Source organism: Salvelinus namaycush, unplaced genomic scaffold, assembly GCF_016432855.1.
Source record: "Salvelinus namaycush isolate Seneca unplaced genomic scaffold, SaNama_1.0 Scaffold644, whole genome shotgun sequence".
NCBI classification, from domain to species: Eukaryota; Metazoa; Chordata; class Actinopteri; order Salmoniformes; family Salmonidae; genus Salvelinus; species Salvelinus namaycush.
In genome coordinates, this window is record NW_024061358.1 from 50108 (window position 1) to 122196 (window position 72089).

Below are 72089 nucleotides of genomic sequence, written 5' to 3' on the forward strand. Positions count from 1 at the left end.
CGCCCGGCCCGCCACAAGGAGTCGCTAGAGCGCGATGGGACAAGGACATTCCCAAACCCTCCCCCAACCCGGACAACGCTGGGCCAAATTGTGTGCCGCCTCATGGGTCTCCTGATCACAGCCGGCCCGCCACAAGGAGTCGCAAGAGCGCGATGAGACAAGGACATTCCCAGCAGGCCAAACCCTCCCCCAACCCGGACAACGCTGGGCCAATTGTGTGCCGCCTCATGGGTCTTCCGATCGCAGCCGGCTGCGACACAGCCCAGGATCGAACCCGAATCTGTAGTGACGCCTCTAGCACTGCGATGCAGTGCCTTAGACCGCTGCGCCACTCAGGAGGCCCTGTGGACATTGTTCAAAGTAGTCCTTGTGCACAGAGTTGTATCGTGTGTTTAACTTACAGTTGAAGTCGGAAGTTTACATACACTTAGGTTGGAGTCATTAAAACTCGTTTTTCAACCACTCCACACATTTCTTGTTAACAAACTATAGTTTTGGCAAGTCGGTTAGGACATCTACTTTGTGCATGACACAAGTCATTTTTCCAACAATTGTTTACAGACAGATTATTTCACTGTATCACAATTCCAGTGGGTCCGAAGTTTACATCCTCTAAGTTGACTGTGCCTTTAAACAGCTTGGAAAATTCCAGAAAATGATGTCATGGCTTTAGAAGCTTCTGATAGGCTAATTGACATAATTTGAGTCAATTGGAGGTGTACCTGTGGATGTATTTCAAGGCCTACCTTCAAACTCAGTGCCTCTTCGCTTGACATCCAAAGAAATCATCCAAGACCTCAGAAAAAAATTGTAGACCTCCACAAGTCTGGTTCATCCATGGGAGCAATTTCCAAATGCCTGAAGGTACCACGTTCATCTGTACAAACAATAGTACGCAAGTATAAACACCATGGGACCATGCAGCCGTCATACTGCTCAGGAAGGAGACGCATTCTGTTTTCTAGAGATGAACGTACTTTGGTGTGAAAAGTGCAAATCAATCCCAGAACAACAGCAAAGGACCTTGTGAAGATGCTGGAGGGAACAAGTACAAAAGTATCTATATCCACAGTAAAACGAGTCCTATATCGACATAACCCGAAAGGCCGCTCAGCAAGGAAGAAGCCACTGCTCCAAAACCGCCATAAAAAAAGACAGACTACGGTTTGCAACTGCACATGGGGACAAAGATCGTACTTTTTGGAGAAATGTCCTCTGGTCTGATGAAACTGTTTTGCCATAATGACCATCATTATGTTTGGAGGAAAAAGGGGGAGGCTTGCAGGCCGAAGAACACCATCCCAACCGTGAAGCACAGGGGTGGCAGCATCATGTTGTGGGGGTGCTTTGCTGCAGGAGGGGCTGGTGCACTTCACAAAATAGATGACATGATGAGGCAGGAAAATTATGTGGATATATGGAAGACATCAGTCTAGAAGTTAAAGCTTGGTCGCAAATGGGTTTTCCAAATGGACAATGACCTCAAGCATACTTCCAGAGTTGTGGCAAAATGGCTTAAGGACAACAAAGGCAAGGTATTGGAGTGGCCATCACAAAGCCCTGACCTCAATCCTATAGAACATTTGTGGGCAGAACTGAAAAAGCATGTGCGAGCAAGGAGGCCTACAAACCTGACTCAGTTACACCAGCTCTGTCAGGAGGAATGGGCCAAAATTCACCCAACTTATTGCGGGAAGCTTGTGGAAGGCTACCCAAAACGTTTGAAACAAGTTAAACAATTTAAAGGCAATGCTACCAAATACTAATTGAGTGTATGTAAACTTCTGACCCACCGGGAATGTGATGAAAGAAATAAAAGCTGAAATAAATAATTATCTCTACTATTATCTCTACATTTCACATTCTTAAAATAAAGTGGTGATCCTAACTGACCTAAAACAGGGAATTTTTACTAGGATTAAATGTCAGGAATTGTGAAAAACTGAGTTTAAATGTATTTGGCTAAGGTGTATGTAAACTTCCGACTTCAACTGTATAGGATATTTCAATCAGATCAGTCTGTCTTACAATATAACTGAAAAACTTAGGACCTAATAAAACCATAGATTTTATAAACAAAATATGTAGATCTTTAAATCATATTTTAGAAAAATATATTTAGAGATGTTTAAAATTTTGGAAAAATATAAATGGCAAGCATTTTATCCATTAACATTTCGTTGGTTGAGTCCCCACTCTGTAGCTTTAACAATTCCTACATCACAACATATTCAAGTGTAGAATACCCTTTAATAAGCACACATTAGTTTAACAACTGCAGAGTTTGTGCCCTTGTTTTTTAATGCTTACTGGTGTTAATCAGATCTCCGGTCTTCTCTTCTTGTTCTTCTTCCTCCTCCCCCAATGTAACGGTAATCTCATCCTCCTCCTCTTTCACTCCAAAAACTGCATCTACCTCTTTCTCTTCCTCCTCTTCTTTCACAGTAACATCCTCCTCTTCCTTAACCGTAACTTCTTCTTTCACTGTAACGTCTTTCTCTTCTTCTTTAACTGTAACAGTCTCACCCTCCACTTCTTTTTTTACCGAGACATTCTCCTCCTCTTCCTTCTCTTCTTTCACGACAACGTTCAGCCACAGACCCTCTTTCTCCGTCCAGCAGACCGCCTCTTCTTTAGCAGGAGAGTAGCTTAGTGAACTCATGGTCGGGGATGTTATCTAGCTAACTAGTTAGCATTAACGATTAGCCTAGTGCTACTGCTAATTTAACCAGCCAGGTAGATGACTACGGTAACTAACAACGTAGGCATGAATATTAAATTAAATGATATAACAAGTAGATACGACAGAAGTGTGTTTAAAATATAGCTAGTAATACACCGGAGCAGTCTAAATAGCTTTAATGTTTCGGCTATGTTGGCTAGCAAACTATCGAGGTGGCTGACTAGCTGCTGTTGTTGTTGAAGAAACGTCCCGTCCACTAGATTATACGTCACACAGCAGCATCGCCTGAAAGATGCTCATCGCCATCTGCTGACTGGAGTTGGTAACGCAGTTGAGAGAAAAGTTATTTAATTATAAAATACAATTATATAGAGACGTACAAATAGAAGCATGTGTTGATTGATTAGTACAGATTTTTAATGAGTTAAAATTTAAATCAAAACTCAACATCTACTACACATTTTGGCTTGGCCCCTAAGACCACAAACGTTTACAGATGCAAAATTGAGAGCTTCCTTTCGGGCTGTATCACACCTGGTACGGCAATGAGCACCGCCCACAACCACAGGGCTCTCCAGAGGGTGGTGGGGTCTGCCCAACGCATCACCGGGGGCAAACTACCTGCCCTCCAGGACATCTACAGCACCCAATGTCACAGGAAGGCCAAAAAGATCATCAAGGACATCAACCACTCAAGCCACGGCCTGTTCACCCCGCTATCATCCAGAAGGCGAGGTCAGTACAGGTGCATCAAAGCAGGGACCGAAAGACTGAAAAACAGCTCCTATCTCAAGGTCATCAGACTGTTAAATAGCCATCACAAGCCGGCTACCTCCTGGTAACTCAACCCTTCACCATAGCGGCTGCTGCCCTATATACATAGACATGGAAACACTGGTCACTTTAATAATGTTTGCATTCTGCTTTACTCATTTCAAATCAAATCATATCAAATTGTATTTGTCACATGCATGAAATACAACAGGTGTAGTAGACCTTACAGTGAAATGCTTACTTACAAGCCCTTAACCAACGATGCAGTTTTAAGAAAATACCTAAAAAATCAAAAGTAAGAAAAAAGTAAGAGATAAAGAGATAAGAAGAACAAATATATAAAGAACAGCAGTAAATAACAATAGTGGAGCTATATACAGAGGGTACCGGTACAGAGTTAATGTGTCAATGTGCGGTTGCACCGGTGTCACGGTAATTGAGATAATTATGTACATGCAGGTAGGGTTGTTAAAGTTGCTATGCGTAGATAATAACAGAGAGTAGTAGCAGCGTGGGGGGGGGGTGCAAATAGTCTGGGTATCCATTTCATTAGCTGTTCAGAAGTCTTATGGCTTGGGGGTAGAAGCTGTTTAGAAGCCTCTTGGACCTAGACTTGGCGCTCCGTTACCGCTTGCCGTGCGGTAGCAGAGAGAACAGTCTATGACTAGGGTCGCTGGAGTCTTTGACGATTTTTAGGGCCTTCCTCTGACACCGCCTGGTATAGAGGTCCTGGATGGCAGGAAGCTTGGCCCCAGAGATGTACTGGGTTGTACGCACTACCCTCTGTAGTGCCTTGCAGTCGGAGGCTGAGCAATTGCCATACCAGGCGGTGATGCAACCAGTCAGGATGCTCTCGATGGTGCAGCTGTAAAACCTTTTTAGGATCTGAGGACCCATTCCAAATCTTTTCAGTCTCTTGAGGGGGAATAGGTTTTGTCGTGCCCTCTTCACAACTGTCTTGGTGTGCTTGGACCATGTTAGTTTGTTGTTGATGTGGACGCCAAGGAACTTGAAGCTCTCAACCTGCTCCACTACAGCCCCGTTGATGAGAATGGGGGCGTGCTCGGTCCTCTTTTTCCTGTAATCCACAATCATCTCCTTTGTCTTGATCACGTTGAGGGAGAGGTTGTTGTCCTTGCACCACATGGTCAGATCTCTGACCTCCTCCATATAGGCTGTCTCATCATTGTCAGTGATCAGGCCTACCACTGTTGTGTCATCAGCAAACTTAATGATGGTGTTGGAGTCGTGCCTGGCCGTGCAGTCATGAGTGAACAGGTAGTACAGGAGGGGACTGAGCACGCACCCCTGATGAGCCCCCGTGTTGTGGTGGATTTGTGTTGTTACCTACCCTTACCACATGGGGGCGGCCCGTCAGGAAGTCCAGGATCCAGTTGCAGAGGGAGCTGTTCAGTCCCAGGGTCCTTAGCTTAGTGATGAGCTTTGACGGCAATATGGTGTTGAACGTTGAGCTGTAGTTAATGAATAGCATTCTCACATAGTTGTTCCTTTTGTCCAGGTGGGAAAGGGCAGTGTGGAGTGCAATGGAGATCGCATCATCTGTGGATCTGTTGGGGCGGTATGAAAATTGAAGTGGGTCTAGGGTTTCTGGGATAATGGTGTTGATGTGAGCCATGACCAGCCTTTCAAAGCACTTCATGACTACAGACCGTGAGTGCTACGGGTCAGTAGTCATTTAGGCAGGTTACCTTAGTGTTCTTGGGCACAGGGATTATGGTGGTCTGCTTGAAACATGTTGGTATTACAGACTCATACAGGGACAGGTTTAAAATGTCAGTGACACTTGCCAGTTGGCCAGTTGGTCAGTGGATGCTCGGAGAACACGTCCTGGTAATCTGACGGCCTTGTGAATGTTGACCTGTTTCAAGGTTTTGTTCACATTGGCTACCGAGAGCGTTATCACAGTCATCCAGAATAGCTGGTGCTCTCATGTGTCTCAGTGTTGTATTCTATTCTACTGTATTTTAGTTAATGCCACTCCAACATTTATATATTTCTTCATTCCATTCTTTTACTTTTAGATTTGTCTGTATCGTTGTGTATTGTTAGATATTACTGTACTGTTTGTTGTTGGGAACACAAGCATTTCTCCACACCCGCAATAACACCTGCTAAATATGTGACCAATACAATTTGATTTGTATTTTAGCATTTTCTGATTTATTCAGTCAAATAGACAGATAACTTTAAAATAAGCATTTAGCTCTATACTGCTCCTACGTGGTGTAACAATACATCATGTAGATGTATATAATGAACAGACTAGGTCTATACTGCTCCTACATGGTGTAACAATACATCATGTAGATGTATATAATGAACAGACTAGGTCTATCCTGCTCCTACATGGTGTAACAATACATCATGTAGATGTACACTACCGTTCAAAAGTTTGGGGTCACTTAGAAATGTCCTTGTTTTTGAAAGAAAAGCAAATTTTTTGGTCCATTAAAATAACATCAAATTGATCAGAAATACAGCGTAGACATTGTTAATGTTGTAAACGACTATTGTAGCTGGAAACGGCTGATTTTTAATGCAATATCTACATTGGCGTACAGAGGCTCATTATCAGCAACCATCACTCCTGTGTTCCAATGGCACGTTGTGTTAGCTGATCCAAGTTTATCATTTTAAAAGGCTAATTGATCATTTGAAAACTCTTCTGCAATTATGTTAGCACAGCTGAAAACTGTGCTGATTAAAGAAGCAATAAAACTGGCCTTCTTTAGACTAGCTGAGTATCTGGAGCATCAGCATTTGTGGGTTCGATAACAGGCTCAAAATGGCCCGAAACAAAGACCTTTCTTCTGAAACTCGTCAGTCTATTCTTGTTCTGAGAAATGAAAGCTATTCCATGTGAGAAATTGCCAAGAAACGGAAGATCTCGTACAACGCTGTGTACTACTCCCTTCACAGAACAGCGCAAACTGGCTCTAACCAGAATAGAAAGAGGAGTGGGAGGCCCCGGTGCACAACTGAGCAAGAGGACAAGTACATTAGTGTCCAGTTTGAGAAACAGACGCCTCACAAGTCCTCAACTGGCAGCTTCATTAAATAGTACCCGCAAAACACCAGTCTCAACGTCAACAGTGAAGAGGCGACTCCGGGATGCTGGCCTTCTAGGCAGAGTTCCTCTTTCCAGTGTCTGTGTTCTTTTGCCCATCTTAATCTTTTCTTTTTATTGGCCAGTCTGAGATATGGCTTTTTCTTTGCAACTCAAATGTAGCACATTTCAGACATGAATCCATGCAATGCGCTTTTCAGGGGAAAAAAAGTAATAATCATTATGAAAATAAAAACTTTAATATTTACAACACAACAAACATAAGAGGATTAAAACTATAGAATAATAAACTGAAAGACTAGTGAGCATTCTAAGGAAATGACATTGATTAAAATAGTAAGAATAGAATGTAATATCCAACCAGAAATATAAGCTTATTAGTAAACAATATAATTGTACCAAAAAATTGTCCGTTGGTTGAAAATGTTACATGAAATGTAAAATATTAAGTATCAAAACCAAATGTACACCCCTTTGTTAATATATATTGGCAATAATTAACTTAATTGTGAGGCATGGAATAATAAAACGTATCTTTTGTCAGGCTGGATGTTTGAATATATGAAGTGATTTGAGACATGCTTCTTCAGTAGTGGAATAAATACAATTGGCACTAGAATGTTGTAAAGAAATACTGTGTGTAAATACTGGAGTGATGTGACTGTCAATAAAATTGTTCATAGACCAATTTTTGATAGTCCATGTGTATAGGCTGCAAGTACGTTGAAATTAAGTTGTTTTAAAATCACAATGACCAGAAGAAGAGGTCTTTTCAACTTTCACTTTCAACCAAGACCATATTGGATGTCAGGTATGGTCTTCTTTTCAACGTCTTTTTAATGACATTGTGCTATTGTAAATAAGACTTTGTTCTTAACTGACTTGCCTAGTTAAATAAAGGTTACATTACTACAATTTTAAAAACATTGTACATTGTGATATTAATTAAAATACTCCTTCTGTGATGTTAAAACATTCTACATTGTGACATTATTTCATTGATATCATGAAACAACTCCTTCATGTATTTTCTGATGTTTTTAATCAGAGATCTTTTATCAGAGTAACTCTTCCCACATTGATTACAGCTATAAGGTTTCTCTCCTGTGTGTTCTCAGGTGTGTAGTCAGATGGCTAGATGAAACAAAATTCTTCCCACATTGATCACAGCTATAAGGTTTCTCTCCTGTGTGTTCTCAGGTGTGTAGTCAGATGGCTAGATGAAACAAAATTCTTCCCACATTGATCACAGCTATAAGGTTTCTCTCCAGTGTGTATTCTCAGGTGTGCTACCAGGTTGCCTGCATGAGCAAAACACTTTCCACATTGATCACAGCTATATGGTTTCTCTCCTGTGTGTGTTCTCTGGTGAATAGTCAGATTGCTGGATGTAACAAAACTCTTCCCACATTGATTACAGCTATAAGGTTTCTCTCCTGTGTGTGTTCTCTGGTGAATAATCAGAATGCTAGATGTAGTAAAACTCTTCCCACATTGAGCACAGCCATGAGGTTTCTCTCCTGTGTGTGTTCTCTGGTGAATAGTCAGATTGCTAGATGTAGTAAAACTCTTCCCACATTGATCACAGCTATGAGGTTTCTCTCCAGTGTGAATTCTCTGGTGTGATTGTAATGTATATAATTTTGAAAAGGTCTTCCCACAGTCAGTGCAGCTATAAGGTTTCTCTCCTGTGTGTGTTCTCTGGTGAATAGTCAGATGGCTAGATGTAGTAAAACTCTTCCCACATTGATCACAGCTATGGGGTTTCTCTCCAGTGTGAATTCTCTGGTGTGATTGTAATGTATATAATTTTGAAAAGGTCTTCCCACAGTCAGTGCAGCTATAAGGTTTCTTTCCTGTGTGTGTTCTCTGGTGTGTTTTCAAGCTGCTTGGAGCATTAAAACTCTTCCCACATTGATCACAGCTATTACGTTTTTCTCCTGTATGGATTCTCTGATGTCTTTTGAGGTCTGCTGAAGAGGTTAATCTCTTCCCACAGTCAGAGCAGTGGTGAGATGTATCTCCAGTGTGAATTCTCTGGTGTACTTTTAGTGAATCTGATCTTGAGTAACTCTTCCCACAGTCAGAGCAGCGGTGAGATTTATTTAGTGTGGGTTTCCGTTGGTGTTTCTTGAGCTGTTCTGATGTGGAGAGATTCTTGTCTGCCTCGTCAGCTTCATGATGTTGTTGAGGCTCCCCAGAGGATCCACAATAATCACCGCTCTCTCCTGTGTGAACAACAAAGTAAGACAGATGGTTAAAGGCCCACAACAGCAGAAATCCACTGTTTATTTTTAGCTAAAAGGTGATTCCCATGATGTTGTACAACAATTTCCGTTCTTAATGAATGTTTAAATGCTTTTTCAAACTTATTTGACAATCAGTGAACAACAGTCATATTTTGTCTTGTTTTTTTCCCCACTTTAGTTGTAAAGTTGATGTCTCGACTACGCTAATCCACCACCGCCGTAACATTAGTCAGCTAGCTAGCTAGCTCAATTTGATTTTTTACTTCTGACACCAATGTAATTACCTCAATAGATCATGAATAAATGAATGTCCAGAACATAGGATCAAGCTCTTGAATCAAATGTCAGTAGTCTACACCAAACCAATCTGCAAAATACACACTCAACAAAAATCAAATATACTTGTCCAGGATGTGAGACAGAACAATGCAAGCATGGCAGTATAGAATATCTAGATGCATATACGTATATAGTCACCAATACAGGCCCCTTTCTGTATTTGCTAAAATTTGCCACGAGGATGATGCGCATGCAATTTGGTTGCAGAAACTTCTCCCCGCTGAAGAAGATACCACTAGTCATGGATGTGGTATATCTACGTTGAGCAAAAAATGGTGAGTGACGATTGTAGTTTTCCACAATGTACACAAGGTATTCTGAATATTACCACACATTATCAGAGCAAGATCAGGAGTGCTACTCAAGGAAACTCACATTAAGCTCTGTGTCTATTCACTAATTCACCACCATGGGGGAAAACTCAGGGGAGTTCTCATAGGCTGACAGCAAAAATAGCCTCCATTTACAGGTTGCTTATGAGTGCATTTCACACTACTTTTGGATTCAAATTGTAAGGCTCATTTGTCCTGCTTAATATAATGTTTGTGTCATCGTCGCAAATCAACCAATTTATACTTTTTAAAAAACAACAACATTTTAATCAATTTTAGAATAAGCCTGTAACGTAACAAAATGTGGAAAAAAGTCAAGGGCTCTGAATACTTTCCGAATGCACTGTATGTTACCGTGACACTTGTACACTGAATATGCAAAACATTGCTCTTTCCATGACATACACCGACCAGGTGAATCCAGGTGACTCAGCGAAGGGTAGGAGAAAGGTTAAGAGTTGATGTCTGCACCCCCCACTGACATCTAATTGGCATAATAAAACAATCAACCAATAAAAAGCTGTTTCAGCTGAGATTTGTTTTCCATCTCAATCCACCAATCATCGGTCTTCTCACATAAACATCTGTAGCGCCCGAACAGCCTAAACACTGATACCTCTGTGGAAAGGTAAGTCTCTCACAAAAACACATACAGTAACAAAAGTACAGTAGTCAAAAGTTTTGGACACACCAACTCATTGAAGGGTTAAAAAAAAAAAAAAAAAAAAAATCTACATTGTAGACATTGCTTGTTTTCATTGCTTTACTGGGAATGTTACATATGTTAACGTGGGCTATTTTTATCACTTTTCTGGGATGCTTGCTTGTTTTCATTGCTTTACTGGGAAGCTTAACAGAAGTAGACATGCTCATGTTATTAATGTTAGTGCAGGGTGATATGCACACAGTGGAGACTTCCTACTCCTTGTTTCTTAGGCTACATATGTTAACGTGGGCTATTTTTATCACTTTTCTGGGATGCTTGCTTGTTTTCCTTGCTTTACTGGGAAGCGTATCAGAAGTAGACATGCTCATGTTATTCATGTTAGTGCAGGTTGAGCTGCACACAGTGGACTTCCTACTCAGGCACACTACCTCAGTGCCAACAGTATAGATGGACTTCCTACTAGGGCACACTACCTCAGTGCCAACAGTATAGATGGACTTCCTACTAGGGCACACTACCTCAGTGCCAACAGTATAGATGGACTTCCTACTAGGTCACACTACCTCAGTGCCAACAGTATAGATGGACTTCCTACTAGGTCACACTACCTCAGTGCTAACAGTATAATGCTGGTTCATAGGCACATGATTACTACTAGGGCACACTACCTCAGTGCTAACAGTACATGGGCTATTTTTATCACTTTTCTGGGATGCTTGCTTGTTTTCATTGCTTTACTGGGAACACAGTGGACTTCCTACTGCCTCAGTGCTTTCAAGGGTTTTTCTTAATTTTTTAAACTATTTTCTACATTGTAGAATAATAGTGAAGACATCAAAACAATGAAATAACACGTATGGAATCATGTAATAAACAAACAAAAAAATGTTGAAACAAATCAAAATATGTTATATTTGAGATTCTTCAAAGTATTTCAATTATGCATTTTCAATGCATTTCAATTAACAGGTGAATTTCTTTCCTTCTTATTGCTTTTGAGACAATCAGTTGTGTTGTGACAAGGTAGGGTTGGTATACAGGACACAGCCCTATAAGACCAAGTCCATATCATAGCAAGAACACCTTAAATAACCTTAAATAAGCAAAGAGAAATGACTGTTCATCATTACTTTAAGACATGAAGATCAGTCAATCCGGAACATGTCAAGTTTCTTCAAGTACAGTCGCAAAACCATCAAGCGCTATGACATTGTCTCTCATGAGGACCGCCACAGGAAAGGAAGACCCAGAGTTACCTCTGCTGCAGAGGATGAGTTCATTAGAGTTACCAGCCTCAGAAATTGCAGCTCAAATAAATGCATCACAGAGTTCAAATAACAGACACATCTCAACATCAACTGTTCAGAGGAGACTGCATGAATCAGGCCTTCATGTTCAAATTGCTGCAAAGAAACCACTACTAAGGGACACCAATAAAGAAACTTGCTTGGGCCAAGAAACACGAGCAATGGACATTAGACCGGTGGAAATCTGTATTTTGGTCTGGTGAGTCCAAATTTGACATTTTTGGTTCCAACCGCCGTGTCTTTGTGAGACGCAGAATAGGTGAACGGATGACCTCCACATGTCTGGTTCCCACCGTGAAGCATGGAGGAGGAGGTGTGATGGTGCTTTGCGGGTGACAGTCTGAGATTTATTTATTTATTTAGAATTCAAGGCACACTTAACCAGCATGGCTACCACAGCATTCTGCAGCGATACACCATGCCATCTGGTTTGCACTTAGTGGGACTATCATTTGTTATTCAAAAGGACAATGACCTAACACACCTCCAGGCTAGGTAAGGGCTATTTGACCAAGAAGGAGAGTGATGGAGTGCTGCATCAGATGACCTGGCCTCCACAATCACCCAACCTCAACCCAATTGAGATGGTTTGGGATGAGTTGGATGGCAGAGTGAAGGAAAAGCAGCCAACAAGTGCTCTGCATATGTGGGAACTCCTTAAAGACGGTTGGAAAAGCATTCCAGGTGAAGCTGGTTGAGAGAATGCCAAGAGAGTGCAAAGCTGTCATCAAGGCAGAGTGGCTACTTTGAAGAATAACACTAACACTTTGGTTACTACATGATTCCATATGTGTTATTTCATAGTTTTGATGTCTTCACTGTTATTCTACAACGTAGAAAATAGTAAAAATAGTAAAAAGAAAAGAAAAACTTGAGGCGATATGCCCTAGTAGGACGTCCACTGGGTGCAGTTCACCCTTCACTAACATACATAACATGAGCATGTCTACTTCGCATCCCAGTAAAGCAATTAAAACAATCAAGCATCCCATAAGTGCTAAAATAGCCCACGTAAACACATGTAGCTTAAAAAAAAAAACAATCATTTGCTAGTAACAGTTGACATTCATATTCTGACTATCTCTGAAACTCACATAATACATTTGATGATACAGTGGCAGCAATACATGGTTATAACATCTACAGAAAAGACAGAATTGCCAAAGGTGGAGGTGTGGCTGTTTTATATTCATGTTAAATACTGTTGAAGTAACAGGTTCACCTGCCTCACCTAAAGCCCATTCTGATGGGAAGCTGCTATAGACCAAGTGCTAACAGTCAGTATCTGGATAATATGTGTGAAATGCTTGATAATGTATGTGATATCAACAGAGAAGTATATTTTCTGGATTATTTAAATATTGACTGTCTTTCATCAAGCTGCCCACTCAAGAAAAAGCTTCAAACTGTAACTAGTAACTGCAAGCTGGTTCAGGTTATCAATCAACCTACCAGCGTTGTTACAAACAGCACAATAATTAAATCATCAACATATATTGATCACATCGTTACTAATGCTGCAGAAATTTGTTTTAAAGCAGTGTCCAAATCCATCAGATGTAGTGATCACAATATAGTAGCCATGTCTAGGAAAACCACAGTTCCAAAGGCTGGGCCTAATATAGTGTATAAGAGGACAGGCTGGGCCTAATATAGTGTATAAGAGGACAGGCTGGGCCTAATATAGTGTATAAGAGGACAGGCTGTGCCTAATATAGTGTATAAGAGGACAGGCTGGGCCTAATATAGTGTATAAGAGGTCATACAAGAGATTTTGTAGTGACTCATATGTTGCTGATGTAAATAATATTTGCTGGTCTGTGGTGTGTAATGAGGAGCAACCAGATGCTGCACTTGATACATTTATGAAACGACTTATTCCAGTTACTAATGAGCACGCACCCATTAAGAAAATGACTGGACAAACTGTTAAATCCCGGTGGATTGATGAGGAATTGAAAGATTGTATGGTTGAGTGGGATGAGGCAAAAGGAATGACAAAAAAGTCTGGCTGCACAACCGATTGGCAAACGTACTGCAAATTGAGAAATCATGTGACTAAACTGAATAAAAAGAAGAAACTACACTATGAAACAAACATAAATGATATAAAGAATGATTGTAAAAAAGCTTTGGAGCACATTAAAAGAAATGTTGGGCAAAAAGGCAAACTCAGCTCCATCATTCATTGAATCAGATTGAATCTCATTAAATCACAAAACCCACTGATATTGCCAATTACTTGAATCACTTTTTCATTGGCAAGATGAGCAAACTAAGGCTTGACATGCCAGCGATAAAAGCTGCCACTACACATCCAAGTATAACTGATCAAATTATGAAAGACAAGCATTGTCATTTTTTTTATTTCGGAAACTGAGTGTGGAAGAAGTGACAAAAATGATTGTTGTCTGTCCACAATGACAAGCCACCGGGGTCTGACAACTTGGATGGAAACTCACTGAGGATAATAGCAGATGATATTGCCACTCCTATTGGTCATATCTTCAATTTAAGCCTACTAGAAAGTGTGTGCCCTCAGGCTTGGAGGCAAGTGAAAGTAATTCCACTACCCCAGAATAGTAAAGTGCCTCAAATAACCGACCAATCAGCCTAAAAACTTCCGGGGGAAAAAATTGTGTTTTACCACATACAATGCTATTTAACAGTGAACAAATTGACAACAGACTTTCAGCATGCTTATAGGGAAGGACATTCAACAAGCACAGCACTTACATAAATAACTGGTGATTGGCTAAGAGAAATGTATTTTTTTGTTAGAATTCAGTGCGGCTTTGACATTATCAATCATAGTCTGCTGATGGAAAAACGTGTGTATTTTATGGCTTTACACCCCCTGCTATATTGTGGATAAAGAGTTACTTGTCTAACAGGACACAGAGGGTGTTCTTTAATGGAAGCCTCTCCAACATAATCCAAGTAGAGCCAGGAATTCCCCAGGGCAGCTGTCTAGTCCCCTTACTTTTTTCAATCTTTACTAACGACATGCCACTGGCTTTGAGTAAAGCCAGTGTGTCTATGTATGAGGATGACTCAACACTATACACATCAGCTACTACAGCGACTGAAATGACTGCAACACGTAACAAAGAGCTGCAGTTAGTTTCAGAATGGGTGGCAAGGAATAAGTTAGTCACAAATATTTAAAATACTAAAAGCATTGTATTCACTAAACCCTAAACCTCAACTAAATCTTGTAATGAATAATGTGGAAATTGAGCAGGTTGATGTGACTAAACTGCTTGGAGTAACACTAGATTAACCCTGGACTGTAAACGGTCATGGTCAAAACATGTTGATAAAACAGTAGCTAAGATGGGGAGAAGTCTGTCCATAATAAAGTGTTTCTCTGCCTTCTTAACAGCAATATCAACAAAGCAGGTCCTTACGGGCACCTAGTTACCAATACATGTTGCTCAGTGTAGTCCAACGTCGAGGTCTAATTTACCTGTTAAACGCTGAATACATCATATGAAAAGTGTAACGTTATGACTATAACTACTGTTCCCTGAAGGAGGGAAACGAGGAACATACTATTAAATCTGCACCTCGCTGTAAGTCTCGCCTTCCACAGGTGACCATTCAATCCTTCAATTGAAACACTGCTCTTCACCAGGAAAGGGAGGTGATGCGCCAAGATGTTCTTCCTCGTTTACTTCGGGGCACAGTAGTTATAGTCCTAACATGTGACGTTCCGTTAGACGACGTGAGGAAGAACTTTAACCCCTGTAAGTCTAAGCCGTTGGAGGGGGAGGGGCTAAACTGACATGGAATTGTTTTAAGAAGGTCATACTATGGATTTCTTAGGTGACTTATATTTAAGCAAATTTGCATCAATCGACTCTAATGGGTTAATGATATGATCATGCTCTCTTTAGCCGATGTGAGGAAGACCTTAAAACAGGTCAACATTCACAAGGCCGCAGGGCCCAGGCCGCAGGCCGCAGGGCCAGACACAAGGCCCAGGCCGCAGGGCCAGACACAAGGCCCAGGCCGCAGGGCCAGACGGATTACCAGAGCATGCGCTGACCAGCTGGCAAGTGTCTTCACTGACATTTTCAACGTCTCCCTGACCCAGTCTGTAATACCAACATGTTTCAAGCAGACCACTATAATCCCTGTGCCCAAGAACGCCAAGGGAACCGGTCTAAATGACTACTGCCCCGTAGCGTCACATCTGTAGCCATTCACATCTTTGAAAGGCTGGTCATGGCTCACATCAACACCGTCATCCCAGAAACCCTAGACCCACTCCAATTCGCATTCCGACCCCAACAGATCCACAGATGATGCAATCTCCATTGCACTCCACACTGCCCTTTCCCACCTGGACAAAAGGAACACCTACGTGAGAATGCTGTTCATTGACTACAGCTCATCGCTCCACACCATAGTGCCCTCCAAGCTCATCACTATGCTAAGAACCCTGGGACTGAACACCTCCCTCTGCAACTGGATCCTGGACATCCTGACAGACTGCCCCCAGTGAGGGTTGGCAACAACACATCCACCACACTGACCCCTCAACACAGACCCCTCAGGGGCGTGCTTATCATGGACTACAGGAAACGGAGGGACAAACATGCCCACGTTCACATCGACTTGGCTGTAGTCGAGCCGGTCGAGAGCTTCAAGTTCCTCTGTGTTCACATCGACTTGGCTGTAGTCGAGCCGGTCGAGAGCTTCAAGTTCCTCTGTGTTCACATCGACTTGGCTGTAGTCGAGCCGGTCGAGAGCTTCAAGTTCCTCTGTGTTCACATCGACTTGGCTGTAGTCGAGCCGGTCGAGAGCTTCAAGTTCCTCTGCGTTTACATCACTGACCAATGATGGTCCAAACACACCAACACAGGTCGTGAAGAGGGCATGACAACGCCTCTTCAAATTCAGGAGCATGAAAAGATTTGGCATGGGCCCTCAGATCTCAAAAAGTTATACAGCTGCACCATTGAGAGCATCTTGACTGGCTGCATCACCGCCTGGTTTGGCAACTGCTTGGCATCTGACAGCAAGGTGCTATAGAGGGTGGTGCGTACTGCTAAGCACACCACTGGAGCCGAACTCCCTGCCACTCAGGGCCTCTATACCAGGCGGTGTCAGAGGAAGGCACTAAAAATTGTCAGACGCCAGCCACCCAAGTCATAGACTGTTCTCTCTAGGTCCAAAAGGCTCCTTAACGTTCCACTTCACAATAACAGCACTTACAGTTGACAGGGGCAGCTCTAGCAGTGCAGAAATTTTACGAACTGACTTGTTGGAAAGGTAGCATCCTATGACGGTGCCACGTTGAAAGTCACTGAGCTCTTCAGTAAGGCCATTCTACTGCCAATGTTGGGCTATGGAGATTGCATGGCTGTGTGCTCGATTTTATACACCAGTCAGCAACGGGTGTGGCTGAAATAGCCGAAACCACTCATTTGAAGGGGTGAACACATACATTTGTTTATTTAGTTTATTTACTCGACAATTTTATCTTTTTTTTTTTTTTTTAAATCTCAGTCGACAAACAGCCTACTGACAAAACAATCGACCAGTCGACTAGAGTCAGTCCTAAAAAAATGGGGGGAAATTGGCTGAATATTATACAATGACTTATCAACAGCTCTAATAATTTGACCCCCAAATGAAATCTTCACTGGCAATTCTAGAATATACTATATAGACATCTGGTTAAACTATCATTATGACATCATGGATGAATTCTAGAATATACTATATATCCTAGAAACCTGGTTAAACTATCATTATGACATCATGGATGAATTCTAGAATATACTATATATCCTAGAAACCTGGTTAAACTATCATTATGACATCATAAGGAAATCTACACTGGCAGTTATAGAAAGACCCATATACTGTATAGCCATTGATTCTTGAAGAATATAACTTATAAATGCCTCATATGTTTCAACAGTATCACCCCATCCGAAACCAAAATAATATATATAATGCCACTGTTTGTAAACAAACACTGTATAGCTTCAAAAGTAGGTTACAACTGGATGGCCAGTCCTTGTATTCATAGTGTAGTGAATTCGAGGGGTAGCCCTGAGCTGAACTCAAACCTGGGTCCAGCGACTGTCAAGCCAACACCTTATATCTGTTACACCAAGATGTCTGAACTTCTTGACGAGGTTGCTAGGTTTTGGGTTACGGTTGCAACAATAGCTTTCTCTATGAATTTGAGAGTGGTTACATTTCTCCAGCCCTCCCCATCCCTCAGCTGTTTACCAAACCAAGTCTCTGGGCAGCCATTTTGTTTCTGTTTAAATCCTAGGTTGTCCCTTTAAAAAAGCCACGTCCATCAATTAACCAATCTGCAGTTGAAACAATAACAAAGCAGTCATTCCACCACTGTTTTGGTAATAAGAAGATGGGGCTGGAGAAATGTAACTACTCTCAAATTCAGAGACAGACCTATGGATACAAGGACTGACCATGCATGATATCAACATTATAGTTTTAACCATGTTGAGGCTATACAGTGTTGGTTTACATTGTTTCTAAACATTGGAGTAAAAAAGCTTATTCTGGGTTCTGAGGTATGTGTTATATTGTTCAAGAATCAATGTCTATAAATAAATTATTTAAAAGTCAAAATATGAATGTAGCAACAGCAGATTTCCCCTTTAACCCCCTGCAACAACTGCAATTTGTGCCTCTGTTTTTAAGACAGTACTTACTAGTGTTAATCAGGGACCGGTTTCTCAAAACCATCTTACTGCTATGTTCATCATTTGAACCATTGGACGCCTTAAGTTGCCTTTGGGAAACCGGGCCCAGATATCCAGTTTCCTCCTCCTCCTTTTTCGATGTGACAGTCATCTCCCCCTTCTCTTTAACTCCAAAAACTGCATCCTCCTCTGTCCCTTCCTCCTCTTCTTTTATTGTAACATCCTCCTTCTCTTTTACTCTGAACGCGTCTTCCTCTTCTTTAACTGAAACGTCTTTCTCTTCTTCTTTCACGGTAACAGCCTCACCCTCTACTTGTTTTTGTATTGTAACAGCCTCCTCTTCCTCCTCCTCTTTCACGAGAGCTTCTTTCTCCGTCCAGCAGACCTCCTCTTCTGTAGCAGGAGAGTAGCTTAGTGAGCTCATGGTCGGGGATGTTAGCTAGCTAGGCTAATGCTAACTTAACAAGTCCGCTAGCTGACCAATAACCACAACACCGTAATGTGAAATTAAATGGAATAACTTACTAACGTTAGACGACAGAAACTGGTTTAAAACACAGTGGCTAATATACACGAAAGCGTCTAAAGAGCTTTATTGGTTCGGCTATTTTGTCTAGCAAGCTACGGAGGTGGCAGACGAACTGTTGCTGCTGTTGAAAGAAGCGTTCCGTCCACTAGATTATACGTCACACCAACAGCTTTGCCTTAAAGCTCCAGATCGCAATCTGCTGACTGGAGTGGGTAACGCAGTTGAGAGAAAATAATATTTTATTTTCAGAAAAAAAGTTGAACGGTAGGAAGTTTTTACTCACCAATGTAGCAAAACAGTGTAGTTTTAAAGACGTAATAATGTAGTTGTAGTCACGACCTGATGACCTATATGTACAAACATAGTTATGTTTTGGGGTTATTATATATTTATGAATTTATTTCCGGGTATATTCTAAACTACCCACAATGCACTATTTCTCAACATCAAATTGATCTACTCTGTTCTACCGAGTTCGTATGCTAGCTCAAGCTAGCTAACGTTAGCCACACCACATGCTTTTCACGGACTGAGTTGCCAAATATTTTTTATAACTAACCCAAGATAGACCAAAGCCTATCGTTTCCAATGGAAGCAAATGAATCAGAGTGGACAGAGGTGGGGTGGGCAGAGCCAAGCAGGAGCTAGCGAGATCCTATTGGCGCGTTCTGGCATTTATTTGCATATTTACATTAGGGAACGCCTACTATGTGACGTGCGTGTTTTTTATTTACATTTTGGCAAAGGGTAAAGTCTACAAAACGTAGCACACTGTTTGTTACAGATTTTAGTTATGGAAACCACAAACTGTATTGAGATCAAAGGTTTCATCAATGAGAAAATGAGCTACTTCTTCTCCCACTGAGCTTCCTCTCATCACCATATTTGGTAGTGAAACGCCAACTGGATGCTTCAGATTCATACATCAGGTGAAAATATCTGGCTCATCTATTAGGGTAATTATTAACTATTTAGATAGGTTTAGGTTTACATAATTAACTATTTAGAGGTTTAGGTTTACATAATTAACTATTTAGAGGTTTAGGTTTACATAATTAACTATTTAGAGGTTTAGGTTTACATAATTAACTATTTAGAGGTTTAGGTTTACATAATTAACTATTTAGAGGTTTAGGTTTACATAATTAACTATTTAGAAAGGTTTAGGTTCACATAATTAGCTTTCTTTTTTCACACAGCTCAGTCCTAAATCCAGCCAGTTGAAAACTCCAAAAAGTCTCCAGTGAAAGTTGCACCCCTGCAAATAGCACCTGCCTTTTTCTGAGAGCAGCATTTCTTTATCAACTGGAAGCAATGAGCCCAATCAGTCCTCCATGACGACACAATCATAAACAACAGAGTATGCTAATAAGTCCTTAGTTTTAGCTTTATGCTCAGGTAAAACAAATTTATACTTCATAATTCCAAGTCATATTCCTGAAGACTGGAAATATGACAAGACAATTTTATCTTTTAGGCCTAAAGATATAACCTAATCGTTTTATTATTTGTAGTAGAAAGTAATGGGTTAGAAGAAGCCTACATAAAACTCCTAGTTAAACACAACATCCATTTATGGCCAGCTATGTAACCTCTAACATTGATTTATCCTGCGATAGATGTTACAGCTGGTAATATTACGTGTGTCTTCTTCTAATGCCTCTGAAGCCGGTTGATGTTTATTGTGATGAGTCTTGTCCTGGAGGTTGATGTTTATTGTGATGAGTCTTGTCCTGGAGGCAGAACTGACAGATTTCCGCAAGACGGACCAGCTGCAGTCAAAATGTGCTCTATTGTAAAAATGTATGAAAAAACTAATGTAAGGTTAGGATTAGGCATTAGGGGTAGCAGTGTGGTTAAGGTTAGGATTAGCAGTGTGGTTAAGGTTAGGATTAGGAGTGTAGTTAAGTTTAGGATTAGGCATTAGGGTTAGCAGTGTAGTTAAGGTTAGGATTAGGCATTAGGGTTAGCAGTGTGGTTAAGGTTAGGGGTAGCAGTATGGTTAAGGTTTGGGTTAGCAGTATGGTTAAGGTAATTTAATGTTAGGATTAGCAGTGTGGTTAAGGTTAGGGTTAACCGTATGGTTAAAGTAAGGGTTAGCAGTATGGTTAAGGTAATTTAATGTTAGGGTTAGCAGTGTGGTTAAGGTTAGGATTCAAAATCCGTTTTTTGGTACTAACCTGGGCTCTTCAGGGGGGGATAATCTAAAAGTAATCAGATGACTTGCTGATCACAATTCTGGATAACTAGTAACTGATTACATTTAGAAAGTAACCTACCCAACCCTGGATACAGTATATAGGTCTCTCCATTGGTGGGAGATGGACATTTAAGATGATCAACTCTCTCTTTATATTACTGACTTGTTGACTGACTGATCCATTCATCCTTCCATCCCTCCTCAGCCTTCCTCTCCTCTGAGGACCAGTGAGGGTTAGCAGTGTGGTAAAGGTTAGGATTAGGCATTAGGGTTAGCAGTGTGGTAAAGGTTAGGGTTAGGCATTAGGGTTAGCAGTATGGTTAAGGTTAGGGTTAGGCATTAGGGTTAGCAGTATGGTTAAGGTAAGGCATTAGGGTTAGCAGTGTGGTAAAGGTTAGGGTTATTTAAGGTAAGGGTTAGTTAGGCATTAGGGTTAGCAGTGTGGTTAAGGTTAGGGTTAGGCATTAGGGTTAGCAGTATGGTTAAGGTAAGGCATTAGGGTTAGCAGTGTGGTAAAGGTTAGGGTTATTTAAGGTAAGGGTTAGTTAGGCATTAGGGTTAGCAGTGTGGTTAAGGTTATAGATTTAATGACTGTGGTACTAACTTGAACCTCTTGAGGAGAAAGTAATCAGATTACATTAGTGAGTTTGGGGAATCCAACAGTGACGTTACTGATGACACTTTTAGACAGGTAACTAGTAACTAACAGATTACATTTAGAAAGTAACCTACCCAACCCTGGATACAGTATATAGGTCTCTCCATGGGTGGGAGATGGACATTTAAGATGATCAACTCTCTCTTTATATTACTGACTTGTTGACTGATTGATCCATTCATCCTTCCATCCCTCCTCAGCCTTCCTCTCCTCTGAGGACCCAGTGAGGGTGGAGCTCAGTCAGAGAGCTGTTGAGGGACTGGTTAGGAAGAACACTTCTACAGCCAGAGGTGAGAGGTCACACATGGTTTAGATGGTAAATATTTATGTCCCCTTAGTGGTTCATCACGTCAGAAAAAAGGAATATGTTCCATCATCCATGTTTATTTACATTAGTGCAAATTGTCCACAGATATTGGTGTAATTTCTCACCCCTTTTGGCTGTATGAAAGTTAATTTCCCCCCAGGCACACAGTTGTTCTTTGCTCTTATGAAGGTAATTTGTGTCAAATGTACTTTTCCCCACTCATTCGCCCCATCTCTTTACATTGCTTATGCATATTCAGTGGCCTGACTGATTGGACAAAACCGAGCGTAGATTGGACGTCGGGCAGAGGCATTGAATAATAAAAACTGTATCTTTTGTCAGGCCGAACGTTTGAAATATGAGGTGATCTGAGTCATGCTTCTTCAGTAGTGGAATAAAGACAATTAGCACTTGAATGATGTAAATAAAAACTGTGTGTAAAAGCTGGAGTGATGTATGATTGTTAATAAAACTGTTCATAGACCATTTTTTTTATACTACCTCCATGCTGCAAGTACGTTGAAACTAAGTTGTTTTCAAGTCGTCGAAACAACGACCTGAAAAATACGTACTTTCAAATAAATGTCAACTTCAACCAAAACCGAATTTAGATTGGATGTCAGAATAGTCTTTGCTAGGTGGGACACACAGTTAAAACACAGTTTTAACCGAATCTGAATCAATAACCAATTTCCAGACACAACAAGAGGCAATACATCACTGATATCTATTAGGGGAGAACTCAGAATGTACATGCTGTTGAAGCTAACACAACTAAAAAAACACATGGAAATGGGAGATATCTTTTACCTCACTGGTTGGAGGACAACCTGCAGAAGACAGTCAGCTACATTTTGGAGTGATGCATTTACATTTAGGGGTCGCTAAACAAAGGAACGCAACACTTATTTGTCATCACTCATCGATATCATGTTGAAATCAATTGTGCGAGAGGAGGGAGATGAGGTTGCACGTCCTGTTAACACAGCTAAACAAACCACACAGAATCTGGGAATAATGTGTGCATCAATGGTTAGAGGACAATTTGTAGAAAACAGCTCGCTACATTTTGAAGTGTTGCATTTTGATTCAAGTGGGTCACCGACGAGGTAAGTCTAACACAACACTTGATGTTAATCACATAAATAGTACTCTTCCAATTCAGAGCCTGGATTTCCCCCCTGAGGCTAATATCCATATCATGTTGAAATCAATAGAACAGGGGACAAACATTTAGGGTTCTACATTGTGACATCATTAAAATACTCCTCCTACAATGTTAAAACATTCTACATTGTGACATCATTAAAATACTCCTACTACAATGGTAAAACATTCTACATTGTGACATCATTAAAATACTCCTACTACAATGGTAAAACATTCTACATTGTGACATCATTAAAATACTCCTACTACAATGGTAAAACATTCTACATTGTGACATCATTAAAATACTCCTACTACAATGTTAAAACATTCTACATTGTGATACCATTAAAATACTCCTACTACAATGTTAAAACATTCTACATTGTGACATTATTTCATTGATATCATGAAACAACTCCTTCATGTATGTACTTTCTGATGTTTTATCATTGCTCTTTTACCAGAGTAACTCTTGCCACATTGATCACAGCTATAAGGTTTCTCTCCTGTGTGAGTTCTCCGGTGTGCTATCAGGATATTTGCCTGAGTGAAACTTTTCCCACATTGAGTGCAGCTAAAAGGTTTCTCTCCAGTGTGTATTCTCTGGTGCATAGTCAGACAGCTAGATGTAACAAAACTCTTGCCACATTGATCACAGCTATAAGGTTTCTCTCCTGTGTGTGTTCTCAAATGTACCATCAGGTTGCTTGAGTGAGTAAACCTCTTCTCACATTGACTACAGCTATAAGGTTTCTCTCCTGTGTGTGTTCTCTCGTGAATAGTCAGCTGGCTAGATGAAGCAAAACTTTTCCCACATTGACTACAGCTATAAGGTCTATCTCCTGTGTGTGTTCTCTGATGTGTTTTTAGGCTGCTTGGAACATTAAAACTCTTCCCACATTGAACACAGCTATAAGGTTTCTCTCCAGTGTGTATTCTCTGGTGTATAGTCAGACTGCTAGATGTAACAAAACTCTTCCCACATTGATCACAGCGATATGGTTTCTCTCCTGTGTGTGTTTTCTGGTGTGCTTTCAGGCTGCTTGTAACACTAAAACTCTTCCCACATTGATCACAGCTATTAAGTTTCTCTCCTGTATGGATTCTCTGATGTCTTTTGAGGTCTGCTGAAGAGGGGAATCTCTTCCCACAGTCAGAGCAGTGGTGAGATTTCTTCCCGGTGGGTCTCCGTTGGTGTTTGAGGTGTTCTGATGTGGAGATACTCTTCTCTGCCTCCTCAGCTTCATGTTGTTGAGGCTCCCCAGAGGATCCACAATAGTCACGTCTCTCTCCTGTAGACTCCCCAGAGGATCCACAATAGTCCCGTCTCTCTCCTGTGTGAACAACAAAGTCAGACAGATGGTTAAAGGCCCACAACAGCAGAAATCCACTGTTTATTTTAACTAAAAGGTGATGCCCATGATGTTGTGTCCAAACTTATTTAACAATTGTCTTAAAACAGAAGTGAAATTGAGCATCCTTGAGCGGCCAGCTCTTGGAAGAGTCTTTGTGGTTCTTAACTTGTTTCATATAAAGAATGATGGAGGCCACTGTGTTCTTGGGGACCTTCAATGTTGCAGAAATGTTTTGGTACTTTTGCCCAGATCTGTGCCTCGACACAATCCTGTCTCAGAGCTTTACGGACAATTCCTTCCACCTCGTGGCTTGGTTTTTGCTCTGACATGCACTGTCAACTGTGGGACCTTATATAGACAGGTGTGTGCCTTTCCAAATCATGTCCAATCAATTGAATATACCACAGGTGGACTCCAATCAAGTTGTAGAAAAATCTTAAGGATGATCAATAGAAACAGGATGCACCTGAGCTCAATTTCGAGTCTCATAGCAGCTGTCTTCTGCCAGGTGCTTGGGTGTTCCCTCCATGGTTGTGGATGTCACTCCAGCTACATCTCCCTGTCCTAGTCAATCAACTGACTGGTCCTCCGCTGCCCCCTCTTGGCTGTGCCCTCTGAATCAGAGCTCTGTTCCTTTGGCTGTTGTGTCCTGCACACAGCCGGCGTCTCAGCAGCCCTTTTCTCAGGTGAGTTCTGTGGCTCTGGCCTCGCAATCAGCTTCGAGACATGGCAGTGGCCGGATCATTCTGGCGATTATGATAAGGAGTTCATATATCTGTACCTGGGGCAAAGACTTTGTGTTTTCCTGGGGTCAAAGTTCAGGACATCTCCAGGGTGCTTCCCGAGGTCAGTCACCGGGGGGAGGGGGCTGATACTGTCATGGTTCATGGTCCCTGTGCCCAAGAACACCAAGGTAACCGGTCTAAATGACTACCGACCTGTAGCACTCACATCTGCAGCTATGAAATGCTTTGAAAGGCTGGTCATGGCTCACATCAGCACCATCATCCCAGAAACCTTAGACCCACTCCAATTTGCATATCACACTAACAGATCCACAGATGATGCAATGCTATTGCACTCCACACTGCCCTTTCCCACCTGGACAAAAGGAACACCTATGTGAGAATGCTATTCACTGACTACAGCTCAGCGTTCAACACCATAGTGCCCTCAAAGCTTATCACTAAGCTAAGGACCCTGGGGGAGATGGGGTTATCGGATGGCTCTCTGGGATTGGATGGTTTGTGACCTGGTGGTTGGGAGCTTGGGCCGGCGGCCAACAGGAGCTTGGTGAGAGATCTGTCGACGTTCCCTTGGGACGCTTGACCCTGGTCGCTCTGGACAGGAGTCTGCAAGATGACTAAATGTAATGTAAATGTTGAGCGGCTTGTTTTAATAATATATATATATTTTTAAACACATCCGCTATACTGATCCTCAACACGGGAGCTCAGTCCCGTCCTCTACTTCCTGTTCACCCACAACTGCATGGCCGCGCAACACTCCAACACCATCATTAAGTTGGCCGACAACACGACGGTGGTAGGCCTGATCACCGATGACGATGAGACAGACTATAGGGAGGAGGTCAGAGACCTGGCAGTGTGGTGCCAGGATAACAACCTCTTCCTCAACGTGGGCAAAGGAGCTGATCGTGGACTACAGGAAACGGAGGGCCGAACATGCCCCCATTCACATTGACAAAACACACCAAGACAGTCGTGAAGAGGGCACAATAAAGCCTATCCGGGAGACTGAAAAGATTTGGCATGGGTCCTCAGATCCTCAAAAGGTTTTACAGCTGCACCATCGAGAGCATCCTGAATGGTTGCATCACTGCCTGGTATGGCAACTGCTCGGATTCCAACCGCAAGGCACTACAGAGGGTAGTGCGTACGTCCCAGTACATCACCGGGGCCAAGCTTCCTGCCATTCAGGACCTCTACACCAGGCGGTGTCAAAGGAAGGTCCTAAAAATTGTCAAAGACCAAGTGCCAAGTCTAGGTCCAAGAGGCTTCTAAATAGCTTCTACCCACAAGCCATAAGATTCCTGAACATCCAATCAAATGGCTACCCAGACTATATGCATTGCCCCCCCTCTTCTACGCTGCAGCTACTCTCTGTTATTGTCTATGCATAGCCACTTTAATAACTCTACCTACATGTACATATTACCTCAACTAACCGGTACCCACGCACATTGACTCTGTACCGGTACCCCCCCTGTATATAGTCTCGCTATTGCTATTTACTGCTGCTCTTTAATTATTTGTTATTCTTATCTCTTACTTTTTTAGGTATTTTCTTAAAACTGCTTTGTTGGTTAAGGGCTTGTAAGTAAGCATTTCACTGTAAGGTCTACTACACCTGTTGTATTCAGCATTTCACTGTAAGGTCTACACCTGTTGTATTCGGCATTTCACTGTAAGGTCTACACCTGTTGTATTCAGCATTTCACTGTAAGGTCTACTACACCTGTTGTATTCAGCATTTCACTGTAAGGTCTACACCTGTTGTATTCAGCATTTCACTGTAAGGTCTACACCTGTTGTATTCAGCAATTCACTGTAAGGTCTACACCTGTTGTATTCAGCATTTCACTGTAAGGTCTACTACACCTGTTGTATTCAGCATTTCACTGTAAGGTCTACACCTGTTGTATTCAGCATTTCACTGTAAGGTCTACTACACCTGTTGTATTCGGCAACGTGACAAATACAATTAGCTGTTGATTTGATTAGTGGAGCGGGTCGAGTGCTGCATGTTCCTCATTGTCCATGAAGACACCTCCCCCTTTAGGGTGTGGTGAAGACACGCCTCCTCCCCCTTTAGGGTGTGGTCCAAACACACCAACACAGTGAAGACACGCCTCCTCCCCCTTTAGGGTGTGGTGAAGACACGCCTCCTCCCCATTTAGGGTGTGGTGAAGACACGCCTCCTCCTCCTTTAGGGTGTGGTGAAGACACAGCCTCCTCCTCCTTTAGGGTGTGGTGAAGACACAGCCTCCTCCCCCTTTAGGGTGTGGTGAAGACACGCCTCCTCCCCATTTAGGGTGTGGTGAAGACACGCCTCCTCCCCATTTAGGGTGTGGTGAAGACACGCCTCCTCCCCATTTAGGGTGTGGTGAAGACACGCCTCCTCCCCCTTTAGGGTGTGGTGAAGACACAGCCTCCTCCCCCTTTAGGGTGTGGTGAAGACACAGCCTCCTCCCCCTTTAGGATTTATCATTGGCCCTCAGATCCTCAAAAAGGTTCTACAGGTGCCCCATTGAAATGGTGGAAAGTTTTAAGTTCCTCAGCGTACACATCACGGACAAACTGAAATGATACACCGACACAGACAGTATGACACCACCTCAGGAGGCTGAAGAAATTTGGCTTCACACCAAAAACCTTGAAATTTGGCTTCACACCAAAAACCTCACTAACTTATACAGATGCACAATTGAGAGCATCCTGTCGGGCTGTATCACCGCCTGGTACGGCAACTGCACCGCCCGCAACCGTAAGGCTCTCCAGAGGGTAGTGCGGTCTGCTCAACGCATCACCGGGATTCAAACTACCTGCCCTCCAGGACACCTACACCACCCGATGTCACAGGAAGGCCAAAAAGATAATCAAGGACAATAACCACCCGAGCCACTGCCTGTTCACCCCGCTATCACCCAGAAGGCGAGGTCAGTACAGGTACATCAAAGCTGGGACCGAGAAACTGAAAAACAGCTTCTATCTCAAGGCCACCAGACTGTTAACCTTTACCGAACCTCAACCCCGTATCCGGGATCACCCCCCACCCCCCCCACACTGATTAGCATCGCTAGCATAGCGTCACAATTAAATAGTAGCATCTAAATATCATTAAATCACAAGTCCAAGACACCAAATGAAAGATACAGATCTTGTGAATAAAGCCACCATTTCAGATTTTTAAAATGTTTTACAGGGAAGACAAAATATGTAAATCTATTAGCTAACCACGTTAGCAAAAGACACCACTTTCCTAACTCCATCAGTTTCTTACTCCATCAGGTGCTATCACCAATTCGGCCAAATAAAGATATTGATAGCCACTAACCAAGAAAAAACCTCATCAGATGACAGTCTGATAACATATTTATTGTATAGGATAGGTTTTGTTAGAAAAATGTGCATATTTCAGGTATAAATCATAGTTTACAATTGCACCCACCATCACAACTCGACTAGAATAAATACACAGAGCAACGTGTATTACCTAATTACTAATCATAAAACATTTCTTAAAAATACACAGCTCACAGCAATGGAAAGACACAGATCTTGTGAATTCAGACAATATTTCAGATGTTCTAAGTGTTTTACAGCGAAAACACAATAAATCGTTATATTAGCATACCACATATGCAAACGTTACCCGACCATTGATTCAAGCCAAAGAGAGCGATATCGTTATCATCGCCAAAATATATTAATTTTTTCACTAACCTTCTCAGAATTCTTCCGATGACACTCCTGTAACATCATATTACAACATACATATAGAGTTTGTTCGAAAATGTGCATATTTAGCCACAAAAAACCGTGGTTATACAATGACAATACTAGCAAAACTAGCCTGAAAATGTCGGTCGCCATCTTTCACAGTGATCTTGTCTCATGGATAACTATTCATAAACTTGACTAAAAAAATATAAGTTGGACAGCTATCGAAAGACAAATTAGTTCTTAATGCAATCGCTGAATTACATTTCTAAAATTATCCTTACTGTGCAATACAGGGTTCGCCAAGCGAAGCTATACCAAACAAAATGGCGGAATATGCGTTTAAAATTTTTCGACAGAACAACGATTTATCATCTTAAATATTTCTTACTATGAGGTGATCTTCCATCAGAATCTTGGGCAATGTATCCTTTCTTGGGTCTAATCTTCTTTTGGTCGAAAGATGTCCTCTGTCCGTCGAAATGCCCACTAACGTTCGACCGGGACCCCGAAACGTGCCCAAAGCTTCAAAGAGCATCACATAGAAATGCCTCAAAATCGCACTAAACGGATATAAATTGCTATAAAACGGTTTAAATTAACTACCTTATGATGTTTTTAACACCTATAACGAGTAAAAACATGACCGGCGCTATATTACTGGCTAAACCAAGGCTTGGAAAAAGGCCAGTCCGACGTCCTTCTTGCGTTGAGCGCAGGGTCCAAAAGAACGCTACTTCCGGTATTTGGTGATTTATAGAGTCCCTGATTGCGCAATCGACTCCATTCAAATTGTCACCACTTACTGACATCTAGAGGAAGGCGTGGGCAGTGTCTGTATCCTCATAGGATTTACAGGGACTTTAAAACTGATCTGGAACCAGAGGCCAAGATTTCTGAAATCTCACACACTGGGAGGAAAAGTGCTGTAGAATGAGTTCTGTTTCACTCAGAGACATAATTCAAACGGCTATAGAAACTAGAGAGTGTTTTCTATCCAATAATAACAATAATATGCATATTGTACGAGCAAGAATTGAGTACTAGGCAGTTTAATCTGTAGAGCAAATTATGCTAATGCGAAACAGCACCCCCTATAGTGGCAAGAAGTTTTAAACAGCCATCACTAGCTGGATTCCACCCGGTTACTCAACCCTGCACCTTAGAGGCTGCTGCCCTAAAGACATAGACATGGAATCACTGGTCACTTTAATAATGTTAACACACTGCTTTACTCATTTCATATGCATTTACCGTATTCTATTCTACTGTATTTGTCCTAATATTTTATATATTTCTTAATTCCATTATTTTACTTTTAGATGTGTGTATTGTTAGATATTACTGCACTGTTTGGAGCTGGAACTGAGGAACTGAGGAACTGAGGAACACAAGCATTTTCTCTACACCCGTAATAACACCTGCTAAATATGTGACCAATACAATTTGATTTGAAGAGCATATCGACCGGCTGCAACACCAACTGCTCGGCATCCGACAGCAAGGCGCTACAGAGGGTAGGTCGTACGGCTCAGCACATCACTGGGGCCAAGCTTCCTGCCATCCAGGACCTCTACACCAGGCGGTGTCAGAGGAAGACCCTAAAAATGGTCAAAGACCCCAGCCACCCATGTCATAGACTGTTCTCTCTGCTACCGCACGGCAAGCAGTACCAGAATGTTTAAGCCTGGGACCAAAAGGCTCCTGAACAGCTTCTACCCCCAAACCATAAGACTGCTGAACAGCTAATCAAAATGGCCACCCAGACTATTTACATTGACCCCCTTTATTATTTATTTATCCCCCAACAATGCTTCACAGACTCTACCAGACTCTACCCGCACACTCACTATACTCTACCCGCACACTCACCAGACTCTACCCACACACTGACTAGACTCTACCCGCACATCCTAAACTGACACTACTAGTGTTGCACAGTACCACGGGAATATAACGGTAGCAAAACGTTATGGTACACAAACATGGCCAAAAGTATGTGGACACCTGCTCGTCGAACATCTCATTTCAAAATCATGGGCATTAATATGCAGTTCTGTGCAGGCAAGTCAAGTTCTTCCACACCGAACCTCAACAAACCATTTCTGTTTGGACTTGCCTTTATGCACGAGGGAATTGTCACGCTGAAACAGGAAAGGGCCAAACTGTTGCTACAGAGTTGGAAGCACAGAATGTTCTAGAATGTCATTGTATAATGTTGCATTAAAATTTCCCTTCACTGGAACTAAAGGTGCCCGAACCATGAAAAAAAACAGCCCGAGATCATTATTCCTCTCCCACCAAACTTTACAGTTGGAACTATGCATTTAGACAGGTAGCACCCGCTAAACCCAGATTTATCCGTCGGAATGAATCACGATGCTCCAGAGTCCAATGGCGGCAACGTTTACACCACTCCAGCCGACGCACGGCATTGCGCATGGTGATCTCAGGGCGTGTGTGCGGTTACTCGGCCGTCCGTTTGGAGTGTGAGGCAGTTTGGAACACGCTTCAGCACTCGGCCGTCCGTTTGGAGTGTGAGGCAGTTTGGAACATGCTTCAGCACTCGGCCGTCCGTTTGGAGTGTGAGGCAGTTTGGAACACGCTTCAGCACTCGGCCGTCCGTTTGGAGGGTGAGGCAGTTTGGAACACGCTTCAGCACTCGGCCATCCGTTTGGAGGATGAGGCAGTTTGGAACACGCTTCAGCACTCGGCCGTCCGTTTGGAGTGTGAGGCAGTTTGGAACACGCTTCAGCACTCGGCCGTCCCGTTCTGTGAGCTTATGTGGTCTACCACTTTGCGGCTGAGCCGTTGTTGCTCTTAGACGTTTCCACTTCACAATAACAGCACTTATAGTTGACTGGGGCAGCTCTAGCAGGGCAGAAATTTGACGACCTGACTTGTTGGAAAGGTGGCATCCTATGACGGTGCTTCGTTTAAAGTCACTGAGCTCTTCAGTAAGGTCATTCTACTGCCAAAGTTTGTCTATGGAGATTGCCCAGCTGTGTGCTCGATTTTATTCACCTGTCAGCAATGGGTGTGGCTGAAATAGCTGAATCCACTCATTTGAAGGGGTGTCCACATTTGTATATGTAGTGTGTATTTGCAATTGCTTGACCAGAAAATATTTGTCAACAAAACAGCCTATCGACCAAACAATCGGCCAGTCGACTACGGGTCAGCCCTAAAAAAAGTGGAAAAAATTGGGCAGAATATTATACAATTTGACTTAACAGCTGTAACAGTTTGACCCCCACAGGAAATCTACACTGGCAGTTATAGAAATACCCATTTACTATACAATTCTTGAAGAATATAACTTATAAATGCCTCAAATATTTCAACATCAGAAACCAAAACATAAGCTCCTATAACACCACTGTTTGTAAACAAACACTGCATAGCCTTGAAATCTGGTTAAAACAATAATTTTGACCTTCTGGATGTCCAGTCCTTGTATATAGATATATAGAAGTGACTGTCAAGCCAACACCTTATAACTGTTATGCCAAGATGTCTGAACTTCTTGACGAGGTCGCTAGGTTTTGGGTTACGGTTGCTACAATAGCTTTCTCTATGAATTTGAGAGTGGTTACATTTCTCCAGCCCCCATCCCTCAGCTGTTTACCAAACCAAGTCTCTGGGCAGCCATTTTGTTGCTGTTTAAATCCTAGGTTGCCCATTTAAAAAAGTCACACAACAAACAACCAATCTGCAGTTCAAACAATAACAAAGCGTCACTCTGCCACTGTTTTGGTAATAAGATGAGGATGTGGCTGGAGAAATGTAACTACTCTCAAATTCATAGACAGATCTATGGATGAAAGGACTGACCATCCATGATATCAACATTATAGTTTTAACTATGTTGAGGCTATACAGTGTTGATTTACATTGTTTCTAAACATTGGAGTAAAAAAAGCTTATTTGGGGTTCTGATGGGGTAAACAGTTGAACTAAGCTCATGAGGCATGTGTTATATTCTTCAAGAATCAATGGCTATAAATAAATAATTTAAAAGTCCCAATATGGATGTAGCAATTGCAGATTTCCCCTTTAACACCAACCATCAGTTCAACAACTGCAGAGTTTGTGCCTCTGTGTTTAAGACAGTACTTACTAGTGTTAATCAGGGACCGGTTTCTCAAAACCATCTTACGGCTAAGTTCACCTTTAGAACCATTGGATGCCTTAAGATGCGTTTGGGAAACTGGACCCAGATATCCAGCATCCTCCTCTTCTTCCTCCTCCTTTTTCGATGTGACAGTCATCTCCTCCTCCTCTTTCACTCCAAAAACTGCATTCTCCTCTGTCTCTTCCTCCTCTTCTTTTATTGTAACATCTTCCTCCTCTTTCACTCTGAACGCGTCTTCCTCTTCTTTAACTGTAACGTATTTCTCTTCTTTCACGGTAACAGCCTCTCCCTCATCTTGTTTTTGTATAGTGACATCCTCATCTTCCTCCTCCTCTTTCACGACAATGTTCAACCACAGACCCTCTTTCTCCGTCCAGCAGATCTCTTCTTTAGCAGGAGAATAGCTTAGTGAGCTCATGGTCGGGGATGTTAGTTAGCTAGCTAGGCTAGTGATAACTTAACCAGCCAGCTAACGTTAGCTGACCAAAAACAACAACACCGTAATGTGAAATGAAATCGGATAACTAACTAGACGACAGAAACTGTTTTAAAACACAGTTGCTAATATACACGAAAGCGTCTGAAGAGCTTTATTGGTTCGTCTATTTTGTCTAGCAAGCTACGGAGGTGGCTGACTGACTGTTGCTGCTGTTGAAAGAAGCGTTCCGTCCACTAGATTATACGTCACACTAGCAGCATAACCCAAAAGCATCATAACCTTAAATTCCCAAAACGCCATCTGCTGACTGGAGTGGGTAACGCAGTTGAATAAAATGTAGAGTTTATTTTCAGACAAAAAGTTAAACCGTAGGAAGCATGAGTTTTTACTCACCAATGTAACAACACAATGTGGTTAAAGACTTAGTACTTTAGTTGTAGTCACGATCTGGTTACCTATTAAGTACAAACAGTTATGTTGTTGGGTTATTACATATTTATTCACTTATTTCCGGATATCTTCCAAAATACCCACAATGCACGATTTCTCAACATCAACTGAATCTAGTCTGTGCTACCGAGTTTGTATGCTAGCCCCTCTAACGCAAGGTTTAATTACTCAAATTCCTAAACCTAAAAAATACTTGTTACTCGTTGATAATTGAAAAAAAAAATTGGAACCACCAAGACACTTCCTAGAGCTGGCCACTCGGCCAAACTGAGCAATCGGGGGAGAAGGGCCTTGGTCAGGGAGGTGACCAAGAACCCGATGGTCACTCTGACAGAGCTCCAGATTTCCTCTGTGGAGATGGGAGAGCCTTCCAGAAGGACAACCATCTCTGCAGCACTCCACCAATCAGGCCTTTATGGTAGAGTGGCCAGACAGAAGCCACTCCTCAGTAAAAGGCACATGACAGCCCGCTTGGAGTTTGTCAAAAGACACCTGAAGACTCTCAGACCATGAGAAACAAGATTCTCTGGTCTGATGAAACCAAGATGAAACTCTTTGGCCTGAATGCCAAGTGTTATGTCTGGAGGAAACCTGGCACCCTCCCAACGGTGAAGTATAGGGGAGGCAGCTTCATGCTGTGGGGATGCTTTTCAGTGACTGGGAGACTAGTCAGGATCGATGGAAAGATGAACGGAGCAAAGTACAGAGAGATCCTTGATGAAAACCTGTTCCAGAGCGCTCAGGTCCTCAGACTGGGGCGAAGGTTCACCTTCCAACAGGAAAATGACTCACATTGCCAAGTCAACGCAGGAGTGGCTTTGGTACAACTCTCTGAATGTCCTTGAGTGGTCGAGCCAGAGCCCGGACTTGAACCTGATCGAACGTCTCTGGATAGAACTGAACATGGCTGTGCAGCAACACTCCCCATCCAACCTGACAGAGCTTGAGAGGATCTGCAGAGAAGAATGGGAGAAACTCCCCAAATACAGGTATGCCAAGCTTGTAGCGTCATACCCAAGAAGAATCTATGCTGTAATCGCTGCCAAAAGGTGCTTCAACAAAGTACTGAGTAGTCTTAATACTTATGTAAATGTAATATTTCAAAATAGCCCGAAACAGTGACATTGGACACATAGGCCATGTTTGGATAGATAGGATTGGTCTCTGTTGGATATTTGAACTCGGTTTGGAAACATGAGTCATGCTTAGATAGCTCAGCTGTAGCAACCAGTGTTGAGTTACTGTGGTTGAAGGTTATTTTATCCAGCCAGTGGTAGGTGATGTCACTACACAGTTCAATTATTTTTTATAAATTTGCAAAAATGTATAGAAAACTGTTTTTGCTTTTCATCATGGGGTATTGTGTATAGATTCAAGAGAGGAAAAACAAATTAACGCCGGTGGGCCATACAGGGAGTCTCCCATCTCCCACTACTCATACTCCTCTCCATGGTATCCTGCTGTGGGGTGACCGGTCTAGAGCCGGGGGTGGTGTTTACCACTCCACCAGCAGAGCTGTGGGAGACCACCTCAAGCCCCTGGTAGAGCCGGGGGTGGTGTTTACCACTCCACCACGCCTTCAGCAGGCTGGAAAAGTGGGATTGATCTGGTCGATCCATTTGATTATTTCAGTTTTCAATAGTTGAATCGTTTGACGAATTGTTGATTTAATTTTTTTTCTTTAATTTTCAACAAATGTAATGGATTGGTTGAAAAGTGATACTACAGTTATATACTATTTCGACACGGTGGAAGATGTACTGAATTTAATCTGTTTTTCATACTAAGATGGACCAAGATGTGTTGATTTTTCACATATTTGTTGATTGGTTTTGCAAGAGTCTGTTGATTTGGTCGGTCATTGGGTTAATATGTTTTGCAATGTGTTCAAATCAAATCAAGCTTTATTTATACAGCACATTTCAGACATGGAACACAATGGGCTTCACAGGAAAAAATGAATACAAACGGATGAAAATAAAAACAGAAATATTTACAACACAACAAACACAAGAGGATAAAAACTAAAGAATAACAAAGAATAACAAACTGAAAGACTAATGAGCATTCTAAGGAAATGACATTGATTAAAATAGTACGCTTGTTTTACTACATTGTTAGTCAACAATAAAATTGTGCCAATAAAATTCAGATAGTCGCATAAATTATTTTGATTACTAAATGTTACATTACATTGAAATATTATGAAAATATCAAAACCGAATGTACACCACTTTGTTAATATGTATTGGCAATAATTCACTGAATGGTGAGGCATGGAATAATAAAACATGTATCTTTTGTCAGGCTGAATGTTTGAAATATGAGGTGATTTGAGTCATGCTTCTCCAATAGTGGAATAACGACAATTAGCACTTGAATGTTGTAAAGAAATACTATGTGTAAAAACTGGAGTGATGTATGATTGTTTAAAAAATAGTTCATAAGTTAGTCCAAGTTTTAAAAAATGATACTGCATCCATATGTATAGGCTGCGAGTACTTTGAAATGTAGTTGTTTTGAAGTCATTGAAACAATCACCTGAAAAAAGTATTTTTGACTTTCAACCAAAACCGAACGTAGATTGAACGTCGGGCATAGTCTTATTTACGACGTCTTTTCAACAACATTTTGCAAGGTGGGATAGCCCAATGTCAAAACTATTTTAACGTGTCAAAATCAATAATCAATATGCAGAAACAGTTTGTGATACATTGAAAACCTAAACATAAAATGTGCTATATACACAAACATGTTCCACAATAGTAATCACATTACTTGTATTTTTATAAACGAGCATCTTTATACAAGAACCAAAACACAAGATCCAAAAACACTGTTGTTTCGACATCTGGCAATAAATCTATTAGGGGGGAAATCAGGTTGTACGTGCTGTTGAAACTAACACAACTAAAAACACATGGAAATGGGAGATATATTTTACCTCACTGGTTAGAGGACAACCTGCAGAAGACAGTCAACTACATTTTGGAGTGATGCATTTAAATTTAGGGGTCCTCAGAACGAAGAGAAACGCAACACTTATTTGTCATCACTCATATCGAGGTCACTTGGGAATCAATTGCGCGAGAGGGGGGAGAGATGAGGTTGCATGTCCTGTTAAAACAGCTCAAACACCCCACGGAACGTGGGAATAACGTGTACATTAGTGTTTAGAGGTCAATTTGTAGAAAACAGCTAGCTACATTTTAAAGTGTTGCAGTTTGATTCAAGTAGGTCGCCAACGAGGGAAGTGAAACGCAACACTTTATTTGTGTTTATGTTAATCACATAAATACTATTTCAATTCAGAGCCTGGATTTTCCCCCTGAGGCTAATATCCATATCATGCTGAAATCAATAGAACACGGGGCAAATGTTTAGGGTTCTACATTGTGACATCATTAAAATACTCCTTCTACAACATTCTACATTGTGACATCATTAAAATACTCCTACTACAATGTTTAAACATTCTACATTGTGACATCATTAAAATTCTCCTTCTACAATGTTAAAATATTCTATATTGTGACATTATTTCATTGATATCATGAAACAACTCCTTCATGTATGTACTTTCTGATGTTTTGTCAGAGCAACTCTTGCCACATTGATCACAGCTCTAATGTTTCCCTCCTGTGTGTGTTCTCTGGTGTGATATCATGTTCCTTGAGTGAGTAAAACTCCTCCCACATTGATCACAGCTATAAGGCTTCTCTCCTTTGTGTGTTTTCTCGTGTGATTTTAAATTTTGGGACGAAACAAAACTCTTTCCACAGTCAGAGCAATGGTAAGGTTTATCCCCTGTGTGTGTTCTCTTGTGTATAGTCAGCTGGTTAAATGAAGTAAAACTCTTTCCACATTGATCACAGCTATAAGGTTTCTCTCCAGTGTGCGTTCTCAAATGTACCATCAGGTTGCTTGAGTGACTAAATCTCTTCCCACATTGATCACAGCTATAAGGCTTCTCTCCTGTGTGTGTTTTCTGGTGTGATTTTAAATATTGTGACGAAATAAAACACTTTCCACAGTCAGAGCAGTGGTAAGGTTTCGCTATTGTGTGTGTTCTCTTGTGTGATTTTAAATATTGGGAAGAAACAAAACGCCTTCCACAGTCAGAGCAGTGGTAAGGTTTCTCTCCTGTGTGTATTCTCTGGTGTATAGTCAGCTGGTTAGATGTAGTAAAACACTTCATACACTGATCACAGCTATAAGGTTTCTCTCCTGTGTGTGTTCTCTGGTGTATAGTCAGAATGCTAGATGTAACAAAACTCTTCCCACATTGATCACATCTATAAGATTTCTCTCTTGTGTGTGTTTTCTGGTGTGCTTTCAGGCTGCGTGTAACACTAAAACTCTTCCCACATTGATCACAGCTATTAGATTTCTCTCCTGTATGGATTCTCTGATGGCTTTTAAGGTCTGTTGAAGAGGTGAATCTCTTCCCACAGTCAGAGCAGTGGTGAGATTTCTTTCCTGTGTGTTTCCGCTGGTGTTTCTTGAGGTGTTCTGATCTGGGGGGACTCTTCTCTGCCTCATCAGCTTCATTATGTTTTTGAGGCTCCCCAGAGGATCCACGATTGTCATGTCTCTCTCCTGTGTGAACAACAAAGTCAGACAGATGGTTAAAGGTCCACAACAGCAAAAATCCACTGTTTATATGAGCTAAAGGTGATGCCCATGATTGTGTACAACAATTTACATCTGTAATGAATGTTGAAAAGCTTTCAAAAACGGACTATTTTATTAACAGTCAAGTGAGCAACAACAGTCATATTTAGTCTTATTTTTTCACAGAAGTAAAATAGATGATTGTAAAAATAAGTTATTACAGTTGTTGAAACCCGAAGCAGACGACTCTTGGTCACCAATATGTAGTATATCTGTTATCTAGTAGTAGTATAATTGTTATCTAGTTATAGATGCAGTATATCTGTTATCTAGATGTAGTATATCTGTTATCTAGTTGCAGTATATCTGTTATCTAGTAGTAGTATATCTGTTAACTAGTTATGGATGCAGTATATCTGTTATCTAGTTATGGATGCAGTATATCTGTTAGCTAGTTATGGATGCAGTATATCTGTTATCTAGTTATGGATGTAGTATATCTGTTATCTAGTAGTAGTATATCTGTTATCTAGTTATAGATGCAGTATATCTGTTATCTAGATGTAGTATATCTGTTATCTAGTTGCAGTATATCTGTTATCTAGTAGTAGTATATATGTTAACTAGTTATGGATGCAGTATATCTGTTATCTAGTTATGGATGCAGTATATCTGTTATCTAGTTGTAGTATATATGTTATCTAGTTATGGATGCAGTATACCTGTTATCTAGTTGTAGTATATCTGTTTTCTAGTTGCAGTATATCTGTTATCTAGTTGTAGTATATCTGTTATCTAGTTATGGATGCAGTATATCTGTTATCTAGATATGGATGCAGTATATCTGTTATCTAGATATGGATGCAATATATCTGTTATCTAGTTGCAGTATATCTGTTATCTAGTTGTAGTATATCTGTTATCTAGTTGTAGTATATCTGTTATCTAGTTATGGATGCAGTATATCTGTTATCTAGTTGCAGTATATATGTTATCTAGTTGTAGTATATCTGTTATCTAGTTATGGATGTAGTATATATGTTATCTAGTTGTAGTATACCTGTTATCTAGTTGTAGTAAATCTGTTATCTAGTTATGGATGTAGTATATATGTTATCTAGTTGTAGTATACCTGTTATCTAGTTGCAGTATACCTGTTATCTAGTTGTAGTATACCTGTTATCTAGTTGCAGTATATCTGTTATCTAGTTGTAGTATACATGTTATCTAGTTGCAGTATACCTGTTATCTAGTTGCAGTATACCTGTTATCTAGTTGCAGTATATCTGTTATCTAGTTGCAGTATATCTGTTATCTAGTTACAGTATATCTGTTATCTAGTTGTAGTATATATGTTATCTAGTTGTAGTATATCTGTTATCTAGTTGCAGTATACCTGTTATCTAGTTGTAGTATACCTGTTATCTAGTTGTAGTATACCTGTTATCTAGTTGTAGTATACCTGGTATCTAGTTGTAGTATACCTGTTATCTAGTTGCAGTATACCTGTTATCTAGTTGCAATATATCTGTTATCTAGTTGCAGTATATATCTGTTATCTAGTTGCAGTATATATCTGTTATCTAGTTATGGATGTAGTATATATGTTATCTAGTTGTAGTATACCTGTTATCTAGTTGTAGTATACCTGTTATCTAGTTGTAGTATATCTGTTATCTAGTTGTAGTATATCTGTTATCTAGTTGTAGTATATCTGTTATCTAGTTGCAGTATACCTGTCATCTAGTTGTAGTATACCTGTTATCTAGTTGTAGTATACCTGTTATCTAGTTGTAGTATATCTGTTATCTAGTTGTAGTATATCTGTTATCTAGTTGCAGTATATCTGTTATCTAGTTGCAGTATATCTGTTATCTAGTTGCAGTATACCTGTTATCTAGTTGCAGTATATCTGTTATCTAGTTGCAGTATATCTGTTATCTAGTTGCAGTATATCTGTTATCTAGTTGCAGTATATCTGTTATCTAGTTGCAGTATATCTGTTATCTAGTTGCAGTATATCTGTTATCTAGTTGTAGTATATATGTTATCTAGTTGCAGTATATCTGTTATCTAGTTGCAGTATACCTGTTATCTAGTTGCAGTATACCTGTTATCTAGTTGTAGTATACCTGTTATCTAGTTGTAGTATACCTGTTATCTAGTTGCAGTATATCTGTTATCTAGATGCAGTATATCTGTTATCTAGTTGCAGTATATCTGTTATCTAGTTGCAGTATATCTGTTATCTAGTTGCAGTATATCTGTTATCTAGTTGCAGTATATCTGTTATCTAGTTGCAGTATACCTGTTATCTAGTTGTAGTATACCTGTTATCTAGTTGTAGTATACCTGTTATCTAGTTGCAGTATATCTGTTATCTAGATGCAGTATATCTGTTATCTAGTTGCAGTATATCTGTTATCTAGTTGTAGTATATCTGTTATCTAGTTGCAGTATATCTGTTATCTAGATGCAGTATACCTGTTATCTAGTTGCAGTATATCTGTTATCTAGTCGCAGTATACCTGTTATCTAGTTGTAGTATATCTGTTATCTAGTTGCAGTATATCTGTTATCTAGTTGCAGTATATCTGTTATCTAGTTATGGATGCAGTATACCTGTTATCTAGTTATGGATGTAGTATATCTGTTATCTAGTTGCAGTATACCTGTTATCTAGTTGCAGTATATCTGTTATCTAGATGTAGTATATCTGTTATCTAGTTGCAGTATATCTGTTATCTAGTAGTAGTATATCTGTTAACTAGTTATGGATGCAGTATATCTGTTATCTAGTTATGGATGCAGTATATCTGTTAGCTAGTTATGGATGCAGTATATCTGTTATCTTGTTATGGATGTAGTATATCTGTTATCTAGTAGTAGTATATCTGTTATCTAGTTATAGATGCAGTATATCTGTTATCTAGATGTAGTATATCTGTTATCTAGTTGCAGTATATCTGTTATCTAGTAGTAGTATATCTGTTAACTAGTTATGGATGCAGTATATCTGTTATCTAGTTATGGATGCAGTATATCTGTTATCTAGTTGTAGTATATATGTTATCTAGTTATGGATGCAGTATACCTGTTATCTAGTTGTAGTATATCTGTTTTCTAGTTGCAGTATATCTGTTATCTAGTTGTAGTATATCTGTTATCTAGTTATGGATGCAGTATATCTGTTATCTAGATATGGATGCAGTATATCTGTTATCTAGATATGGATGCAATATATCTGTTATCTAGTTGCAGTATATCTGTTATCTAGTTGTAGTATATCTGTTATCTAGTTGTAGTATATCTGTTATCTAGTTATGGATGCAGTATATCTGTTATCTAGTTGCAGTATATATGTTATCTAGTTGTAGTATATCTGTTATCTAGTTATGGATGTAGTATATATGTTATCTAGTTGTAGTATACCTGTTATCTAGTTGTAGTATATCTGTTATCTAGTTGTAGTATATCTGTTATCTAGTTATGGATGTAGTATATATGTTATCTAGTTGTAGTATACCTGTTATCTAGTTGCAGTATACCTGTTATCTAGTTGTAGTATACCTGTTATCTAGTTGCAGTATATCTGTTATCTAGTTGTAGTATACATGTTATCTAGTTGCAGTATACCTGTTATCTAGTTGCAGTATACCTGTTATCTAGTTGCAGTATATCTGTTATCTAGTTGCAGTATATCTGTTATCTAGTTACAGTATATCTGTTATCTAGTTGTAGTATATATGTTATCTAGTTGTAGTATATCTGTTATCTAGTTGCAGTATACCTGTTATCTAGTTGTAGTATACCTGTTATCTAGTTGTAGTATACCTGTTATCTAGTTGTAGTATACCTGGTATCTAGTTGTAGTATACCTGTTATCTAGTTGCAGTATACCTGTTATCTAGTTGCAATATATCTGTTATCTAGTTGCAGTATATATCTGTTATCTAGTTGCAGTATATATCTGTTATCTAGTTATGGATGTAGTATATATGTTATCTAGTTGTAGTATACCTGTTATCTAGTTGTAGTATACCTGTTATCTAGTTGTAGTATATCTGTTATCTAGTTGTAGTATATCTGTTATCTAGTTGTAGTATATCTGTTATCTAGTTGCAGTATACCTGTTATCTAGTTGTAGTATACCTGTTATCTAGTTGCAGTATACCTATTATCTAGTTGCAGTATATCTGTTATCTAGTTGCAGTATATCTGTTATCTAGTTATGGATGCAGTATATCTGTTAGCTAGTTATGGATGCAGTATATCTGTTATCTAGTTATGGATGTAGTATATCTGTTATCTAGTAGTAGTATATCTGTTATCTAGTTATAGATGCAGTATATCTGTTATCTAGATGTAGTATATCTGTTATCTAGTTGCAGTATATCTGTTATCTAGTAGTAGTATATATGTTATCTAGTTATGGATGCAGTATACCTGTTATCTAGTTGTAGTATATCTGTTTTCTAGTTGCAGTATATCTGTTATCTAGTTGTAGTATATCTGTTATCTAGTTATGGATGCAGTATATCTGTTATCTAGATATGGATGCAGTATATCTGTTATCTAGATATGGATGCAATATATCTGTTATCTAGTTGCAGTATATCTGTTATCTAGTTGTAGTATATCTGTTATCTAGTTGTAGTATATCTGTTATCTAGTTATGGATGCAGTATATCTGTTATCTAGTTGCAGTATATATGTTATCTAGTTGTAGTATATCTGTTATCTAGTTATGGATGTAGTATATATGTTATCTAGTTGTAGTATACCTGTTATCTAGTTGTAGTATATCTGTTATCTAGTTGTAGTATATCTGTTATCTAGTTATGGATGTAGTATATATGTTATCTAGTTGTAGTATACCTGTTATCTAGTTGCAGTATACCTGTTATCTAGTTGTAGTATACCTGTTATCTAGTTGCAGTATATCTGTTATCTAGTTGTAGTATACATGTTATCTAGTTGCAGTATACCTGTTATCTAGTTGCAGTATACCTGTTATCTAGTTGCAGTATATCTGTTATCTAGTTGCAGTATATCTGTTATCTAGTTACAGTATATCTGTTATCTAGTTGTAGTATATATGTTATCTAGTTGTAGTATATCTGTTATCTAGTTGCAGTATACCTGTTATCTAGTTGTAGTATACCTGTTATCTAGTTGTAGTATACCTGTTATCTAGTTGTAGTATACCTGGTATCTAGTTGTAGTATACCTGTTATCTAGTTGCAGTATACCTGTTATCTAGTTGCAATATATCTGTTATCTAGTTGCAGTATATATCTGTTATCTAGTTGCAGTATATATCTGTTATCTAGTTATGGATGTAGTATATATGTTATCTAGTTGTAGTATACCTGTTATCTAGTTGTAGTATACCTGTTATCTAGTTGTAGTATATCTGTTATCTAGTTGTAGTATATCTGTTATCTAGTTGTAGTATATCTGTTATCTAGTTGCAGTATACCTGTTATCTAGTTGTAGTATACCTGTTATCTAGTTGCAGTATATCTGTTATCTAGTAGTAGTATATATGTTATCTAGTTATGGATGCAGTATACCTGTTATCTAGTTGTAGTATATCTGTTTTCTAGTTGCAGTATATCTGTTATCTAGTTGTAGTATATCTGTTATCTAGTTATGGATGCAGTATATCTGTTATCTAGATATGGATGCAGTATATCTGTTATCTAGATATGGATGCAATATATCTGTTATCTAGTTGCAGTATATCTGTTATCTAGTTGTAGTATATCTGTTATCTAGTTGTAGTATATCTGTTATCTAGTTATGGATGCAGTATATCTGTTATCTAGTTGCAGTATATATGTTATCTAGTTGTAGTATATCTGTTATCTAGTTATGGATGTAGTATATATGTTATCTAGTTGTAGTATACCTGTTATCTAGTTGTAGTATATCTGTTATCTAGTTGTAGTATATCTGTTATCTAGTTATGGATGTAGTATATATGTTATCTAGTTGTAGTATACCTGTTATCTAGTTGCAGTATACCTGTTATCTAGTTGTAGTATACCTGTTATCTAGTTGCAGTATATCTGTTATCTAGTTGTAGTATACATGTTATCTAGTTGCAGTATACCTGTTATCTAGTTGCAGTATACCTGTTATCTAGTTGCAGTATATCTGTTATCTAGTTGCAGTATATCTGTTATCTAGTTACAGTATATCTGTTATCTAGTTGTAGTATATATGTTATCTAGTTGTAGTATATCTGTTATCTAGTTGCAGTATACCTGTTATCTAGTTGTAGTATACCTGTTATCTAGTTGTAGTATACCTGTTATCTAGTTGTAGTATACCTGGTATCTAGTTGTAGTATACCTGTTATCTAGTTGCAGTATACCTGTTATCTAGTTGCAATATATCTGTTATCTAGTTGCAGTATATATCTGTTATCTAGTTGCAGTATATATCTGTTATCTAGTTATGGATGTAGTATATATGTTATCTAGTTGTAGTATACCTGTTATCTAGTTGTAGTATACCTGTTATCTAGTTGTAGTATACCTGTTATCTAGTTGTAGTATATCTGTTATCTAGTTGCAGTATATCTGTTATCTAGTTGCAGTATACCTGTTATCTAGTTGCAGTATATCTGTTATCTAGTTGCAGTATATCTGTTATCTAGTTGCAGTATATCTGTTATCTAGTTGCAGTATATCTGTTATCTAGTTGCAGTATATCTGGTATCTAGTTGTAGTATACCTGTTATCTAGTTGCAGTATACCTGTTATCTAGTTGCAATATATCTGTTATCTAGTTGCAGTATATATCTGTTATCTAGTTGCAGTATATATCTGTTATCTAGTTATGGATGTAGTATATATGTTATCTAGTTGTAGTATACCTGTTATCTAGTTGTAGTATACCTGTTATCTAGTTGTAGTATATCTGTTATCTAGTTGTAGTATATCTGTTATCTAGTTGCAGTATATCTGTTATCTAGTTGCAGTATACCTGTTATCTAGTTGCAGTATATCTGTTATCTAGTTGCAGTATATCTGTTATCTAGTTGCAGTATATCTGTTATCTAGTTGCAGTATATCTGTTATCTAGTTGCAGTATATCTGTTATCTAGTTGCAGTATATCTGTTATCTAGTTGTAGTATATATGTTATCTAGTTGCAGTATATCTGTTATCTAGTTGCAGTATACCTGTTATCTAGTTGCAGTATACCTGTTATCTAGTTGTAGTATACCTGTTATCTAGTTGTAGTATACCTGTTATCTAGTTGCAGTATATCTGTTATCTAGATGCAGTATATCTGTTATCTAGTTGCAGTATATCTGTTATCTAGTTGCAGTATATCTGTTATCTAGTTGCAGTATATCTGTTATCTAGTTGCAGTATATCTGTTATCTAGTTGTAGTATACCTGTTATCTAGTTGTAGTATACCTGTTATCTAGTTGCAGTATATCTGTTATCTAGATGCAGTATATCTGTTATCTAGTTGCAGTATATCTGTTATCTAGTTGTAGTATATCTGTTATCTAGTTGCAGTATATCTGTTATCTAGATGCAGTATACCTGTTATCTAGTTGCAGTATATCTGTTATCTAGTCGCAGTATACCTGTTATCTAGTTGTAGTATATCTGTTATCTAGTTGCAGTATATCTGTTATCTAGTTATGGATGCAGTATACCTGTTATCTAGTTATGGATGTAGTATATCTGTTATCTAGTTGCAGTATACCTGTTATCTAGTTGCAGTATATCTGTTATCGAGTTATGGACGCAGTATACCTGTTATCTAGTTATGGATGTAGTATACCTGTTATCTAGTTGCAGTATATCTGTTATCTAGTTATGGATGCAGTATACCTGTTATCTAGTTATGGATGTAGTATATCTGTTATCTAGTTGCAGTATATCTGTTATCTAGTTGCAGTATACCTGTTATCTAGTTATGGATGTAGTATATCTGTTATCTAGTTGCAGTATATCTGTTATCTAGTATACCTGTTATCTAGTTGCAGTATATCTGTTATCTAGATGCCGTATATCTGTTATCTAGTTGCAGTATATCTGTTATCTAGTTGCAGTATATCTGTTATCTAGTCGCAGTATATCTGTTATCTAGTTGTAGTATACCTGTTATCTAGTTGCAGTATATCTGTTATCTAGTTGTAGTATACCTGTTATCTAGTTGCAGTATATCTGTTATCTAGTTGCAGTATACCTGTTATCTAGTTGCAGTATATCTGTTATCTAGTTGTAGTATACCTGTTATCTAGTTGCAGTATATCTGTTATCTAGTTGTAGTATACCTGTTATCTAGTTGTAGTATATCTGTTATCTAGTTGTAGTATATCTGTTATCTAGTTATGGATGTAGTATATATGTTATCTAGTTGTAGTATACCTGTTATCTAGTTGCAGTATATTTGTTATCTAGTCGCAGTATACCTGTTATCTAGATGCAGTATATCTGTTATCTAGTTGCAGTATATCTGTTATCTAGTCGCAGTATATCTGTTATCTAGTTGCAGTATACCTGTTATCTAGTTATGGATGTAGTATATCTGTTATCTAGTTGCAGTATACCTGTTATCTAGTTGCAGTATATCTGTTATCTAGTTATGGATGCAGTATACCTGTTATCTAGTTATGGATGTAGTATATATGTTATCTAGTTGCAGTATATCTGTTATCTAGTTGCAGTATACCTGTTATCTAGTTGTAGTATATCTGTTATCAAGTTGTAGTATATCTGTTATCTAGTCGCAGTATATCTGTTATCTAGTTGTAGTATATCTGCTTGGGACAAAATAGTGAGCGAAGATTTTAGTTTTTCACAATGTTTTCTGAATATTACCACACATTATCAGAGCAAGATCAGGATGCTACTCAAGGAAACTCACATTAAACTCTGTTGCTCTTCACTAACTCACCACCATGGGGGAAAACTCAGGGGAGTTCTCATAGGCTGACAGCAAAAATAGCCTCCATTTCCAGGTTGCTTGTGAGTGCATTTCACACTACTTTGGATTATAATCCATTTACATTTTGAGTGCATTTCACAGGCTCGTTTGAATGTCCTGCTTAATATCATGTTTGAGGAAAATGCTCTTTGGCTAACTTTGCTACCAGCCTGTCAATGAGCGTTAGCATTCAAGCTAACAACTGCTGCATCCAAAATAGGTATTTTGCAACTATCACAACCAAATATTATCTTAGCGACTGTTCAAGCAACAATCAAAACAACAATTGTAAAGCCTATGAGAACCCCAAAAAGTAACAACCTGGTAAATCTAGACTGTTGAATGATCCCGTGTCACGTGGTTGCTAAGCTAATCGTCAGAAAATCCCTTAGAAAAGTGTTTGAGTTGAGAACACTGCCTATTTTCCTCAAAAGTACCAGTCAGGAGTTTGAACGCAAACAAGGAAATTGCACGGCTGTGTGATATAGACAGCAACGGATGTGGCTGAAGTAGCTGAATCCACAAATTTGAAGGGGTGTCCACAAAATGTTGTATATATAGCGTATTTGCGACTGCCCTACGAAAATAAATCACTGTCAAAAAAACGGCCTATCGACAGAACAATCGACCAGTAGACTACGGTCAGCCCTAAAAAAATTGGCTGAATATTATACAATGACTTATCAACAGCTCTAACAATTTGACCCCCAAATGAAATGTACACTGGCAGTTATAGAAAGACCAATTTACTATATAACCATTGATTCTTGAAGAATATAACTTATAAATGCCTCAAATGTTTCAACTGTATTACCCCACCAGAAACCAAAACATAAGCTTGTATAACACCACTGTTTGTATTAAAGCACTGTATAGCCTGGAAATCTGGTTAAAACTAGCATTATGACCTTATGGAATGCCAGTCCTTGTATTCATAGTGTAGTGAATTTGGGGGGTAGCCCTGAGCTGAACTCAAACCTGGGTCCAGCGACTGTCAAGCCAACACCTTATAACTGTTATGCCAAGATGTCTGAACTTCTTGACGAGGTCCCTAGGTGTTGGGTTAAGGTTGCTACAATAGCTTTCTCTATGAATTTGAGAGTGGTTACATTTCTCCAGCCCCCATCCCTCAGCTGTTTAAATCCTAGGTTGTCCCCTTAAAAAAGCCACATCAATCAACCTGCAGTTCAACCAATAACAAAGCTGTCATTGCACCACTGTTTTGGTAATAAGATGAGGATGGGGCTGGAGAAATGTAACTACTCTCAAATTCATAGACAGACTATGGATGCAAGGACTGACCATCCATGATATCAACATGATAGTTTTAACTATGTTGAGGCTATACAGTGTTGGTTTACATTGTTTCTAAACATTGGAGTAAAAATAACTTACTTGGGGATCTGATGGGGTACAACAGTTGAACTAAGCTCATGAGGCATGTGTTATATTCTTCAAGAATCAATGGCTATAAACAAATAATTTAAAAGTCCCAATATGGATGTAGTAATTGCAGATTCCCCCTTTAACACCACACATCAGTTCAACAACTGCAGAGTTTGTGCCTCTGTTTTTAAGACAGTACTTACTAGTGTTAATCAGGGACCGGTTTCTCAAAACCATCTTACGGCTAAGTTCGTTAGAACCATTGGATGCCTTAAGATGCGTTTGGGAAACCGGGCCCAGATATCCAGTTTCCTCCTCCTTTTTCGATGTGACAGTCATCTCCCCCTCTTCCTCTTTCACTCCATAAACTGCATCCTCCTCTTTCTCTTCCTCCTCTTCTTTCACTGAAATGTCTTTCTCTTCTTCCTTCACGGTAACAGCCTCAACCTCTACTTGTTTTTGTATTGTAACAGCCTCCTCTTTCTCTGCCTCCTCTTCTTTTACTGTAACATCCTCCTCCTCTTTCACTCTGAACGCGTCTTCCTCTTCTTTCACTGAAACGTCTTTCTCTTCTTCTTTCACTGTAACAGTCTCACCCTCTACTTGTTTTTGTATTGTAATAGCCTCCTCTTCCTCCTCCTCTTTCACGAGAGCTTCTTTCTCAGTCCAGCAGACCTCCTCTTCTGTAGCAGGGGGAGAGTAGATTGGTGAGCTCATGGTCGGGGATGTTAGCTAGCTAGGCTAATGCTAACTTAACCAGCCCTCTAGCTGACTAATAACAACAACACCGTACATATGAATCTAAATCGGATAACTAACTAGACGATAGAATGTTTCAAACACAGTTGCTAATATCCACGAAAGCGTCTAAAGAGCTTTATTGGTTCGTCTATTTTGTCTAGCAAGCTACAGAGGTGGCTGACGAACTGTTGCTGCTGTTGAAAGAAGCTTTCCGTCCACTAGATTATACGTCACACTAACATCACTGCCTTAAAGCCCCACATTGCTTTTTGCTAACTGGAGTGGGTAACGCAGTTGAGTAAAATGTATATTTTATTTTCAGACAAAATGTTAAAGTGTAGGAAGCATGAGTTTTTACTCACCAATGTAACAACACTGTGTGGTTAAAGACTTAGTAACTTAGTTGTCGTCACGATCTGGTTTCCTATTAAGTACAAACAGTTGTGTTTTTGCGTTATTACGTATTTATTAACTTATTTCCAGGGTATCTTCTAAACTCCCCACAATTCACTATTTCTCAACGTCATATGGACCTAGTCTGTGCTACTGAGTTAATATCCTAGTAAACCGTACCCATTACAGTAGGAAAACTGTTGTAATGAACACTTATGAGTATGGTGGGCTGAATTTTCTGGACTTTACTACCTTAAATAATACTTATAAAATCAAGTGGAATTTTATTCCTCATCATGTCTTCTCTACTTTTGGTGGCCTTAACTTCATGTTGGTTCGTAATTATAATATTGACAAAGTTCCAGTGAAACCTTCTGCTTTTCATCGGCAGGTTTTCTTGTCATGGTCCTTCATTTACAAGCATCATTTTTCTCCACACATATATTATATATGGAATAATCGGGATATATTGTTTTTAGAATATTGTTTCCTAAATAATATCCTATTGGTGAGACAACTGGTACATTTTACTCCGCACATATATTATATATGAAATAATAGGGACATGTTGTATGAAAATACTTATTTGTTTTTAGAATATTGTTTCCTAAATAATATCCTATTGGTGAGACAACTGGTAAATGCAGAGGGTCTTTTACTCAGTTATAAGGAAGTCTGATCACATTTACATTTAAGTCATTTAGCAGACGCTCTTATCCAGAGTGACTTACAACTTGGAACTAGGCAAGTCAGTTAAGAACAAATTCTTATTTACAATGACGGCCTAGGAACAGTGGGTTAACTGCCTTGTTCAGGGGCAGAACGACAGGTTTTTACCTTGTCAGCTCGGGGATTCGATCTTGCAACCTTTCGGTTACAAGTCCAACGCTCTAACCACTAGGCTACCTGCCGCCCTGATCACTTCACAAGGTCCCTGTAACACCTAAACATGTTACAATCATTTTAGATGTTATTCCCTCGGGCGTTGCTTTATTATTCAGAAATGTGTCAAGACCCTCAGGACATACCTACGATTACCCCTGTTGACTCATCATGTCACGACTTCCACCGAAGGTGGCTCCTCTCCCTGTTCGGGCGGCGCTCGGCGGTCGTCGTCACCGGTCTACTAGCTGCCACCAATTCCTTTTTCTTTTCTGTTGGTTTTGTCTTGATTGTTTTCACCTGTATCTTATTTGTTATTATTTAGGGGCTATTTAAACCCCCAGGTCCCGCCTGCTGCTGTGCGGGCTTATCCTTTATGTCAGTGGTGTATTATTGTTTTTACGTGGTGGCTGTCCGTTATTTCCCCTGGTTGAGGGACTTATCGGTTTATTGGTCATTTTGCCTGGTTGTTGGCTGGACCCAGCTGAAATAAACGTATTCATTGAAAGCACTGCTCTCTGCGCCTGACTCCACACTCGCCACTCCTAGCGATCCGTGACACATCAGTAGGAAAGATTTGTTTCTCTTTTGGTCCATTCAACAACAGAGCGATACGAGCCTTGTTTCAGCAGGATGTTGTATCTATACCGTATATTCCTTATTGGAACGGATCTATTGATAATATCTGTTGGAAAAAAAGTTTGGATGTTGCTACACACATACCTACTTGTTAACAAAAATGAAGGAAGTTTCCTTTAAAATTATTCATAAATATTATCCTGCCAACCACTATATGAAGTTAAAAAAACAACATAAATTCAAATGGTACCTTTTGTAATGACCAGCCAGAAACAGTGTTGCATCTTCTTTTGCCTTGTATTCATGTAAGGAATCTGTGGAAAGACATCAGTAGATTTATAATTGAACACATTTATGAAGATGTTACACTATTGTGGAGAGATGTACTGCTTGGATTCTTTACCTACGATAGAAATAAGTTGAAACAATTTTATGTAATAAATTTAATTATTATTTTGGCCAAATTTCATATTCCCAAATGTAAATTTACAAACAAAACACCACATTTTCTTACCTTACAAAAATAAATTGAACAGTATTTTAAGACAATTAAATACTCTACTAACAAAAAAATCTGTTAGAATTGTAAGTGTATGTATGTCCCTTAAGGTCCTTGTGTCATGTGATATTATAATTCCACCTGGCTACCCCTACCCCTACTCAACTGACACTGTAAAGTCCATGGAGAATAAGAGCACCCAGCTGCCCACTGCACTGAGGCTAGGAAACACTGTCACCACCGATAAATCCACTATAATTGAGAATTTCAATAAGCATTTCTCTACGGCTGTCCATGCTTTTCAACTGCCCGGCACTTCCACAGCAACCCGCCAAAGCCCCCACCATTTCTCCTTCACCCAAATCCAGATAGCTGATGTTCTGAAAAAAGCTGCAAAATCTGGACCCCTACAAATCAGCGGGGCTAGACAATCTGGACCCTCTCTTTCTAAAACTATCTGCCGAAATTGTTGCAACCCCTATTACTAGCCTGTTCAATCTCTCTTTCGTATTGTCTGAGATTCCCAAAGATTGGAAAGCTGCCACAGTCATCCCCCTCTTCAAAGGGGGAGACACTCTAGACCCAAACTGCTACAGACCTATATCTAGCCTACCCTGCCTTTCTAAGGTCTTCGAAAGCCAAGTTAACAAACAGATTACTGACCATTTTGAATCCCACCGTACCTTCTCCGCTATGCAATCTGGTTTCAGAGCTGGTCATGGGTGCAACTCAGCCACGCTCAAGATCCTAAACGACATCATAACTGCCATCGATAAGAGACATTACTGTGCAGCCGTATTCATTGACCTGGCCAAGGCTTTCGACTCCGTCAATCACCACATTCTTATTGGCAGACTCGACAGCCTTGGTTTCTCAAATGATTGCCTCGCCTGGTTTACCAACTACTTCTCTGATAGAGTTCAGTGTGTCAAATCAGAGGGCCTGTTGTCCGGACCTCTGACAGTCTCTATGGGGGTGCCACAGGGTTCAATTCTCGGGCCGACTCTCTTCTCTGTATACATCAATGATGTCGCTCTTGCTGCTGGTGATTCTCTGATCCACCTCCACGCAAACGACACCATTCTGTATACTTCTGGCCCCTCTTTGGACTCTGTGTTAACTAACCTCCAGACGAGCTTCAATGCCATACAACTCTCCTTCCGTGGCCTCCAACTGCTCTTAAATGCAAGTAAAACTAAATGCATGCTATTCAATCGATCACTGCCCGCACCTGCCCGCCCGTTCAGCATCACTACTCTTACCGATCCTCGGCTTCGGCGATGTCATCTATAAAATAGCCTCCAACACTCTACTCAATAAATTGGATGTAGTCTATCACAGTGCCATCCGTTTTGTCAGCAAAGCCCCATACACTACCCACCACTGCGACATGTACGCTCTCGTTGGTTGGCCCTCGCTTCATACTCGTCGCCAAACCCACTGGCTACAGGTTATCTACAAGTCTCTGCTAGGTAAAGCCCCGCTTTATCTCAGCTCACTGGTCACCATAGCAGCACCCACTCGTAGCACGCGCTCCAGCAGGTATATCCCACTGGTCACCCCCAAAGCCAATTCCACATTTGGCCGCCTTTCCTTCCAGTTCTCTGCTGCCAATGACTGGAACGAACTGCAAAAATCACTGAAGCTGGAGACTCAAATCTCCCTCACTAGCTTTAAGCACCAGCTGTCAGAGCAGCTCCCAGATCACTGCACCTGTACATAGCCCATCTGTAAACAGCCCATCTATCTACCTCATCCCCATACTGTATTTATTTATTTATCTTGCTCCTTTGCACCCCAGTATCTACCATTCCAGTGTTTAATTGCTATATTGTAATTACTTCGCCACCATGGCCTATTTATTGCCTTAACTCCCTTACCTTACCTCATTTGCACTCACTGTATGTAGACTTTTTATTTTATTTTTTATACTGTATTATTAACTGTATGTTTTGTTTATTCCATGTGTAACTCTGTGTTGTTGTATGTGTCGAATTGCTATGGTTTATCTTGGCCAGGTCGCAGTTGCAAATGAGAACTTGTTCTCAACTAACAACTAACTGGTTAAATAAAGGTGAAAAAAAAATGCTATCCAGTTGTTGGGTGACCGGTCTAAATCTCTCCAGGTGCTTCTGGATTCTGGGGCCGACGAGAGCTTAATGGACACTACCCTGGTGTCGGAGCTGCGTATCTCCACACAACTCCTCTCCGTTCCCATGGACGTCAGAGTATTGGACGGACGCTCTATTGGCAGGGTCCCTCACGGTTTGATTCCTATCAACCTGCGAGTGTCAGGTAACTACAGTGAGTCCATGCAGTTCCTGCTCATTGAATCTCCTCATGCACCTGTGGTTTTGGGATTGTCATAACTCCAGAGGCACAACCCCTTGATCAACTGGGCTACTGGTTCAATCCTGTGTTGGAACCCGTTCTGCTCTGTGCCTTGCCTCAAGGCGGCGCAGCCCGCCCCAGGACGTCCTCCTGCGGGCTTGGGTAAAGCCTCGGATCTCTCCACCGTTCCAGCGGAGTACCAGGACCTCCGGGAGGTTTTCAACAAGGCCCGTGCCACATCTCTTCCTCCGCATCGACCCTATGACTGTGCCATTGACCTCCTGCCTGGTACTACACCGCCTCGGGGCAGCTTTTTTCCCTGTCTGGTCCGGAAACCAAGACAACGGGTACATTGAGGACTCTCTGGGAGCAGGGTTCTTCTTTGTGGAGAAGGACACAAGTCTCCCGTGTAACGACTACCAGGGCCTTAACCGCTACCACTCCTCTCCTCGGCTCACAAGCCTCTCCAGGGGGCGACTGTATTCTCGAAGTTGGACCTTCGGAATGCCAACCATCTGGTTCGGATACGGGAAGGAGACGAATGGAAGACAAGTCTTTCACACAGCTAGCGGGCATTACGAGTATCTGGTTACGCCATTCCGACTGACCAACGCACACGCAGTATTCCAGGCTCTGGTCAATGATGTGCCCTGTGATATGTTGAACCGGTTTGTGTTTGTCTACCTTGACGACATCCTTGTCTTTTCCAGATCAGTTAATAAGGAGCATGTTCTCCACGTCCCACAAGTTCTTCAGCGTCTCCTGGAGAACCAGTTGTTTGTCAGAAGGCTGAGAAGTGTGAAATTCATCGCTCCACTATCTCCCTTCTGGGATACGTCATCGAGGGCCGGGAACATTCAGATTGATCCAGACAAGGTAAAACAAAAACAAAAAAAACATATAAGATCTCCTAAGACTGTGTTTACTACAGACCTTATTTTCAGTGTTTATCCCAAAAAAAACTCCAAAAACAGCATTCGTTTCCCCCATAAGTTTTGTCCAACAAACCATGGCGAAGTTTTCATACTTATTGTGCTTCGCCGAGCAGCACAGAGCTGTTGTGAAGGAATTAGTCAAGGAAGCGGAGTCTCCGGAGGCATGCAGAGGCCAAATTGAGCTCCGTTCCGCATTTGCTGTGTGCCTCTCAAATGTTTGTATCTATGCGGAAGGCCACATACAGCTCCGCATTGACATGATTGGTTTAAGATAGGTGAGGGCGGGGAGTTCCTGTATAAACACAAACTCACTTCCTTGACAACTTTCTTCACAACAGCTCTGCGCTGCTCTGCGAAGCACGAGAGGTATGACACTTTTGTTGGATATAGCTCCGCAGAACTGATCGATTTCCGCGAGAAGGGACAGCTGCAGTCAAAATGCGCTACGTTGTAAAAAAATCATGAAAACAAATATCTAAGGTCAGGCATTAGGGTTAGCAGTATGGTTAAAGTTAAATCAGATTTTATGTGCCTCTTAAGGGGAAAGTAATCTGAAAGTAATCAGACATTCTAGTGGTGGTTTCTGAGGGACTGAAGATCAGTTTGAACTCTGTTTGACCCCAACCATGACCAGAACCATCATTAGGGTTTGCAGTGTGGTTAAGGTTATAGATTTTATGACTGTGGTACTAACTTGAACCTCTTGAGGAGAAAGTAATCAAATTACATTAGTGAGTTTGGGTAATCCAAAGGTTATGTTACTGATTACAATGTTGGACAGGTAACTAGTAACTAACAGATTACATTTAGAAAGTAACCTACCCAACCCCGGATACAGTATATAGGTCTCTCCATGGGTGGGAGATGGACATTTAAGTTGATCAACACTCTCTTTATATTACTGACTTGTTGACTGATTGATCCATTCATCCATCCATCCCTCCTCAGCCTTCCTCTCCTCTGAAGACCCAGTGAGGGTGGAGCTCAGTCAGAGAGCTGTTGAGAGACTGGTTAAGAAGAACACTTCTACAGCCAGAGAGGTGAGAGGTCACACAATTCTCTGGAGTCCTGTGAGATCTTTAGTATGCTCCCTATAATTCATCCATCTCTCTTCCTCTCTCTCTCTCTTTAGGTGTCCCAGAACAGCTGTTTTCGACCCTCTCTCTACCTTACCTGTTGTTTCGACCTCAGAAGGCTCAGCTAACTACAGATACTGGTTCGATACAGGGCTGTGCCGCAGCCGGACGCGACCGAGAGACGACACACAATTGGCCCAGCTTCATCCGGTTTAGGGGAGGGTTTGGCTGGCTGGGATGTCCTTGTCCCATTGTGCTCCAGCGACTCCTGTGGCGGGCTGGGCACATGCATGCTGACACGGTCGCCAGGTGTACGGTGTTTCCTCCGACACATTGGTGTGGCTGGCTTCCGGGTTAAACGTGCATTGTGTCAAAAAGCAGTGAGGCTTGGCGGGGTTGTGTTTCGGAGGACGCACGGCTCTCGACCTTCGCCTCTCCCGAGTCCGTACGGGAGTTGCAGCGATGGGACAAGACTGTAACTACCAATTGGAAATCACTAAATTGGGGAGAAAAAGGGGTAAAAAATAAAAGAATGCTTGGCTTTGAAAAGCAAACTGACATTTACTCCTGAGGTGCTGACCTGTTGCACCCTCTACAACCACTGTGATTATTATTTGACCCTGCTGTTCATCTATGAACGTTTGAACATCTTGAAGAATGATCTGGCCTTAATGGCCATGTACTCTTATAAAATCCACCCGGCACAATCAGAAGGGGACTGGCCACCCCTCATAGCCTGGTTCCTCTCTAGGTTTCAACCTAGGTTCCTGCCTTTCTAGGGAGTTTTTTCCTAGCCACCGTGCTTCTACACCTGCATTGCTTGCTGTTTGGGGTTTTAGGTTGGGTTTCTGTTTAGCACTTTGTGACATCTGCTGATGTAAAAAGGGCTTTATGACATTTGATTTGAGGCCGCAGATTTACATTTTTATTTTTTATTTAACCAGTTGAGAAGTTCTCCTTTAAAACTGGCTAAGATAAAGCAGTTTGATACATACAACACAGAGTTACACATGAGAGGATTAAAAATATAGAATAACAAACTGAAAGACTAATGAGCATTCTAAGGAAATGACATTGATTAAAATAGTAAGAATAGAATGTAATATCCAACCAGAAATACAAGCTTGTTTTACTACATTGTTAATAAACAATATAATTGTGCCAATAAAATTCAGTTAGTCTCATAAATAATTGTGATTACTAAATGTTACATTACATTGAAATATTATGAAAATATAAAAAACAAATGTACACCAATTTGTTAATATGTATTGGCAATAATTAACTTAGTGGTGATCAACACTCTCTTTATATTACTGACTTGTTGACTGATTGATCCATTCATCCATCCATCCCTCCTCAGCCTTCCTCTCCTCTGAAGACCCAGTGAGGGTGGAGCTCAGTCAGAGAGCTGTTGAGAGACTGGTTAAGAAGAACACTTCTACAGCCAGAGAGGTGAGAGGTCACACAATTCTCTGGAGTCCTGTGAGATCTTTAGTATGCTCCCTATAATTCATCCATCTCTCTTCCTCTCTCTCTCTCTTTAGGTGGACCTGAGCCATAGGACCATGCCTGAGGACTACCTGGCCTGATGACTCCTGCCTGTCCCCAGTCCACCTGGTTGTGCTGCTGCTCCAATTTCAACTGTTCTGGCTGCGACTATGGAACCCTGAACTGTTCACCAAACGTGCTACCTGTCCCAGAACAGCTGTTTTCGACCCTCTCTCTACCTTACCTGTTGTTTCGACCTCAGAAGGCTCAGCTAACTACAGATACTGGTTCGATACAGGGCTGTGCCGCAGCCGGACGCGACCGAGAGACGACACACAATTGGCCCAGCTTCATCCGGTTTAGGGGAGGGTTTGGCTGGCTGGGATGTCCTTGTCCCATTGTGCTCCAGCGACTCCTGTGGCGGGCTGGGCACATGCATGCTGACACGGTCGCCAGGTGTACGGTGTTTCCTCCGACACATTGGTGTGGCTGGCTTCCGGGTTAAACGTGCATTGTGTCAAGAAGCAGTGAGGCTTGGCGGGGTTGTGTTTCGGAGGACGCACGGCTCTCGACCTTCGCCTCTCCCGAGTCCGTACGGGAGTTGCAGCGATGGGACAAGACTGTAACTACCAATTGGAAATCACTAAATTGGGGAGAAAAAGGGGTAAAAAATAAAAGAATGCTTGGCTTTGAAAAGCAAACTGACATTTACTCCTGAGGTGCTGACCTGTTGCACCCTCTACAACCACTGTGATTATTATTTGACCCTGCTGTTCATCTATGAACGTTTGAACATCTTGAAGAATGATCTGGCCTTAATGGCCATGTACTCTTATAAAATCCACCCGGCACAATCAGAAGGGGACTGGCCACCCCTCATAGCCTGGTTCCTCTCTAGGTTTCAACCTAGGTTCCTGCCTTTCTAGGGAGTTTTTTCCTAGCCACCGTGCTTCTACACCTGCATTGCTTGCTGTTTGGGGTTTTAGGTTGGGTTTCTGTTTAGCACTTTGTGACATCTGCTGATGTAAAAAGGGCTTTATGACATTTGATTTGAGGCCGCAGATTTACATTTTTATTTTTTATTTAACCAGTTGAGAAGTTCTCCTTTAAAACTGGCTAAGATAAAGCAGTTTGATACATACAACACAGAGTTACACATGAGAGGATTAAAAATATAGAATAACAAACTGAAAGACTAATGAGCATTCTAAGGAAATGACATTGATTAAAATAGTAAGAATAGAATGTAATATCCAACCAGAAATACAAGCTTGTTTTACTACATTGTTAATAAACAATATAATTGTGCCAATAAAATTCAGTTAGTCTCATAAATAATTGTGATTACTAAATGTTACATTACATTGAAATATTATGAAAATATAAAAAACAAATGTACACCAATTTGTTAATATGTATTGGCAATAATTAACTTAGTGGTGATCAACACTCTCTTTATATTACTGACTTGTTGACTGATTGATCCATTCATCCATCCATCCCTCCTCAGCCTTCCTCTCCTCTGAAGACCCAGTGAGGGTGGAGCTCAGTCAGAGAGCTGTTGAGAGACTGGTTAAGAAGAACACTTCTACAGCCAGAGAGGTGAGAGGTCACACAATTCTCTGGAGTCCTGTGAGATCTTTAGTATGCTCCCTATAATTCATCCATCTCTCTTCCTCTCTCTCTCTCTTTAGGTGGACCTGAGCCATAGGACCATGCCTGAGGACTACCTGGCCTGATGACTCCTGCCTGTCCCCAGTCCACCTGGTTGTGCTGCTGCTCCAATTTCAACTGTTCTGGCTGCGACTATGGAACCCTGAACTGTTCACCAAACGTGCTACCTGTCCCAGAACAGCTGTTTTCGACCCTCTCTCTACCTTACCTGTTGTTTCGACCTCAGAAGGCTCAGCTAACTACAGATACTGGTTCGATACAGGGCTGTGCCGCAGCCGGACGCGACCGAGAGACGACACACAATTGGCCCAGCTTCATCCGGTTTAGGGGAGGGTTTGGCTGGCTGGGATGTCCTTGTCCCATTGTGCTCCAGCGACTCCTGTGGCGGGCTGGGCACATGCATGCTGACACGGTCGCCAGGTGTACGGTGTTTCCTCCGACACATTGGTGTGGCTGGCTTCCGGGTTAAACGTGCATTGTGTCAAGAAGCAGTGAGGCTTGGCGGGGTTGTGTTTCGGAGGACGCACGGCTCTCGACCTTCGCCTCTCCCGAGTCCGTACGGGAGTTGCAGCGATGGGACAAGACTGTAACTACCAATTGGAAATCACTAAATTGGGGAGAAAAAGGGGTAAAAAATAAAAGAATGCTTGGCTTTGAAAAGCAAACTGACATTTACTCCTGAGGTGCTGACCTGTTGCACCCTCTACAACCACTGTGATTATTATTTGACCCTGCTGTTCATCTATGAACGTTTGAACATCTTGAAGAATGATCTGGCCTTAATGGCCATGTACTCTTATAAAATCCACCCGGCACAATCAGAAGGGGACTGGCCACCCCTCATAGCCTGGTTCCTCTCTAGGTTTCAACCTAGGTTCCTGCCTTTCTAGGGAGTTTTTTCCTAGCCACCGTGCTTCTACACCTGCATTGCTTGCTGTTTGGGGTTTTAGGTTGGGTTTCTGTTTAGCACTTTGTGACATCTGCTGATGTAAAAAGGGCTTTATGACATTTGATTTGAGGCCGCAGATTTACATTTTTATTTTTTATTTAACCAGTTGAGAAGTTCTCCTTTAAAACTGGCTAAGATAAAGCAGTTTGATACATACAACACAGAGTTACACATGAGAGGATTAAAAATATAGAATAACAAACTGAAAGACTAATGAGCATTCTAAGGAAATGACATTGATTAAAATAGTAAGAATAGAATGTAATATCCAACCAGAAATACAAGCTTGTTTTACTACATTGTTAATAAACAATATAATTGTGCCAATAAAATTCAGTTAGTCTCATAAATAATTGTGATTACTAAATGTTACATTACATTGAAATATTATGAAAATATAAAAACCAAATGTACACCAATTTGTTAATATGTATTGGCAATAATTAACTTAGTGGTGAGGCATGGAATAATTAAACTTTTGTCAGGCTGAATGTTTGAAATATGAGGTGATTTGAGTCATGCTTCTTCAGTAGTGGAATAAAGACAATTAGCATTTGAATGTTGTAAAGAAATACTGTGTGTAAAAACTGGAGTGATGTAGGATTGTTTAAAAAATAGTTAATTGTTAATAAAACTGTTCATTGTTAATAAAACTGTTCATTGTTAATAAAATTGTTCATTGTTAATAAAACTGTTCATTGTTAATAAAATTGTTCATTGTTAATAAAACTGTTCATTGTTAATAAAACTGTTCATTGTTAATAAAATTGTTCATAAGTTAGTCCAAGTCCATTTTTCTATACTGCATCCATATGCATAGAATGAAAGTCAGTTGAAATTGAGTTGCTTTGAAGTCATTGAAACAATCACCTGAAAAATAAGTATTTTCAACAACCGAACGTAGATTGGACGTCGGGCTTATTATTTTCAATGTCTTTTCAACAACATTTTCCCAATGTCAAAACAGTTTTAACTTGTAAAAATCAATAACCAATATGCAGAAACAGTTTGTGATATATTGAAAACCTCAACATAAAATGTCTATCTACAAACATGTTCCACAATAGTAATCATATTACTTGTATTTTTTTAAACGAGCATCTTATAAACTGCACAAGCGCCAAAAACACTGTTGTTTTGACAAGTAGCAATAAATCACTGATATCGATTAGGGGGGAAATCAGGTTGTATGTGCTGTTGAAACTAACAACTAAAAAAAACACATGGAAATGGGAGATATCTTTCACCTCACTGGTTAGAGGACAATCTGCAGAAGACAGTCAGCTACATTTTGGAGTGATGCATTTAAATTTAGGGGTCCTCAGAACGAAGAGAAACGTAACACTTATTTGTCATCACTATTAAACGATATCATGTTGAAATCAATTGCGCAAGAGGGGGTTTCACGTCCTGTTAAAACTAACAGCTCAAACACCACACGGAATGTGGGAATAATGTACATCACTGTTTAGAGATCAATTTGTAGAAAACAGCTAGCCACATTTTGAAGTGTTGCAGTTTGATTCAAGTAGGTCGCCAACGCGGGAAGTGAAACGCAACACTTTATTTGTGTTTATGTTAATCACATAAATACTATTTCAATTCAGAGCCTAGATTTATCCCCTGAGGCTAATATCCATATCATGTTGAAATCAATAGAACAGGGGACAAACGTTTAGGGTTCTACATTGTGACATCATTAAAATACTCCTACTACAATGTTAAAACATTCTACATTGTGACATCATTAAAATACTCCTACTACAATGTTAAAACATTCTACATTGTGACACCATTAAAATACTCCTACTACAATGTTAAAATATTCTATATTGTGACATCATTAAAATACTCCTACTACAATGTTAAAACATTCTACATTGTGACATCATTAAAATACTCCTACTACAATGTTAAAACATTCTACATTGTGACATTATTTCATTGATATCATGAAACAACTCCTTCATGTATTTTCTGATGTTTAATCAGAGCTCTTTTACCAGCGTAATTCTTGCCACATTGATCACAGCTATAAGATTTCTCTCCTGTGTGTGTTCTCTGGTGGGCTATCAGGCTGTTTGGCTGAGTAAACCTCTTCCCACATTGATTACAGCCACAATATTTCTCTCCTGTGTGTGTTCTCTGGTGTGATATCATGTTACTTGAGTGAGTAAAACTCCTCCCACATTGATCACAGCTATAAGGCTTCTCTCCTTTGTGTGTTTTCTGGTGTGATTTTAAATATTGGGACGAAACAAAACTCTTTCCACAGTCAGAGCAGTGGTAAGGTTTATCCCCTGTGTGTGTTCTCTTGTGTATATTCAGCTGGCTAGATGAAGTAAAACTCTTCCCGCATTGATCACAGCTATAAGGTTTCTCTCCAGTGTGCGTTCTCAAATGTACCATCAGGTTGCTTGAGTGACTAAATCTCTTTCCACATTGATCACAGCTATAAGGCTTCTCTCCTGTGTGTGTTTTCTGGTGTGATTTTAAATATTGTGACGAAACAAAACACTTTCCACAGTCAGAGCAGTGGTAAGGTTTCGCAATTGTGTGTGTTCTCTTGTGTGATTTTAAATATTGGGAAGAAACAAAACTCGTTCCACAGTCAGAGCAGTGGTAAGGTTTCTCTCCTGTGTGTATTCTCTGGTGTATAGTCAGCTGGCTAGATGTAGTAAAACTCTTCCCACACCGATCACAGGTATAAGGTTTCTCTCCTGTATGGATTCTCTGGTGTCTTTTAAGGTCTGTTGAAGAGGTAAATCTCTTCCCACAGTCAGAGCAGCAGTGAGGTTTCTTTCCTGTGGGTTTCCGCTGCTGTTTCTTGAGGTGTTCTGATCTGGGGGGACTCTTCTCTGCCTCGTCAGCTTCATGATGTTGTTGAGGCTCCCCAGAGGATCCACAATAGTCAAGTCTCTCTCCTGTGTGAACAACAATGTCAGACAGATGGTTAAAGGCCCACAACAGCAGAAACACACTGTTTATATGAGCTAAAAGGTGATGCTCATGATTTTTATGTCTGTAATGAATCTTTAAAAGCTTCAACAAACTTTGTCTATTGTCTTAATAACACAGTCAAGTGAGCAACAACAGTCAAATGTAGTCTTGTTTTTTTTCACATTAGTAAAGTGGATGATTGTAGAAATAAGTTATTACAGTTGTTGAAACCCTAAGCAGAAGGCTCTTGGTCACCAATATGTAGTAAATCTGTTATCTAGTTATGGATGTAGTATATCTGTTATCTAGTTGTAGTATATATGTTATCTAGTTATGGTTGCAGTATATCTGTTATCTAGTTGCAGTATATCTGTTATCTAGTTGCAGTATATCTGTTATCTAGTTGTAGTATATATGTTATCTAGTTATGGATGCAGTATATCTGTTATCTAGTTGCAGTATATCTGTTATCTAGTTGTAGTATATCTGTTATCTAGATGTAGTATATCTGTTATCTAGTTGTAGTATATATGTTATCTAGTTATGGTTGCAGTATATCTGTTACCTAGTTGTAGTATATCTGTTATCTAGTTGTAGTATATCTGTTATCTAGTTGCAGTATATCTGTTATCTAGTTGCAGTATATCTGTTATCTAGTTGCAGTATATCTGTTATCTAGTTGTAGTATACCTGTTATCTAGTTGCAGTATATCTGTTATCTAGATGCAGTATACCTGTTATCTAGTTGTAGTATATCTGTTATCTAGTTGTAGTATATCTGTTATCTAGTTGTAGTATATCTGTTATCTAGTTGTAGTATATCTGTTATCTAGTTGTAGTATATCTGTTATCTAGTTGTAGTATATCTGTTATCTAGATGCAGTATACCTGTTATCTAGTTGTAGTATATCTGTTATCTAGTTGCAGTATATCTGTTATCTAGTTGTAGTATATCTGTTATCTAGTTGTAGTATATCTGTTATCTAGATGTAGTATATCTGTTATCTAGTTGTAGTATATATGTTATCTAGATGTAGTATATCTGTTATCTAGTTGTATTATATATGTTATCTAGTTATGGTTGCAGTATATCTGTTATCTAGTTGTAGTATATATGTTATCTAGTTATGGATGCAGTATATCTGTTATCTAGTTGCAGTACATCTGTTATCTAGTTGTAGTATATCTGTTATCTAGATGTAGTATATCTGTTATCTAGTTGTAGTATATATGTTATCTAGTTATGGTTGCAGTATATCTGTTATCTAGTTGCAGTATATCTGTTATCTAGTTGCAGTATATCTGTTATCTAGTTATGGATGCAGTATATCTGTTATCTAGTTGCAGTATATCTGTTATCTAGTTGTAGTATATCTGTTATCTAGTTGTAGTATATCTGTTATCTAGTTGTAGTATATATGTTATCTAGTTATGGTTGCAGTATATCTGTTACCTAGTTGTAGTATATCTGTTATCTAGTTGTAGTATATCTGTTATCTAGTTGCAGTATATCTGTTATCTAGTTGTAGTATATCTGTTATCTAGATGTAGTATATCTGTTATCTAGTTGTAGTATATATGTTATCTAGTTATGGTTGCAGTATATCTGTTACCTAGTTGTAGTATATCTGTTATCTAGTTGTAGTATATCTGTTATCTAGTTGCAGTATATCTGTTATCTAGTTGTAGTATACCTGTTATCTAGTTGTAGTATATCTGTTATCTAGTTGTAGTATATCTGTTATCTAGTTGTAGTATATCTGTTATCTAGTTGTAGTATATCTGTTATCTAGATGCAGTATACCTGTTATCTAGTTGTAGTATATCTGTTATCTAGTTGCAGTATATCTGTTATCTAGTTGTAGTATATCTGTTATCTAGTTGTAGTATATCTGTTATCTAGTTGTAGTATATCTGTTATCTAGATGCAGTATACCTGTTATCTAGTTGTAGTATATCTGTTATCTAGTTGCAGTATATCTGTTATCTAGTTGCAGTATATCTGTTATCTAGTTGTAGTATATCTGTTATCTAGTTGTAGTATATCTGTTATCTAGTTGTAGTATATCTGTTATCTAGTTGTAGTATATCTGTTATCTAGTTGTAGTATATCTGTTATCTAGATGTAGTATACCTGTTATCTAGATGTAGTATACCTGTTATCTAGTTGCAGTATATCTGTTATCTAGTTGTAGTATATCTGTTATCTAGATGTAGTATACCTGTTATCTAGTTGTAGTATACCTGTTATCTAGTTGTAGTATATCTGTTATCTAGTTGTAGTATATCTGTTATCTAGTTGCAGTATATCTGTTATCTAGTTGCAGTATATCTGTTATGTAGTTGTAGTATATCTGTTATGTAGTTGTAGTATACCTGTTATCTAGTTGCAGTATACCTGTTATCTAGTTGCAGTATACCTGTTATCTAGTTGCAGTATACCTGTTATCTAGTTGCAGTATACCTGTTATCTAGTTGTAGTATATCTGTTATCTAGTTGTAGTATATCTGTTATCTAGTTGTAGTATATCTGTTATCTAGTTGTAGTATATCTGTTATCTAGTTGTAGTATATCTGTTATCTAGTTGTAGTATATCTGTTATCTAGATGTAGTATATCTGTTATCTAGTTGTAGTATATCTGTTATCTAGTTGCAGTATATATGTTATCTAGTTATGGTTGCAGTATATCTGTTATCTAGTTGCAGTATATCTGTTATCTAGTTGCAGTATATCTGTTATCTAGTTGTAGTATATCTGTTATCTAGTTGTAGTATATCTGTTATCTAGTTGTAGTATATCTGTTATCTAGATGTAGTATATCTGTTATCTAGTTATGGTTGTAGTATACCTGTTATCTAGTTGCAGTATACCTGTTATCTAGTTGCAGTATATCTGTTATCTAGTTGTAGTATATCTGCGTGGGCAGAAATGGTGAGCGAAGATTTTTGTTTTTCACAATGTATTCTGAATATTACCACACATTATCAGAGCAAGATCAGGATGCTACTCAAGGAAACTCACATTAAGCTCTGTGTCGCTATTCACTAATTCCGCACTGTGGGGGAAAACTATGGGGAATTCTCATAGGCTGACAGCAAAAATAGCCTCCATTTCCAGGTTGCTTGTGAGTGCATTTCACAGGCTCGTTTGAATGTCCTGCTTAATATCATGTTTGAGGAAAATGCTCTTTGGTTAGCTTTGCTACCAGCCGGTCAATGAGCGTTAGCATTCAAGCTAACAAATGCTGTGTCCAAAACAGGTATTTTGCAACTATCACAACCAAATATTATCTTAGCGACTGTTCAAGCAACAATCAAAACAACAATTGTAAAGCCATGAGAACCCCAAAAAGTGACAACCTGGTAAATCTAGACTGTTGAATGGTCCCAGATGGTGAACAGTTTATTTAGAAGTAATAACCTGGTAAATCTAGACTGTTGAATGGTCCCAGATGGTGAACAGTTTATTTAGAAGTAATAACCTGGTAAATCTAGACTGTTGAATGGCCCCAGATGGTGAACAGTTTATTTAGAAGTAATAACCTGGTAAATCTAGACTGTTGAATGGTCCCAGATGGTGAACAGTTTATTTAGAAGTAATAACCTGGTAAATCTAGACTGTTGAATGGTGAACAGCAGTTTATTTAGAAGCCTGTTTGTTTTGGCAACAAACTGTAAATCACCGAGAGATGACATCATCACTGTCTGTGAATTATTATTTCAGATGACATCATCACTGTCTGTGAATTAAATGACCGGTGGTTGGAACCAAAAATCTCAAATTTGGACTCAGACCAAAAGGACAGATTTCCACCGGTCTAATGTCCATTGCTTGTGTTTCTTGGCCCAAGCAAGTCTCTTCTTCTTGTTATTGGTGTCCTTTAGTAGTGGTTTCTTTGCAGCAACTCGACCATGAAGGACTGATTCATGCAGTCTCCTCTGAACAGTTGATGTTGAGATGTGTCTGTTACTTGAACTCTGTGAAGCACTTATTTGGGCTGCAATCTGAGGTGCAGTTATTTGCCCATTTCTGAGGCTGGTAACTCTAATGAACTTATCCTCTGCAGCAGAGGTAACTCTGGATCTTCCTTTCCTGTGGCGGTCCTCATGAGAGCCAGTTTCATCATAGCGCTTGATGGTGTTTGCGACTGCACTTGAAGAAACCTTCAAAGTTTTGAAATTTTCCAGATTGACTGACCTTCATGTCTTGAAGTAATGATGGACTGTTGTTTCTCTTTGCTTATTTGAGCTGTTCTTGCCATAATATGGACTTGGTCTTTAACAAAATAGGGCTATCTTCTGTATACAACCCCTACCTTGTCACAACACAACTGATTGGCTCAAACACATTAAGAAGGAAATAAATTCCACAAATGAACTTAACAAGGCACACCTGTTAATTGAAATGCATTCCAGGTGAGTACCTCATGAAGCTGGTTGAGAGAAAGCCAAGAGTGTGCAAAGCTGTCATCAAGGCAAAGGGTGGCTATTTGAAGAATCTCAAATATAAAATACATTTTGGTGTGTTTAACACTTTTTTTGGTTACTACATGATTCCATGTGTTATTTCATAGTTTTGATGTCTTCACTATTATTCTACAATGTAGAAAATAGTAAAAATAAAGAAAAAGCCTTTAATGAGTAGGTGCGTCCAAACTTTTGACTGGTACTGATTTATAAAGCCAGGCATATTCAACAGTTAAGCTATTGATTATAGACCTAATTAAGTTGGGGGTTTGCTCTCTCCTCAATTTTCTTAGACAATTGAGCTAAGACCAATTTATCCTTCAGGTGTTTCGATGGGGTTGAGTACAGGGCTTTATGCATTGTCGTGCTGCAACAGGAAAGAGCCAAACTATTCCACAAACTGTTGCCACAAAGTTAGAAGTACAGAATCATCTACAATGTCACTGTATGCACTACAAGAAAGAGCCTTCCCCAAACTGTTGGAACCACAGAATATTCTAGAATGTCATTGTATGCACTACAAGAAAGAGCCTTCCCCAAACTGTTGGAAGCACAGAATATTCTAGAATGTCATTGTATGCACTACAAGAAAGAGCCTTCCCCAAACTGTTGGAAGCACAGAATATTCTAGAATGTCATTGTATGTCATTGTATGTATGATGTTAAAATTTCCCTTCACTGGAACTAAGGTGCCCGAACCATGAAAAAAACAGCCTCATATCATTATTCCTCTTCCACCAAACTTTACAGTTGGCACAATGCATTCAGACAGGTAGTGTTCTCCGGGCATCCGCTAAACCCAGATTCATCCGTCGGACTGCCAGATGATGAAGTGGGATTCACCACTCCAGAGTACACGCGTTTCCACTGCTCCAGAGTACACGCGTTTCCACTGCTCCAGAGTACACGCGTTTCCACTGCTCCAGAGTACACGCGTTTCCACTGCTCCAGAGTACACGCGTTTCCACTGCTCCAGAGTACACGCGTTTCCACTGCTCCAGAGTCCCATGGCGGCGAGCTTTACACCAAGCCGACGTTTGGCATTGCGCATGGTGATCTTAGGCTTGTGTGTGACTGCTCGGCCATGGAAACCCATTTCATGAAGCTCCCGACGAACAGTTATTGTGCTGACGTTGCTTCCAGAGGCAGTTTGGAACTCGCTTCAGCACTCGGCGGTCCCGTTCTGTAAGCTTGTGCGGCCTACCACTTTGCGTCTGAGCCGTTGTTGCTCCTAGACGTTTCCACTTCACAATAACAGCACTTACAGTTGACTGGGGCAGCTCTAGCAGGGCAGAAATTTGACGAACTGACTTGTTGGAAAGGTTGCATCCCATGACGGTGCTACATTTAAAGTAAGAGCTCTTCAGTAAGGCCACTCTACTACCAATGTTTGTCTATGGAAATTGCACGGCTGTGTGCTCAATTTTATTCACCAGTCAGCAACGGATGTGGCTGAAATAGCTGAACCCAGTAATTTGAAGGGGTGAACACAAAATGTTGTATATATAGCGTATTTGCGACTGCTCTACAAAAATAAATCACGGTCAACAAAACAGCCTATCGACAGAACAATTGACCAGTCAACTAGGGTAAATAAATTGGCTGAATATTATACAATGACTTATCAACAGCTCTAACAATTTAACCTCCACAGGAAATCATCACTGACAATTCTAGAATATACTATATAGCCTAGAAACCTGGTTAAACTATCACTATGACATCATGGATGAATTCTAGAATATACTATACATCCTAGAAACCTGGTTAAACTATCATTATGACATCATGGATGAATTCTAGAATATACTATATATCCTAGAAACCTGGTTAAACTATCATTATGACATCATGGATGAATTCTAGAATATACTATATAGCCTAGAAAAAGGAAATCATCACTGGCAGTTATAGAAAGACCCATGAAGTATATATACATTGATTCCTGAAGAATATAACTTATAAATGCCTCAAATGTATTTCCCTATCAGAAACCAAAACATAAGCTTGTATAATGCCACTGTTTGTAAACAAACATTGTACAGCTTCAAAACCTTATTAAAACTATCATTATGACATCATGGATGGCCAGTCCTTGTATTCATAGTGTAGTGAATTCAGGGGGTAGCCCTGAGCTGGACTCAAACCTTTGTCCTGCGACTGTCAAGCCAACACCTTATAACTGTTACACCAAGATGTCTGAACTTCTTGAAGAGGTCCCTAGGCTTTGGGTTACAGTTGCTACAATAGCTTTCTCCATGAATGTGAGAGTGGTTACATTTCTCCAGCCCCCATCCCTCAGCGGTTTACCAAACCAAGACTCATGGCCGACATTTTGTTACTGTTTAAATCCTAGGTTGTCCCTTTAAAAAAAACACATCAATCAATCAATCTGCAGTTCAAACAATAACAAATCTGTCATTCCAACACTGTTTTGGTAATAAGATGGGGCTGGAGAAATCTAACTACTCTCAAATTCATAGACAGACCTATGGATGCAAGAACTGACCATCCATGATATCAACACTATAGTTTTAACCATGTTGAGGCTATACAGTGTTGATTTACATTGTTTCTAAACATTGGAGTAAAAAAAGCTTATTCTGGGTTCTGATGGGGTACAACAGTTGAACTAAGCTCATGAGGCATGTGTTATATTCTTCAAGAATCAATGGCTATAAACAAATAATTTAAAAGTCCAAATATGAATGTAGCAACTGCACATTTCCCCTTTAACACCACACATCAGTTCAACAACTGCAGAGTTTGTGCCTCTGTTATTAAGACAGTACTTACTAGTGTTAATCAGGGAACGGTTTCTCAAAACCATCTTACGGCTAAGTTCATCGTTAGAACCATTGGATGCCTTAAGATGCCTTTGGGAAACTGGGCCCAGATATCCAGTTTCCTCATCTTCCTCCTCCTCCTTTTTCGATGTGACAGTCATCTCCCCCTCCTCCTCTTTCACTCCAAAAACTGCATTCTCCTCTTTCTCTTCCTCCTCTTCTTTTACTGTAACATCTTCCTCCTCTTCCTCTTCTTTCACTGTAACGTCTTTCTCCTCTTCTTCCTTCACGGTAACAGCCTCACCCTCTACTTGTTTTTGTATTGTAACAGCCTCCTCTTCCTCCTCCTCTTTGACGAGAGCTTCTTTCTCCGTCCAGCAGACCTCTTCTTTAGCAGGAGGAGAGTAGCTTAGTGAACTCATGGTCGGGGATGTTAACGTTAGCTTGATAGGCTAATGCTAACTTAACAAGCCCGCTAGCTGACCAAGAACAACACTGTAAATATGAAATGAAATCGGATAACTAACTAACGTTAACGCTAGACGACATAAGCGTGTTTAAAACACAGCAGCTAATATACACGAAAGCGTCTAAAGAGCTTTATTGGTTCGGCTATTTTGTCTAGCAAGCTACGGAGGTGGCTGACTGACTGTTGCTGCTGTTGATAGAAGCGTCCCGTCCACTAGATTATACGTCACACTAGCAACATTACCTTAAAATCTCACTTCGCCATCCTCTGACTGGAGTGGGTAACGCAGTTGAATAAAATGTATATTTTATTTTCAGACAAAATGTTAAAGCGTAGGAAGCATGAGTTTTTACTCATATTTTTTTTTTTAATCTTATTTTTTCAGTTTAGAAAAATATCACTCTAAAAATAATACAATTCAACAATTAAATATTAATGGTCTCATCACAGACGATCCCAAATTAATCTCTAACTTTAGTTCCAACTTCTACAGGAATTTATATAGTTCTAAGTACTGTGAGAATTCCTCAACAACTATTTTTGTTGTTGACTCTCTGGGGGATCAATTTGGGAGGCTGAGAGGGAACAGTGTGATGACTATATTATAGTTGAAGAGATCATTTATGCTATTGAACACCTTATAAGTCTCCTGGGACTGATGGTATATCTGCTGAGTTTTACTCACCAGTTGGCCCCATTACTGTTGGAGGTCTTTTCTGAAAGCATTTTAAATAATGCTCTCACTCCCAGTTTGACTCCAGGTCTGATTACATTGTAAATAATGATCTCACTCCCAGTTTGACTCCAGGTCTGATTACATTGTAAATAATGCTCTCCCTCCCAGTTTGACTCCAGGTCTGATTACATTGTAAATAATGCTCTCTCTCCCAGTTTGACTCCAGGTCTGATTACATTGTAAATAATGATCTCACTCCCAGTTTGACTCCAGGTCTGATTACATTGTAAATAATGCTCTCTCTCCCAGTTTGACTCCAGGTCTGATTACATTGTAAATAATGCTCTCCCTCCCAGTTTGACTGTAGGTCTGATTACATTGTAAATAATGCTCTCCCTCCCAGTTTGACTCCAGGTC

General features: G+C 39.9%; 2 protein-coding genes and 1 pseudogene across 2 annotated transcripts; all 3 read right to left on the reverse strand.

Annotated features, from left to right (window-relative positions):
* Positions 1-7696: 7696 nt before the first annotated feature.
* Positions 7697-24249, reverse strand: LOC120042234 (annotated as a pseudogene).
* Positions 24250-37332: 13083 nt separating this feature from the next.
* LOC120042231 (gastrula zinc finger protein XlCGF17.1-like) lies at positions 37333-53164 on the reverse strand. The gene is made up of 2 exons (XM_038987099.1): positions 53140-53164; positions 37333-38367 (listed from the first exon to the last, which is right to left on the reverse strand). Exons 1-2 carry the CDS (start codon positions 53162-53164, stop codon positions 37448-37450), a joined length of 945 nt encoding a protein of 314 aa, XP_038843027.1. The 3' UTR covers positions 37333-37447.
* Positions 53165-62258: 9094 nt separating this feature from the next.
* Positions 62259-63240, reverse strand: LOC120042232 (zinc finger protein 239-like; the record flags this gene model as incomplete). Its single annotated transcript, XM_038987100.1, has 1 exon — positions 62259-63240. A coding segment is annotated over one exon (957 nt), but the record flags the coding sequence as incomplete, so codon positions are not given.
* Positions 63241-72089: the final 8849 nt, after the last annotated feature.

Bases quoted from the DNA above. Each gene is read 5' to 3' on its own strand.
- LOC120042231 (XM_038987099.1), bottom strand. From the start codon at position 53,164: ATGACATCGCCGAAGCCGAGGATCG. The intron at 38,368-53,139 runs GTAAGAGTAGTG...AACATAATGAAG, and splicing joins ATCGCCGAAGCCGAGGATCG to CTGATGAGGCAGAGAAGAGT.